Source organism: Aplidium turbinatum, chromosome 17, assembly GCF_918807975.1.
Source record: "Aplidium turbinatum chromosome 17, kaAplTurb1.1, whole genome shotgun sequence".
Lineage (NCBI taxonomy): Eukaryota > Metazoa > Chordata > Ascidiacea > Aplousobranchia > Polyclinidae > Aplidium > Aplidium turbinatum.
Window position 1 is genome coordinate 5794562 of NC_137488.1, and position 72089 is coordinate 5866650.

A 72089-nucleotide genomic window follows, 5' to 3' on the forward strand; every position below is an offset into this window, starting at 1 on the left:
CATTTTGCAAGAAAAATAAATCCAACATAGGGTGTGAGAAGATTTTTTTCTTCAACTGTTCGTGTTTTGAGCAATTAAGAAGTTAAATTTAATAATACAATAATTGGAGGAAAGAGCAGATATTCGTTACAATTATTATTCAGACGCTATACTATCCCTTGCTGGTAGAGTCAGCCATTTGCATTGATTCAACGTTGGCAGATGTTGAATCGTTGTTGAGTGACTGATTTTGATAGCCGAGGTGACTAACTACTGTATCGCATTTTTCGCTCGATTTTGCCATTGTAAAAACATAGCTTCATTCTTACTTTTGACTGACAATGAAAACAGCAGTTTTCGAAACGTTTGAATAATATGTTCGCTAATGTGTTAGCTTTGATATTCATAGTCCGAATTTCCTCTAAATCCTACGGTTATGCTCCGAAGTTTAGTACTTTACTTCTGGCCTTTTCAATATCAAATTAATTGGGCCATAAAACATATTTTTTTCATATAGCCTAATGATGTAACCTGACTTGTAATATCGCCATGGTGTTATGTGCATTTCTACATTACTCCTGTACGCAACGTTGGTCTTTAGCATACTAACATATCGTAGATGTCGTTTTATTTGGACAGTTGCTCATAGTACTCCCAGAGCTAAATATACTGCAAACGTGTTGCAGATAATCTATATCGCACCTTTAGAGGAATTCATCAGTACGATTTTACATAATTCAAGAGTTTGCCTCAATAATCAGGAATGCTTTGTGTATATTATTCAAAGTATTCTTCATCTCATAAATAACAAAGTGCCATGAGACATCAAAATGACGTAGAATAGCTGTAAAGTTTATACGTTTTGCGCAAAGAAATTGAAATGAGCCAGGATACTTTGTTTTCTGTCCGATATAAACTCATCTATATTTGTCTAAATAGGTTGAATGACAGTAAATTGGCATAATGTGACTGTTACAACCGATTACACAAATATGTGAAACGTATAATGATTTTTACAATGATGGGACCGCTTGAAGTACCTCTCATTCTTCATTGCAGGGACGCTGTGAACTCATAACGAAAATCAATGACCTAGAATTCATTACACCGTGGTGCTGACAAAACACGTTATGTACGTAGCATGACAAGTGTTATATTATATTGTATCGACGCTCTACGAGATAAATACAAGTGAATATACTTGCAAGAATCTAGGGTACGATAAGGCGTTGTGAAATCAATAATCGAGCAATTTTGTTATGATTATGGGAATACAACATGCATCAAAAAGAATCAAATCAAAAATAAATCTATTGCTGTCAAACGTTGTCGTAATCACCGAATTGACATAATTTGTTTGTTGGCCGGCAAGCCAAGCGTAACTAATCAGGCGACAATAAGTCTTCACAGTTCAGTTGAGTTTTGTTTTTATTTCTGACCATCACAGCGAAAAAGAGGTCTAGAAAAAGGCAAATGACGCGAGAGTGGGAAAAACGAAAGATTTGTTTCTTTATTATAAAATCAGGCAGCTTTCAAATTTGACCCGCGTTCGTAAACACGTTTATTAACAAACTTTAATAATATGTATTACAAACATGTTAATATCATTCAACGCTCAAAGGCCTTGCGATTGTTTTTCCAGCGGTAAAAGCTTCTAGTTCATAACTGAAAGAAGTTATAAGCGGTTAAACTTTAAGGCACTTTGTGCCCCTGCCCAGAAAAACATCGTCTCAAAAAGCCCAGATATGAAAGAGTTAATGTACACCAGTGACGTAGATGGAAAGAAGATTTTAGAGGAGGAAAGTCATTCAACTTGAATTACAATGGTATTAAAGCGTTGTAATCAGGGAGTCGAACCGTTTGATTTTTCCGGTTCGGGTCCGGTTCTGGTTCAAAGATTGTTTCAAAATTTGGTTCAGTTCCGGTTCAGGTTCGAAGAAACTTAAAACCGGTTTTATAAGTTCCGGTTCGGGTCCGATAAAATTAGGCCTAGGCCTACTATTGCCCAACTACTAACTAGCCCAATTGGGCGTGAAAACCGCAAGGTTGGCAACACTGATCTCAACACTGCTTTGCTCAATTAACTTGCCTTTGTTGTTTGTTGCACAAGTTACAATCAAACTATATTGTCTATGATGTCACAGAACAGAAGTTGTTTACTTCAAAAATTCCTCTCCAAAGCATCAATGATAGTGGATCGTGTGTTACGGAATAGGCTATAATTCATCCGTACAATGTGGCCTCCAAGATAACAACATGCTACGTACAACTTCACTTACCACAATGCGAACAATGACGTAATGCTGGAGTGAACCGCTTTTTTCAACCGGTTCGGGTTCGGTTAGGGTTTAAAAGGTAAAGGTGAGTCCCATACTTGATTCAAGCCTCGGGGAACGAGAAGATAAGGTTTTCATTAGACTAAGCCTTCGGCACTAAGGGTTTAAGGTTACTTTAAGGTTTAAGGTTTAAGGTTTAAGCCTTCGGCACTAAGGTTAGGGTTTAAGCTAACTCAAATTTTCGGTTCAGTTCCGGTTAAGGTTCAGACAAAATCGCCCCAAAACCGGTTTACAAAAATCCGGTTCGGGTTCGGTTCGACTCCCTGGTTGTAATATTATTAAAAGATTTTTTGGTGGGAATAACTAAACATTTAGAAGGGGCGATGGAAAGTTTCCCTGCCCCTTCGTGTCTACGTCTCTGGAGTACACTCTTGTGAAGAGTTAGCACGAGCAAGTACGCACTTTCGCAGAGTTGTGTTCTGTATAAATAGCTTAATTGCTAAACGACAATCTACGCTTACAGTGCAGGTGGATTTAATTGAACGTTTTGTCAGTCATTTTATTGCATTGTGGTATTGGTATGTACTTGTTCACTTTCAAGTCAAAATGTTTTAGTTATTCACGTAGAACTTCATCCAAAAGTTTGTAAAGCTGTTTGGTGTAGTTGATATCCAGGGCCGAGCGAAACTTATTTCTACAGTAGGCTACAATGAATCACTTTTTATGTAGATTTGCTTATAGGCCTAATCAATTGTTCAGTTATTATTGATCAATTCACTTTCTCATTTATTTTACTTCTACGTATATATACGATCAGAGTTGTAGCCCAAGTTGCCTGCCAGGCAGCCAGCAAACTCTTTTTCCAAGAAGTGAGGACGCAAAGCGATATTGTAAGTGTAATGACGTAACAAAACGATACGGCTTCTGATTGGTCAATTTTCGAGACAAGACACAAAATAGGGAGACTTTCGTAAATGTACGTACGGCTGCACTTACTCTGTTAGTGAGGTAGATAACCCTGAAAATACTTCATTTGGTGACACAATCATGAAAATTGGCACACATGTACTTTGGAACATGTAGATTTCAAAAGTTTAATTAACCAAACAAAAATTCAAAATAGCGGCCCGTGAGGTCAAAATTCAAAATGGCTGCCATGCAGGTCCTGGACTGGCGTAGGAAAGTTGCTTTATGAAAGGAATGTAGATGTGTCTCATTTCTTACTACCTTGAAAATGTTATTTTTAAGACAGTATGAATGATTTAAGATGGTATTCAACAAAAACAAGTGTGTAACGTACTATGGACAGAGAAAGGGTTTCACAAATTTGACAGTCAGGTGTGCAGAATAGTCTAAACTTTGATACTTCGACCCAAATTACTACTGAGTACGTAAATCATGTTCATGACAATGATTCACATGTAAATAATATCTATTCATGGTCACAAGGACAGGAACATAGTGAAGTGCATGGTAAATTTGTATTTTTACATTTACAGCTTTTGCATTCTTTTTTACAATTGCATCGTCTTAGTTCTTTACATGCTTCGGCTACGGGGTCTTTTCTTGTCCACATAATGTCCCATGTTCCGCCATCTCCAGATTTCCATCCCCAGTTACTTGGAGATGACAAATCTGGACTCCTTTCAAGAGCTCGTCCCCAAATGTGTCCGGCCTGATATGCTGACCGAAGTGCATGCAATTTCAGCGCATCTTCTTTTGGTAGAATAATATTATATTGTTTATTTTTAAGTGTAAACAAAGTCATTCTTGCAGTGTCTACCTTATCATCAGTGCTACTTTTATCATAAAGATATACCGTGAATTTTTGAAGAATCGCAAAATCTTCTGTATTTATTTCTTCTGGACACTGACTGAGCTTCTGAAATGTTGGCGTCACATCTGGATACACTAACCACGTTGCAAAGAACGACTTCTTCCCCTTTCCTTTCATGCCTGAACAAGAGTCACAGCCACTAAAGGCATGAAAGAACAACAGCTGTTTGCATTTCTGTGGACCCAGGACAGAAAATATGTGATGAATAGGAATCCATCTTCTTTTGCTTCCTCTCCCGAAAGATATCCAGAGTTCGTGAAGTTCATCCTTGCTCAAGTTTTCAAACAAGCCAATTCTCATAACGACCACATCAATGCCATTAGCCAGAATGGCTGCTTTTTGTATAGTTTCATACTTGAGACCATGATGAAGATGAACAAACATTTTGGTATCGGCTTCTTCTTGGTTTGAGCTCAAATTGACTAAAGCGGGATTGTCATTATTAGTAACAGCTTTTTCATTCTTGAAAGCGTAAACGATATCATGCGGTGGCATGAATTCTTGAATGGAATTAGCTACGAGCTAAGAATGGATAAAGTTCTTTTTTATTGTCTGTATTTTGCAAAAAGTTTGGCCAGTTCTTTGGGACCCTCGCATCTCGAGTAACTCTCCGCCTGCTACCATTACCCCTCTTTATACGAGCATGACTTCCGTCCTTGTAAGTGTCAAACACAACATTCGTTCGTTTGTGCTTTATGGCATATGGCTTTTCTCCACGAAGTCCTTCTGAGCATATTCACCAAACGTATGATGTTTTGGTGTAGTAGAGTGTACTAAACATGCTCCATCTATCACCATCATGTGTACATCGTCCAGTAAAGCAGGTTGTGCAGGTACTACATTCTCTAGGCAACCCATTAAATCTGCTTTCTGTGTTTAGTAAAGTTCATCTCCTGAACTTAAGCTGTTGGGAATCGTTGGTTTTCATGGCTAAAAAATTCAGGCAAATCAACTTGTCGGATCTGGCATGAAATAAAGAGCTTTGAAAAAAGACTGCAGTCACCCTTCAATGTGCTGTGATTCCCTTTTCGTGTTGTCTTTTTTGAGTTAAACAGTGTGAATTTGTTCCGAGCAATTGGTGAGTACAATTTGTCTAATTCTGATGTGAAGTTTTCCAACTGATTTTTACCTTTTGTATCATAGTCTTTTAGCATATCTGTTACCTTTTGCTCCATAACATTTTTCGTATTAAGAGTAAGCAGATCTGAAGTTGACTCCTCGAGCTAGGGGTTGCCCATCTTTTCAATGGTTCGGGTGAGAGAAATGACGTCTTTGAGAAATGCTTTCTGTGCTGATGGTGTTGCTTCATGATGATTTAGGGATACTTTCTCTCGACTTTTAGAAACACATTCATATTCCTGTATAATTCTACAGACTTCAGGGCCTGCTACCGTCCATCGTAGCAAGGCTGATTCGTGTTCTGTGATTCCAATTATCCCTCCATCTCCTTTCATAATAGCGTTATTCTGTTCATGGGCTTGGTCAATAGCAATCGCAGAATATTCTCTGTTGGTCTTCTGAATCACAAACTTGCTCTGTGCGCAGTCGAAGTGTTGGCTTCTGGCTTGATTCGTGAAGCTCTTGTTCACGTTTCTCAATGTCTACTTTTTAGTTCAGCTGTGTTGTGAGGGTTGTGAAGAGTTTAAGTGCTTAACTTATGTTTATGTTTAGCTATGATTTATAAAGCCTTTGTTATGATAATCTTATTAAGTAAATAAAATATGTCAATTGTGCGTTGCTATTGGTCAAGGTTAACATTGTCGTTCCGGCAGCGTCAGAAAGGAAATTTTGTGCGTTACTCTTGGCAGCTAACCAATAGTTACGCACAAAACTTCATTCCTGACCATGGGCGCCGATCGCTCTTAAAAATTGGTGGGGACATTTACAAGGAAAGGTAGGAAGGCGCGACGAGCGAAAGCGAGCTGGAAAGATCGGGGGTCTGTTCTGACAAACAAATGCAGTAGGTACAAGTCTAATGCGATGTACAAATATTTTAATTGTCAGTGTCAGCATTGAACAGTAGACGTCCAAACACTGCAACTTGGCAACGAGTCTCCGGCGAATTAAAAACGAAGTCCTTGGAGAGGTTGATTGAATTCAAAACTGTGTTGTGCACATAGCACACCATTGCATGATTTAGCCGTTTCTGTGTCATGATAGATCGCAATCAAGTTTTGACACATCGAAAAGTGGAAAATGACCGTTCAGCTGAACAAGAGCTGGCTGGTTAAAAAAGTTCCACTTGCGGAAACAATTGCCGAACAGCGGATGGCATCTTCTTGAATATCATTCAAAAATCTTCCACCGACTTATTCCATTGTACTGCTTTCGAGAGAAGCATAATTCTTGTGCAAGGGACTCTGTGTCAGAGAACTCAGGATAATCGTCTCGTCTACCACATGTGATTGTAGCTTTCCACTAAAGAGTGATTTTTGTAGTAGAATTTTGTAGTGCTCAAGATCGGTCGACTTGAAATAGTCAGTAAAATTTTGCTGCGCGCTGTCAATGACTGCAAAATACTCTGACCGATATTTCGTCTCTGGTGTTTGAAGTTGAAGAGGTTGACCATGGCCATGCTGAAGACGGTTTGGGATCTTTCTGGGACGTGACAGTTTCTATGACTCAAGGTTGCAATCTTTTATTAGCCTCTCAGCATTTACAAAGACACGATGAAATTCTGCTTCACTGCGTAGATGGCGGAGTTCAGCACTACAAAATTCAGCACCTTCAAGCATGCCAGACACAGTCACCGTGCAACCTTGCAAGGCTTTGTTAAAACGTTCCAGACACTGAATGACAGACAATGCCGCTAATAGCCCAAGCACACTCGACCCACGAGAAAAAGATTTCAAAAGCCAACGAACAGTTGTTGCTACATATGAATCAAATTGACCCACGGCTGCTTCCAATACTGCCTTATAATTATCAAGCACTGCTGTTACAGCAGCTGCCCGTGTGAGCCATCTTGTTGCACAAATTGGTTTCAGTTTTGATGCAGCCTGAGCCAAAGACTATTGTTTGTCATGAGTTGTAGACATTCGTTTTGAATTTCCCAGCCCGTGTAGGCCTACTTTGTTTTTCTTGTTTCCATCCACTGCTTTAAGTCTTTGTTGTCTTCTGTGCGCAACAGCAGTAGATTTATAAATCGCATAAAACAAAAATGTTGTCCCCTCCTTTCAATAGATTTTAAACGTCTGACCAATAAAATTGTGACATTCGGTTAATATTTTCTATAGCCTACGTTATAAAAATAATGTAAAAAGATGGTGGGGACATGTCCCCGCTGTCCTATAGGGATCGGCGCCCATGTTCCTGACGCCCGCGAAACATAATTATTTGTAATAATTGACAAACCAACAATCAGATTTTACTGCAAATACCACCGCTGTTTGCTCGAAAAATTTACTGTGGTGACTTTCGAGTTGGACCACTCCTACTTCTGTTTCTTTTTAAATACACTGAATTTGAGTGTGAACAGTAACGAGGGATTTTGCTGAGGCTATCATTTTTTAAGTAACATATGACCACCCTTTTTTCGCTAAAAACACTAAAAAACGTTTTTTCCCCAGTTTTTGTGAAGATTTTTAATGAGAGGTACAATCTGAAATCATAAACACTGGCTAAAAATGTCACAAAAAACATTGTAAAGATAGTAAGAAATGAAAAACACCTAAATTGCTCTCATAAAACAACTTTCCTACGTCAGTCCAGGACCGGAATGGCGGCCATTTTGAATTTTGACGTCACGGGCCGCCGCTTTGAATTTTCGTTTGGTTAATTAAACTTTTAAAATCTACATGGTCTAAGGTACATATGTGCCAATTTTCATGCTTGTGTCACCAAATGAAGTATTTTACGAGAAATCTAAAGTTATCTGTTTAACTATGTCTGCTTTGTGAAGCGTTAAGAGAAACACTCCAACGCATGTCTGTTATGGATTGGACACAGCGCTATTTAAAAATACTTCATTACTTTATCATTTATGATTGTCCACTACTTATTATGGCTCAATCTACATCCGCTCAACTGAGAGCAGCTAATTCATCAAGCACTCATTAAAAATTCCTTTTATTACAATAGTTTTTGTTTTTGGTCACTAATTTTTAGCTTGTCTTTTACTAGACCAAGTATAATGTATAAATTTTGTGTAAAGCAAATTTTATCTTGTGCAGTAAATATGCTGTAATGCTCACTTGTTCGAAACACTTGTTGTGTTTTAGGTTTTTCTAAAGTAAGTTAGCAAAAGGATGAGCTCCATCCTCTTTTGTTGCTTGTCTTAATTTATTTTATTAGTTTGTTTATTTATTTCTTCTTTCATTCCTGTAATTTCTTTCATTGCGATACACTGCTGTCCTGGCGAATGCAATCGATACGAAGAGTCATCGCTTTTACAATTTGAATACAAAACTTGCAAAGTTGCAGATTTCTTGCGTTAATGCGCTTGACGTCAATCTACACAAAATATTACATAAATTTTGAGCAGGCCTATGTTTCAACGCAGTTTTTAAATAAAACTATTCAATAGGCAAAGATTGTTCAACGTTTCCTTTTCTGCCTTGCAATGTCGATGCTTTCTTGATGAAAACTTGTGTGCAAAGTCCAAAAAGTCACAAAAGACGATAGTTTTGAAAAACATTCGCTGTTTCAATGCTTTTAGTTAGAGAACTCATCCGCTTCAAATCACACTTTTGAGTAAAACGACTTGGCAGTTAGAGTAGGCTACGTAGGTCTCAGCATTCTGTTCTAGAAAGTGCAAATATTCCGTGTTTCTCTCGGTGCTTTGTGGTGAAAAATACCAAGAATTGACTACAAATTACATTTGTGAGGAAAAGACTCATTTTTGCAGTTAGATAGCTAAGTTGGTTAGAGCATGACTTCGTGAACGAAGAAGCTTCAAGATCAAGCGGTGCTAGTTCGACTTTGGGGTGTGCGCTTGAGCAACGCATTCTAAGGACTGCTCTTCATTCAGTGGCACCTAATGGATGGAATAATTTCTCGACAATTACACTTCAACAATCGGAAACTTCACTCTGTCAATCTTGATAACTGGCCGTGCGTCAAAAGCCTTTACAACTATGCGAAAACTACTAAGAATAACCTATCAAGGCTTTGTCAGTCCGAGGATAAAGATTCAAAACCGATCAACCAGCCATGCAATGGTCTAAAAATACTAAAACTTTGTGTCATTTTTATTTCCACGCAGAGACAAATAAGCATTAAAATCTTACAATCTATCTTTTACGTGCAACAAATAAAAAATTAGTCGGCTAATCATCAATTGCAGCCTGAGTGGTATCTCACAGCAGAGCGAAAGCATTTTCATTTTCCCACCAATCCAGGCGAACGTGTGTTTTTTTATATCAGTTGGTTATTCCGCATTCCTTTTTAATCTTCACTTTCCATCTCATTTTTGGCTTTCCTTGTTTTGACAGAGTAGTTGATTACTGACCGGGAAAAGTCGATCGGCAGCGTTGTATGAAGCTACTTCAAAAATATAAAAAGCTGCATAAATTTCACTTCGAAAGTTTCAAATTATCAACATAATTTTTCCATATATCCATGTTTCTCATTAAATATGACAGTTCCTGTTTCTACACCCGAGTGTCCCGCTCTAATTGGTGAAGAAAGGTTTTTGCTTGCCGACCCCTTCCTCTGATGCCATAATTTGGTTTCAATAGAAGAACTTTTCTAATTTCTCGTTGATTTTTAAGGCAGTGAACTGCCAGCTGTAATTTTCTTTTTCTGATTGTATCAGTAAGAAAGATATTAGAGGCATACTACAGTTGTGTAAGTAAACCAAATTAAATATTTTATTAATTTTGGGGCAACTGCGTCATGTTGATTTGGAAATTTTCATAAAAAAATTAGGCTACTCAGATGCAAAATAATTTCATGTTTTGTGACTGCGCAAATCAACGTAATACAGTTGTAAACACACAAAACTGATAAATTTTGCTATTTCGTCACTATACACACCAATGATACATGCGTCTGCGTATGAGCATCTTTAAAAAATAGGCCTTACATATTTTGTTCAAGTTGTAATTTTTAACTGGTGTTACTTTAAGAATTTTTGGTTACTAACATTTACCCAAATAATTGTAAATTTTTGCTCAAATTTGCAAGCTTTTTATAACAAGGAGCAGCTGCCCCTTCTCGTACATCCATAGTTTTGACGATTTATCGTTACATGTAGTAGCCTACTGTAGATGTGTAGATGTGTAATCACTAATCAATCAATAATCAGTAGATATGCGAACAACAAAGAAACGATACTGAATAAGCAGAAGTCAACGAGTAAATGAACATTCACATTCACAACACAACAACAATAACTTGGGGGTACTGGTTTCAATCAATTCACAAACAAAACATGTTAAAAATGTTTGAAATATTGCGCCAGTCAATGTCATTAGATATAATCATTATCATTATAATATGGTCATATCATGCAAAATAAACAATGTTTTTATTGATTTGAGCAGTCAACTTCAAAAACGAAATAAACATATCCAAAATTACATGGTTAAACTCTAATGGTTAAAGTAGCATGTACCATGGTAGCCACTTTAACAAGTCGAAATTCTGCCACTGAAATTGACTACAATGCAACCGCCAACCAATCAGAACGTGTTATAAGAGGCTACCGTCCAATTGTGATCCTTCTAGCACTCATCCAGAGAGTTAATGCTTGTTTTGAACTTTATTTGGTAATTACAGAAGAAAAAGAGCAATAGCAGTGGTGAGAATCGAACACGCGTCAATGAAATGACTACTTTCTAGCCCTAACCCTAACCCCTAAGCCAACCAGCTGACAAAAATCCATCACCTAATTTGCTTTCTATGATCTTCTTTTCGCCATTTTTACGTCACTTAAACCGTAGCTTATGATTGGTTGGCGGTTGCATTCTAGTCAATTTCAGTGGCAGAATTTCGACTTGTTAAAGTGGCTACCATGTACCATACACCTCTTTCTGCACACTTTCTTTAAGGTGAGTTGATTATGCAATAAAGCCTGTGAAACGTAGATTGCGAAGATGGTGATGAAAATATAATGAGATTGTTCGCCAACATCTAGTTATACAAATCCTTGCGTTTTATCTTACTTGTGATTAAAAGCTAAACTACCACAAGATGTTGGAAATGATAGCCACATTTATTATCGATTTTTCGTCAACCAGCGGCAATTAATTTTTTTTAAGGGAATGACTGACTTTACCTCAGACTTTATCTGATGGAGTTTATTCGATGAACTAGATTGACTGCGTCAAAATACTTTTGCTGTACACCATTTTTTTGTTAAACAGGAGATTTTCACCTGATTATGCTCTTTACAAAATTTAGTTGTTGCTGACTGACAAAACGTAGGAACTAACGTATCTATCATTTTCAACATTTTGTGGTAGCTTGGCCTTTAATCACTAGAAGAACGGAATAATTTGATTATGACAATAAAACACTTCAATTACAGTAGAGATGGAACTGCACTAACATTTTGTTTTGTAGTTAAAAGGCATGGCTAAGTTGTTGTTGCCCTAAACAGTCACACAAAAACGGCTTATTCTTCAGATACTTTTAAGATACCGATATTATCAACAACAAAAAGAAGAAAGCACTTGATCGGGGACAAACTTTAACTTTAAACTGTATCAGCATAACATCTAACAATTTTAAAGGCCACGTAGCCAATGACAAACTTCAAATTTACTCTGTTACACTTTAAGAAGCTCTCGCAGGAAATTCCAAAATATCGGAAGATCATCTGCACATTCGGGAACTTGCAACATCAAAGTTTCCTTTCGTCTTTACTTTCTTTGAATCAGTCCTCCAGCTTGAATGTCATTTTCAAACGTTATCCAGACGCTGCGATTCAAGCCACTCTCATATTCAAGATGCTCTGTAACTGAAATAAGATACTTTCCTTCGTGGCTGTTTGAGTAGTTTCCACTGAGCACCATGATCACTTTTCTGCTCGCTTCAATTCGACGAAGAATTTGCTTTAAAGAAGAAGACCCGCATTCAACATCTCTCTGAACTACACCAAGATTGTAATATGGCGGCTTGTCACAAAGATTTGGGATCAAAACCTTCTCTACCCAATCACCCACTTTCGTGTTATGTTGATCATAAATTACAAATCCATGATGAACAAACATTGTTGGGTTTGGTCTAATTGAATGTTTGTTGATGTTTGAACGCACAGACTTTGTAGCATATTTAGCTAATCACATTTTCCATTTCTTGGATGAAAACAGTAGAGATACAAACATTAAAAAAGTTTGTAAATGTTGTAAATCCGATGCACAAAGCAATGCATAAAACATTACTACAGGCTACAGTAGATGAATAACACTGGTTTACAGCAAATTTGCTCCAGCCAAGGAAGCAACCTTTTTTGACTAATTTAAAGGTGCTGAGTTCAAATCTGGCATTCATTTTTGTCCATCACGTCAGGATTTTGAGTTATGAATTTTTTCAATTATTGGCAAAAAACTAATGTTTTGATGAATATGTAAAAAAGGGATTCAAATCATAATTTATAAAAATGTGAATACAGTGTTATTAGAGATTGAACTTTTGTAGTAAGATGAACTTTCCAGTGTAATTCCGCCAAATCATGCACACTGTGCCTTTTTTTTTTATAAAAAGAAGGATACAGTAAGGGAGACCAGGGACAGTTCATCTTTGTGACTTGTTTAACGTTGAATGAATTCAAGGCATTTAAAAGATGCATTGGTAATAATTTCTGTAGGATTTCAAATTAACTACGTTAGTTTTTTAAAGCTATTCAGAATTAAAAATTGATACTTGAGCGTTATAATTGCTCCATAGTAAGGAGCAATTGTAACATTGGCAAGGTACACATGTGACACACAAATTTATACACAAAAACATAACCTTCAATCACAGTCAAGGTGGGATTCACAATTTTAACAGCATGCGCTGTCTGCATACCATCATGGTTATCTATTCTCAATAGCGATAAGCTCATTTGTTGCATTTGCCCCAAATTACAATTGTCCTCGGTTTCCCCCTATACATAAAATCAATACAGAGCACCAACAATAAAAGTCTTGAATATTAATGTTTATTATGGCTTGAATTTCCTTTTTAGTGACTTTCGTTTCTGCTTCACATCAGGATTGTCTCTAACAAGGCCCCAACAATAATCTGCCATCGTGTGCTCATCCCAACGACCTTGATAACGAGCTTCCATAACTTTAATGTCTTGATGAAAACGCTCCCCTTGCTCGTCACTGACTGCTCCAAGATTTGAAGGAAACAAATCAAGATGGTTTTTCAAATAATGAACTTTGATGCTCATATTGCATCCTAACTCTTGGTAGCTAACAAGCAACTCAGTCACAAGTTCTTTGTAGTTTCTAGCTTTCACATTGCCAAGGAAGTTCTTAACAACATCTGCAAAAGCCTTCCAAGCCCTAGCTTCAATGACATTCATAGATGAAAGAAGGTTGGGGTCCCGTAAAAGCTGTCGTATTTGTGGACCATCAAACACCCCAGCTTTTTTCTTCTCAATACTAAGACCAGGCAGAGCCTCACATATGTGATCAAAACAATTACCAGACTTATCGAGAGCCTTGACAAATTGTTTCATGAGTCCAAGTTTGATGTGCAGTGGGGGAAATATGATTCTATCACGATCAATCAATGGCTGATTAATGACATTCTTGTGACCTACGTTCAATTCTTCCCTTGTTGGCCATTCATCAGTTGTCCAGTGATTAGCTCTATCTCTACTATCCCAATAGCAGAGAAAGCAAGGGTACTTAGTATAACCAGATTGCTGGCCAAGTAAGAAGTTAACCATCTTGATATCAACACACACAATCCATTGATGCTCATCATACTTAATCATTTTCAGAACTGCCTTGATACTTCCATATTCTTCTTTGAGCTTAGTTGAATGACCAATAGGCACGGCACCATATGTATTGCCAGCTTCATTATGCAGTATCACACATTTCAGGCTTCTCTTTGAGCTATCTATAAATAATTTCCAGTCGGCTGGTTGGTAATCTGGTAGACCCATAGCCATCAAAAGACCTTTAATATCATGGCAGTAGACTAAGTCGTTTTCAGAAGTGAAATATGGCAGCAAATCCTTTTCTCTATTTCTATAAAATGAAACTTTGGTTCCAGGTTGCAGAAGAGCCCTTTGTTGAAGTCTAGATGCCAGTACTTCGGATTGTTGCTTAGACAGGTTTAAATCTCTCACAAGATCATTTAAATCACCTTGACCAAACAAAGATGGCTCATTTGATAGATCAGGTGTACAATTGTCGTCTGCTAGGAAATCACCAGCTTCATCTTGGGATGTACATGAACTCTCACTTTCTATTTCAGGAAGTGAAGAAAAAGTAGGAATAGGCACCTCTTCACAATGTGGAACTGGTATTCGAGCAGATTCGAGATTAGGGTAGACTAAAGTGTACTTGTTTTTCCCATTGTATCCTGTTGTCCTGACCATGCAGAAATAGCAATCATCATGGTGATTTTTTGGCTCACGCCAAACCATAGGGACACCAAATTTTAAATGAACCTTCTTCCCATTTGACCACTTCCTCAATGTTGCAATGCAAACAGTGCACACGTTGTGAGGTGCCCAACCCTTGTCTTGGTCACCTAACTTGACTTTGAAGTAAGCAAGATGAAGTCTCTTGACAAACTCGTTGATTGGGCGGCCTTGATTAGCCAACATGATTGAACCACATATATGGCAAAATGAATTAGGGTCATTTTTACATTTTCTGCGGGAGGTACATGGTGCATTCATCACTAAACTATTGCTAACACAACAACACTTACAATACTAACTAAAATCCTGCAACCAAAATAAACTAGTCAGATCTACTCTTTCATAAATTTTTGAAATCGAAGTGAATGTAAAATGCTACCAGAAGCTTTGACAACTCTTTCAGATCTCTAAGAAAAAAACTTCTCTTCAAATGATTAATTATGACAGGCTGATGCTGTTACAATAACTATATACATTGCCATGCCATAACAAGCCTATATATACTTCCAACAATTCTGGAAGACAGGCTGTATTAACCCATTGCATGCATAAATACACTGATTCTAAACAAGCCATTTTTTTAGAATTTCCTTAATTCTTTTTCAGGCTACATAATAGTGTCGTAACATGTTAAAAGATGATGTCACAAACAGTGTTATGGTCTTATTTAAGCAGACGTGCATACAAAAAAAAACGTAAATTGTTGCTTTTTCACAAAATTTCAAAATTCTGTATAGAAAAAACCTGACGTGATAGAGCAAAACTACTGCCGTTTTCCGAATCAGTGACCTCGAAATAGGGGGAAACGCTTAATAGGGTGGCTGGAGCTTTCAATGAACTGAAATTTGTAAACCAGTGTAATCAATTAAGGAACGACCATATAGAGAATGAGGTGAAAAACACTGGACGCATCCTCCATAATATTTATCAATGATCTTTGTACATTTTGAAAACAAACCAGGAAATTGAAACAAACTGACATTTCTATTCTTAAAGTAAAATCCAAAGTTTTCATTTAGGTGACAATTACAGTCCAAAGCATTGAAGCGCAAGTCTAAAAATGTTAGTTGTTGCAAAACTGAAAGAGGAATAACATCAGGCCCAATATTTGTGATGTAATTGTTGGACAAACTGAAACGTTTCAATTGCAACTGGACACTAAAGTTGCTTTCAAAGATCCCTGGAATTATGTGAGTGATTTTATTGAATGAAAGGTCTAACATTTCCAGTTTGGGGAAGAATTCGAGAACATTACTATCAAAACACTGCATCTTATTTTTTGAAAACAGAAGAGTTTTCAAAGCAGTGAAGTTTCTTAAAGTTTGGATTGAAAGAGAAGTGAGTAAGTTATCGGTTACAATTCAGTGGTTCCCAAAGTGGGCGCCAGCGCCCCCCTGGGAGCGTTTGCGACCATAAAGGGGGCGCTGGCTATAAAGTGGGCGATTGGGGGGCGCTGAGAGTAAATCGGGGCAGTTACAAGAAGAGGATTGCAAAGCATTTTTTGTCATGCAATTATGTTGGCATCGTCGCGTCGCAGTGCCTTACAAGTTTGTTGAGGTCGTAACGCATGACTTAATTCCTTTGAAGCACTGCGAATACGCAAAATCCGATCTTTTGAGCGCTTAGGCTACTACTCCACACCGAAGTACGATGGCTTTCCAAGGGAAATTGCCTCGCACAATTTTATTTGCTGTTTGAAACTGTGGTGGAATTTCTACAGAGCTGTGACCCTAGCCTTGCGAATGACCTCATGGTTGTGTGAAATGATATCGCCTACTTGTCTATATTTTCCAAATTTAATGAATTGAATTTATCCCTTCAGTGTAACGAATTAAATCTAATCAAGGTGAAATCGGCAAATCTGGAAGTAATAAGCTCGTGTTGTATCAGCAAAATTTAGCTAGACGAGAATTTCTCCAAGTCTCAAGCTTGCATCAACTTGATACCAGTAACAGAGGCATAGCCTAGCCTATCTGATGTTGATATAGAGACATACAGAAACCATTTTCAAGAAGTAGCCTACACAAAGACATAGGAGTTCGATTTCAGGATGTAGGCTACAGTATTCCAGTTAGAACTCCCTGATTGGATAATCGACCCATTCTGTGATATTTCCGAACATGGAATTTTTGAGAAGGAGAAGATAACATTGCAAAGCGATTTTGCACTCAAACCAAAGTTCAATATCTCGCATCAATCGTTCTGGCTACAGAACCAAATCAAAGAGAAATACCCTCACGTGTGGAATCGGGTCAAATTTTTTAATATAGCATTTCTCAGCTCATACTTGGTGGAGCGTGCTTTCAGTGCCGTGGCAACGCTTCTGGATAACAAAAGAAACCGTCTTGACATAGTTAGACGGAGACAATTAAGATTGTTCCTATCCAAACTGGAACACGATATCAAAGAGGCTGATGACATTGCATCAACCTCATCTGTCTCATTAGAGTTGGACTTTAAGTTGGAATGAATGGAGAATAACTTTGGTTTTAATTTTTTTGTCGAGGGGGCGTTTGATACTCTGTTCGTTGTCCAGGGGGGCGCTATTAAAAAAAAGTTTGGGAAACACTGGGTTACATCAAGATACGTCACCTGGTAATTGTTCAAGTGAAACAATTTATCTTCAAGTTGACAAGATTGTAATACAATTTTATATACAAAAGGAAATGCTCTGAGTATAGGTATGTGAGGTAGAGAAGGGTATAAAAACTGCCTGAAAAGTCTATTACTTTTGTTTTTACGATGGGTAAGTTGGCAAACAACATTAACATGCCGAATAAATACATTCCCGAGTCGGTGTATTCAAAATTGATCAATTGATTTAAACTTTGCAAAAATGTCAAAGCATCTATAGTTGGATCAAGCTGTGTGCTGTTAATAAACATGAATTGCAGGTTGCTTAACCTGAGAAAAGCCTGGTTTCCTACACTAATAATAGGATTAGAACAAAGGTCAATGTGGCAAAGGAAGGGCATTGAATCAAAATCGTGATTCGATACAACTTGGATGAGGTTTGATGATAAATCCAACCAATGAGCAAAGAAAGCAAAATCAAACAAGGATTTGTATAGTCTGCTTATTTTATTTACAGAATAGTCAAGTATTGTTTTGGAATTACACTGATTTTGCTTCAGGTTTTCATCAGCAGCTTTTTTATGTTTAATTGGTTTCTTCAACAACTTGTCATAATGACTTCTAACATAACCAAGAAGCGTGTTTCTGTTGTATTGTTTGACAACATAGTTCCGAGAAATGTTGCTTCCAGAAAAAGAATTCTTTTCATCATCCAAGTTGTCATGAGAAAGAGTCACTGATGTAATATTTGAAAAACCCAAAAGAGCTCCTTTATCCAAACGATGAACATGACAAAAGTATAAGTTTAAAGTAGAAAAACATGGTAACTTTTTTAGCGCATCTAAACTACTAACAGTTACGTGATGAAGATATAATCCATAAGCAACAAAATAACGTTGAAAAGTGTTGACTGGTGAATTGTCTGGTGCACTGAAAGACAAGCGTTTTAGATATTTCATAGTGCTAAAAGTGTTACCAAGAATAAACGAAGTATTAAATGTAATATTTTGGTTGCAAGCACAAACTAGATTAAAACCAAGATATAAAGATTCTATTCTGGTGTATGATACAAACTTTGGATCAGCAACGTACTTCCACAAACAATTGAAGGATAAGTCCAAAGTTTTAAGGTTAATATAGTTTCGGGAGAGAGTTTGCTTTTTTATACCAAAGACAGGCAAGACACAACAATAACACAGGGTTGAGCATTACAACAGTATATTACATATTTACAAATAGTTCAACATTCAAACGTTTTCGACTAACTTAAGTCCTCATCAGGAATCTGTAAATAATTATAAACTACAATAAATTTCACTTCTTGGCAGTGACTACCGTAACTAACTAACTAACTAAAAGCATCGAGAAACACGCACGATTAAAAGCACTGGAGTGGAAAACATACAGACAGACGAAAAATTACATTAAGAAAAGGCAACTGCATGACTAAGTTACAAACGAATTTACACCACGGAGTACGTGATACAACTAGGCTAATAAATATTGAGGAGAATGGAGGCGCTACCGGCAAATAATTGTTTGTTTAGATTTGGATTGTAGCGTTTGATTAACAACGCTTCCTGAATTTTTGTGTCAAATTGGGATTTGCCTTTGCGTAAAATTTTAAATGAGTCAGCAGAGAATTTTTGATCTGTGCAAAAAGAACAATCCATGATATGGTCCTTGATGGCACTTTTCTTTAAGTCTCTAAAGTTCAGATGCTCCCGTACTCTCGTGGTCAAATGTCTGGTGGACATACCGATGTACGTCAATGCCGAATCACACGGACATGTAAAACAATATACGACATTTGAGCAGAGAGACGAAGGCGTCTGGGACTTTAGTTGAAAATACGAACTAATTTTAAATGTTTTATAAACAGGAAAAACGTCCACATCAAATTTATTTTTCATAAGCTGTCCGATTTTACGAGCAAACGTTTTGGATTCTTTTCCCACAAACGGAATGGACAAGCAATGCTTCACATTTAACTCATTTTCAGCCTTTTCTTTTTGGTTGGAATTCTCAGAGATAAAACGATTCAATATTTTCTCAAAGTACAATTTTGGATAACCATTATTATAAAACATTTGTTTCAATTTCTCTATTTGTTTCAATTAAGGTTAATGTTTTTGATAAAGATCGTGTCAGGTAAGAAGTTTATACCATTTATAGATAAGTCTAAAAAGGTTAAATTAACTAATTTATCAAACGCTCCTTCTTCTATTACCAAAGAAGTGTCACCTCCTGGTGTCGAATCTTGCAGTGTTAAAAGCTGTAGTTGAGAAGCTCTGACGAAGGCCTTGGCTCTTATCACAGATAGGTTGTTCAGGGAGAAATCCAAAGCTATTAAGTTTGGAGTGAAAATATTGGAAGGTACTTGAGAAAACAAGTTTCCATTTAAATTTAAAACATTTAGAGAATATCTTGCTGGGAAGAAGACATCGTTATTCAACCAGAAGTGTGGTTCCCATCTAGGTGGTTCAATAAACATTTGAGCAAAATACATTTTTAGTTTTGACATGTGGGCAACATCTTTCTTTCTTATTGCAGAAATTGAATTTTGGGATATGTCTAATATTTCCAAAGTAAATGGGAGATTTTGTGGAAACGGTTTCAAAGCGTTACCTGCCAACGATAGAACTTTTAAAAATATTAGGTTTTTAAATGCGTTGGGTTCAATTGAGAGATGTTGTGGACAAAAGGGAAGAATCTCACGGTTATCATTATTACAGTTATACGCTAAAGCAAGAGATATTAGATTTAAATACCTTTCGAAGTGATGTTTTGTCAGATTCCTAATAACGTTTCTCTGCATGTTCAGAGCTTGCATTTCCTTTGGTATGTTTGTCAGAATAGACGTTAAACCTTTAAAACAGCAGTCAACATAAGCTAAAGGAACTTGCATCCAGGGTGAAGTCTCAACGACGTGGTACATACCAAAGATGCCATTGTTAATCAAGGATTCCTCAATTGTGGTGAAACGTGGTTGCTCACAAGGGCATCTTTCAGCGGAAAGCTTGACAAATAACAAACGAACAGCTAGTAAATACAAAAGTGATTTCAACATTTTCCTTAAAAATAATGAAGATTCATCATAGTTCTGCTGGTGTAGATCAACCATGAACCATGGAAGGCCCCATCTTGATTATATGCAGCGTTGCCTGTTATTGAAATACTTAAACAAATAGTGAAGAAAACCTCCTATCAATTTTCCTCAGATAAATTGCACAACAAATTTTGTTTCGGTATGAAAGTCGACAACATGGAAAGACAAGCTCCTATAACTGCAGTTATCCTACTACATTATAAAAGACTCGGTTTGATTCTTAATTGTTTATTCCTTCACAGTATTATCCAATTAGTACATTCAGGGTCACTAATTTGACCGTTTTCTTGTCAATGTGAGTAATCTTACAGTTCTTAATTATTTAGCAAAAAAAAATGATTTGGTTTTTAAAATCAACCCATGCACCTGAAAACGAACTGATGTGTTTGGATCTGCGAGTCAATGTTGAGTATGCCAAATTAGCATTTTAGGACAGAGCAAACACTTCTGCCAGTTTGAACTGCATTTATAGTAAATGTGCTTTTAGCGTCGTTAAACCAAAAAACAGACACAACTAACACCAACATACAACTAATACACAAAGCAAACAACAGAGAATCTTGGAAACTTTTCATACAAGAGGCAGTCAATGCTTGGAATCAAGTGCGACAATAAAAGAAAAAGAAGAAATAACATTTTGACAAAAAACAAGAACCAAAAACGGAACACTCCGAGTTTGGAAGGGTAAAGGTAATCGAATAAAACTTATAGGGTTGCTCACAGTTCTCGCAAATGGTGAACAACAATTTACTTATAAAGTTATTTGGTAATATTGTTTTCAATTGTGCTTTGCCATGTTTTAATTTTATCTCTATCCTTCAAAACACATCTGGAACCTACCTTGATGGTGTGAGATTTGATAAAACGCTTCTTTCTACTGTAAGCTAATCGTGAAAATGCTCTTGTTTTCTATGTAATCTATGATTGGTAATTTGACTTAATAATGCATCTTAATTTTTTTTAAATTTGAGATAGCGTATTAACATGCTATAGGCTACAAACTTCGAGTTATGCTTTCTACTGTTAATCCATTTTATCGGACAAAAACCATAGGCTACTGCATCGACAATTACAAAATTAAAATGCATTACACTTATAGCCTAGATACTTTCGTCTTATCTTTGGTAAGCTTTGGATAAAAGAATAGATTAAAAATATATCTAACTTAATGCAAAGTGCAAAGAGTCTGAGAAATTAAATATGAAGAGTCCAGGTGCATAGCGATCAAACTCCATTATTTGTGATTTTTAAATTTTATCATCTTCGATCGTGTTAGCATCAAAAGGTTTATGTAGCAGCCTTTTTTTGCTGCAAAACGATCAATAAGTTATCTCTCAAAAGAAGACTTCATACTAACAGGGTTCAGCCATAAAACGATCAATCTCAAACTTACTTTTCAGTTTACTCGAAAAGTTGGTTTTGCTAGTTTGATCGTTTGCACCTGGACTCGTCATATGTTTTTATAGTTTTATTCTGGACAGTTAAACTAGAACAACTGGCAAACTTTAAGACTACCACGGTTAAGCCCTAATGAATAAGTGAATATCTGTCGAGCACCTTCTGATGAACCCGCAAATGGTGAAAGAGGCTGTAGCCTAATAGTTATTTTGATAATAGTGATGCATTATACTTGAATTAGCTCTGCTTAGCATTGCGCTCGGCATTGAGTTTACTTTGTGGTATCAGTACTATTCATCGTAAGAGTTTTCATAAATATATATATACTGTAAACTGTAGACCTACGCAGGTTAAGCAACGACGCGATCGCTGTATTTTCAATAAAACTGCAGCATCTCTATCAATGCAGAGGAAGCACAATGGAGAAAATTCTCATAAAATCCTTTTCAATGCCCGTGGGTTTTTTTAAGGAAGTAGAGTGTGGTTGGAAACACAAGGTAGGCTATCTATCAATCGATGCATTATGGAATATATTGACTTTCTTCTGAAAGGCTACTTTTTTTGCAAGCACTTTCCTGTCAATTGTTTGTAACTTTCATACAACCGGCACGTTACTGGGGAACAATTGGATAAATCTTGAATTTCACAAAAGGAGAATTTGGACAAAGCAGTCAATTTTGCAATTACCGTAGCTGCTATCTGGGACCGTTTTCATGCGCAATGTTGTCAGACAGGCGTGGGTGCGCCTCAACCGTCTCTGTATGGCGTAGGCCTACGGGCGTCGGGCTTTTCTGCTCAACTATGCACCAATAAAGAATGGCCTCTTCCTTTTATTGTAAATGTGGTTCTGAGCAGGGCTTTGGAGCAAGGAGCCGGAGCCCCGGAACAGTGCATTTTCAACGGAGCTGGAGCCGGAGCTCTACGTGAAATTCAAATGGAGTAGGAGCTGAAGCCAGTTCTTTGAAAAAAAGCTCCGGCTCCGTGAGTATGGAGAGAACTTTCTCAGCAATTCTCCATGATTCCCTTTGATTTAAGAGGCTCGATGAAAGAAGACTTGATAGAGGCAATATTTTTCCTTTGTACGAATGGTTTTTGAACACTTCTTTGTGCAGGAAATTAATCTTTTGTGTTCATTGATTGTGTTGTTTTGTTTGTGATTATTTTGAAACGCTAGATATTCTAAATTGAGCAGTCCTACTTAAAGCTCAGTTTTTGACTTAATGGAGCCGGAGCTGATGCCGCAAGAATATCAATGAGCTCCGGAGCTGGAACTGGAGCTAATTTATGATAAAAGAGAGCTCCGGAGCTGCAGCAATTAAACATTTACGCCTGCTCCAAAGCCCTGGTGCTGAGCCACCAAACCGAAGACTGGCTGCTCTCTAGTAGCCTTCCAGCGTAGTTCGGGAGCATCGTGAATGCGGGGTGGTATAAGGGTAGACCCTCGTCTCCAGATACTCACGCGACGAAGGAGAATAGTTACAAGCTTCTGTTTAAATCACCTCAAGTTAGCTCACATGATCGAAAGTGTAGAAGGCTGACGTTGATACTTCGGCAAAGTGCAAATTTTCCTAAATTTTCGGAGCACGTCTATTAGGAGCAGACAATTAGGTGCCTGCCAGATAGGTGCGCACACTGTGGGTCGGGACATTTAGGTTTGGCATGCGGTCATTTGGTGCTATTCGGAGTAAAGTATATTTTGTTGGGCTCTTGATGGTTGCACGGTGCGTTTTATTAATGTATTAGCCAAGTGGGCGTAGCCTCGTCTGTATCACACTCACAGAAACCAACGCTCCAGCAACGTTTTTTGTTTGTTTTCTGAAACTTGATTAAATATCATGCGAAATCGCTGTGGTAATCAATTCATCTTCGAGTCATATATAGGCTATTAAAATTAGCCTAAACTAAAACGTTCTTTTCCCAAGTTAAAAATTAAACATTATTCAGCTAGTTGATGTGTGCAAAACGTAATTTTTGTGTAAACTTTTGTTTTTTAGATCTGTTTGGTATAAACTTGGGGAGCTGGTATACAAGCCATCTCCCCCCCCCCTCCTTGGTAACTCATGACAAAGACAGGAATCAACCAAACATATAGGGTGAAACTACTTTACCTTTGCTTAACTGTTCACACACTTCAATCCACATGTTTTGGTGAATTTCTCTTTGTCATGAGTTGCCAAGGGGGGGAGACTTGCATACCAGCGCCAAACTTGGTATATTTTTTTTAAGTTTGGTATATATTTTTTTACTATTTGGTATATATTGTTTTGCAGAATCTGGCAACCTTGCTAGTTACCAGAGTTGCCAGTTCTGCTGTTTTCCCCGTGGAATTGAGCTAGGACAAACTGAAGACGATGTTTTTTCTTGCCGTGATTGTTTCTAAAAACTTACTGAAAAGTAATGAATAAAACAATAGAACTATGAGCATAATGGTTAAGTTTTTTTACGAAGTGAAATATTAAGGGTAATATGCAATAATCGCTACGTTTATTTGGGTAACGACTCGAAAAAGGTTGGGAAACACTGCTGAAGAATATAGTGAAGAGTCCAGCATTCATTCATTTTCTTGCTAGCAATTTCAACAACCGCTTTCGAGACTTTGCCGCAGGTGTGAAGGGCTTATGGCCAGTAGCGGCTCGTCCATAGAAACTGTAGCACCCCCTGCACATTTCAGCATTTTATTTTTTTTATTGATTCATCTTTTTTCTCATTTTCTCTATAGATGCTACCGACTAGAAGTTTAATAATTTCTAGATTTTAAAAAGTATCATGATTTTTTAAGTTTTACATTTGGAAGTCTTGAACTGTAAGCTCTGCAGTTGCGATCGTAAAAAAGAAGAACAAAGAGAAATTATGACGTCATATTTTGGCTGAGGTTGCTTTAAATTCTCACAATTCCGAACTGCAAATTCTGCAATTCTGGTCAGGCTAGCTACTAACTGTTGCAAGTATACTTCATCGTTTTCAAGGACGATATTAGGTGGCTGCGACTGATGCTGTTACATGGTTAGACCAATGTGTTTTGCTTTCTGCACAAAAAGATAAAGCTTATATTAGGTTATCATTATTGTTGTTACTTAATTAAATTTAACCTTGGTTCATTGTTAACTTACGATAATAATAAGTTAAGGCCAAAAGTCTAGGGGTGTAACTAAATAAAAAAAATGCCACTAAAAGAAGGTAAAACTTTATGGGGGGCATTCCCCAGAACCCCCCTAGCGCTCTCTTTCACGTATATCTCCGGTTGCAGCACCCCCTGTTACAAATACCACGATCCGCCACTGCTTATGGCTATTCACTTTTTTCCGCTTGAACCCTGATGAGGCTCCAGCTCACCTGCAGCTAATTAATCTTCTCCGCGACGCCGACAGTAACATCTTTCTCTCGTGCCTTTTTACTAGCAGCTACATAAAACTAAATTTCCATAAAATGCAAAAAAACTTGGAAAGAAAATGTTGAGCTTGTTCGGTTCGACATATTTGTGTGATCAGACGTTCTCGGTTATGAACGTGAACAAAAACTGCTTGAGATCAAAGCTGAGCGACTATTTGGTACCCCTTTTTTATCTTGTCTATCAGCTCTACCACTTAACCCCGAACTAGACTTGACCTAGGTATAGAAATCAAGACGTCAGTTTCATCGTTCACATTAACACAGCTGTGCTTTACAAAGTTTCTAGACGTGATAATTTCTGGTGGAAAAGTAGATAACTTATACAGTCTAACTTATTACATTCATTGACATGTAGCCTATATGACAAAATATTTAAACCTGCGTAGTACTTCATTGTATGAAAAGGACATTAAATAACACCATGTCACTACTAATTTAGGTAAAAAAAAATTATCAGAGTCTGTTTGCCCGCGGGCATTTCCGCATTATCAAATCTGGCCAGTCTGTGGAAAACTTTGGATACTCTTGGGTTAAAGCATTAAAGGAACGGTTTTCAAATAATTCTTGAAATGACCTACAAATAAGCTTTGAATAATATTATACTGGTAATCAACCATAGACTACAAACATTATAACGAACAATTCTATTGGCGACTAGGACCAATTTAAACAAAAGCAAACCAGACAGCCACTTTATCTGGTCCAGATCTTTACCAGATCGGGTACGGATCTCACCAGGTTTGGGCCAGATAAAGTGGCTGTCTGGGAAGTTTTGTCAAGGAAAAATCTATGACTGGATTAACAACACAACACGATGATGATTATATAATGTAATAACTTTGTAGATGGTGCGATATTCTAATATTTGACTCATTTGCGATCCAATTAATAAAGTAAGTCATTAAAACAAATACAATGTTACATAGCATCTTTTCACATATAAACTAGGTGGACAACTGCCACCTAGTCCCTTTGTTTGCCCCCTAGCCCTTTCTTTGCCCCCCCTAGTTTGAAACTAGGTGTTCAATTTTTAAGACTTAATTTTGTTTAAGTTAGATCCAAGTTAAAGAATGAACAGCTAAATGGAAAGCTTCAGCATACATTTAGAGCTTATGAACCCACCTTTGACTTTACGGTACTTTAGTGTTGGGCGCGATAACTCATTTTTCAGTTAAGCGATAACGATAATCGATAAACGAAAAATGCCTAAAGCGATAACGTTAAACGATAAATCAAAAAAAAGTTAAGCGATAACGATAAACGATAAAATTATCGTCGATAATGTCCGATAACAATAATAATTTATTTTTTTCTTGATTAGCGCTGCCCCATCCCATGCAGCACGAACTGTTTTCATCAACATGACGAAAAAAAATTTGTCTCTGTGGCCTCTCCTTATAAACCGATTTTTTATTATATTAATTAGTTATTTGTTAAGTCTGATTTGCAAAATTACCATTCAGCATTCATAATATTGTTGCTCCACGAAAACTTATGGCGTTTATTATGTGACCGGCTTTTTTATGACTTGTTCATTAGGTTAACATTTTGGTGCTCTCTCACTTTGGGCAGGTATCCCCCTCTCTACTTTTTTCGCTCTGGGGAGAGCACTGAACTATAGGCCTACTGTATTGTTCTTGCATCTTTTCTCGATGATCATACATACTATAGCCTATCTACTTCATACTCACTGCATGGCTAATTTTCTTTAACTTTAAACAGGAACAACTTTTAACTTGCTACACCCCTAATCTAAGTCTATGCAATAAAATCCCACTCTCCAGAGTCTTGATCTTGAAAAGTGCGGTAAAATGCACAATGCTGCAATCAGAGTTCTCTTTCTGCTGCAATGCTTACTTGTACTTGCCAATTTCTTTCGCTTCGCTACAAAGGAAGCTTTTCCGCCTGTGCGCTTACATTTTAATTGTAAATTTCACTCGCGATTGCCGATTGCAGCAAAACAACAAGAGAATTGTTGCATGCATTTCATTCCATTGCAATTTGCAACTCTAAAAATTATTGTGTTGTCAGGGCCGTCGCTGCAGATGGGGCGTGCCCCTCCTCTGACAACGACCTGTGCACACACACTTCAGGTACTGAAGAAGAACTGTTTTCAATTTTAGTTTCATTAACTAGGTAGCTAGTAAAAATATTACTTTTCATGGTCTTTCCACTTGTGTGTTGATCTGAAATGAAATTTATCGGCGATAATCAAATATTGCCTTTGGCGATAACAATAAACGATAACTGAAAAAATAATTGAGCGATAACGATAGGCGATAAAAATTTATCGCCGATAATTATCGCCGATAATGCCCATCACTGCTTATAATATCCTCAATGTTCCATTCAAGCAGATTAATTAGCAATTTGTGTTGTGAGTACCTCAAATTTTGTGTGAGATTCTAAATGTCTGAATTAAGTTTGTTTCCTGATTTTCATCAAAATAAAATACCAGCTCTTTAGAATCATCTAATTCTGCAAAAATTCAACTCATTATAGGCTAATATCTTAGCAGTTGTGTTTCATAGATTATTATCGTAGTTGTTTGTTTTTACATAAGTACAAGAGACCTCTGCAACTAAATGTTGCTAGATTAAATTTCAATACATTATTATTTATAAAATATTGTGGGCGGGAATGAATATAGCAATCATTTATGGGTCTCAGAAGTTTAGTCTAGGTATATTATGCCTTTTTACCCACAATTTGCCTGAGAAATTTACAGTTTTAAACTTAACCTACATGTTTTACGCTTGGGAAAAAAATGCCCTTTTTCACATCTTTTACGCGCGATAAGTGCCCTTTTTAAAATAACTCTACCGCTAAAAGTCCCCTTTTTTGAAAATTTGCCCATCTAGTCCCAATTTGTGAAAAGATGCTACGCAATGTTAATTTCTTGGATAGTTAACTGTTACTTTATTATTTGGCTTTAGCTTTATCTTCAACAGTAAGCTAAAATTAGCCAAAAAAATAACGTGCAAGTCTAAAACAAAACCTTCCTCACAACTAACTCTACTGGGAGTTTTAAAAGTTTTAAAATCCAGCATGAAATGTTAACAAATAATTTTTTTGTCAATGTATTTTTGTAAGCAAGCATATATTATGTTACAGCGACATAAACGTTGTGCTTTAATAGGGTGAAGCAATCGTTTATGGAAATGAAATAGTCCTATCAACTGTGTCTTATGCATGATGCAAAGATTTCAAATAAGTTTATTTCACAAAAAGCTACGTAAAAATGAAAGCGACTAACAATTAAAAGGCCTACATTTTAGAGTGAAAAAGAGGGTGGCCTTATCATTCATATTACATCAACATAAAATACAAGAAATTCAAACTTCACAAATATTGAATTTTGAAGAAAGTTCTACACACTTTTAAGAAGCTCTCGAAGCAAATTCCAAAATATTGGAAAATCATCTGCAGATTCAGGAACTTGCAACATCGAAGTTTCGTTTCGTCTTTTCTTTCTTCGAATAAGTCCTCCAGCTTGAATGTCATTTTCAAACGTTATCCAGACGCTGCGATTCAAGCCACTCTCGTATTCAAGATGCTCTATAACTGAAATAAGATACTTTCCTTCGTGGCTGTTTAGGTACTCTCCACTGAGCACCATGATCACTTTTCTGCTCGCTTCAATTCGATGAAGAATTTGCTTCAAAGGAGAAGACCCGCATTCAACATCTCTCTGAACTACACCAAGATTGTAATATGGCGGCTTGTCACAAAGATTTGGGATCAAAACATTTTCCACCCAATCACCCACTTTCGCGTTATGTTGATCATAGACCACAAATCCATGATGAACAAACACTGTTGGGTTTAGTCTAAATGAATGTTGGTGATGTTTGAACGCACAGACTTTGTAGCATAGCTAGTAGGGCGGGTCACGAAATCACTTTTTTTTGATATCCATCTGCCTCATACGGATTTTGATAGATAGACACCTAAAATTGTTGTATACAAAATTTCAGCTCATTTGAACAATGGTTTGGGATGAGGAAATCGCGTTTAATTTTTGCCGAAAATCGCAAAATTGGGTAAAAATGCGAAATTTTAGATTTTGTTCAATCTATCTTTTTCAAGTGAAATTTATTTGCTGTGGCCTTATACTTATTTTTTAGACAGTTATGGACTTGCTGAAGTAAGTTAGAGCTGCAGAGATTGCATTTTATTGTTTATTGTAGTAGTATTAAACATTGAATTTTTTTCGAAAATTACAAAAAACGCAAAATTTTGAATTATGTTCAATCTATATTTTTCAAGCGAAATGCGTTTGCTGTGGTCTTATACTTATTTTATAAGACAGTTATAGAATTACTGAAGATAGTTGTAGCTGCAAAGATTACATTTTATTATTTATTGCAGTAGTATTAACATTGAATTTTTGTCGCACATCACTAATCTTAATTTTGTATTTTTCAGATTTATTAATATTTAATTATTAATTAAGTAATTGTACATGAAATAATACCTACAAAACTGTATAAACGGAAATGCCGAGAACTCTAAGAAGTACAAGATATAAAGTTTGTCATATTGTCGGACCATCTAAGCCACTTCCACTGGCTGAACTGCCTACACTAAGAGATGTTTTTAATTACTTAAATCTTTTGAAAGAGAGATGTGTCGGGAATTTTAATGAGATAAAAGAAATTGAAAATATCATTCAACCCATTAAGAATATGTTTATCAAGGCTGGTTCCAACATACCTCTCAAGGATGATAAATCCATTCGGAATAAATTGGTACGTCACAGTAAAGATTATAGCAGTTTGAAGAGAAAAAGTCTAACCGCAAAGAAGAAGAAATTGTTTATGGAACGATTAGATAGAATTGTAGATATCATCAAATGTAATTGTCCGATTTGGCTTTGTAGTGATTATGGTTGCGATGGTTGCAAATACAAGGCTCACACAAGATGCAAATGTGCAACAGATGCTAAACTCCCATTAGTAGACCTTCATTTTGTTATGGATCAAAGACTAAGAAATTCTGATAGACCTAGCAGCTATCAGATACAGAATATTCACCGTGCTGAAACATCACATCTACAAAAAAAAAATTATTCTAAAGCTGTGGAAGGATCACGTCAATCAACGCAGGCATATAATAACGAGCCTATTGATAGTTTTTCTGATTCATCAAGTTTGGCATCAATTGTGAATTCAGAATCAGAATATGAAGCAGATTTTCCAACAACATCACAGAGTGAAGAAAAAAAGAGATTTGTAACGGACTGGCATCAAAACATTTTAAGGACTACCGTGATCGAATCGGAGAGATTTGGCATTTCGAATCGCGCCACAGCAGCCATCTGTACTGCGCTCCTTGTTGATTTGGGCGTGGTCACGAAAGATGACACACAATTAATAATTGATCACAACAAAATTAGAAGAGATAAAGAAGCAATAAGAAACGAAAATGTTCAATCAGCTGTATGTCCATTGCAATATGTTTTACATCAGGGCTTATTTTTTGATGGGAGAAAAGATCTAACAATGGAGAAAAGGCATGAAACTGGTGGACACCATCTCGTAAGAAGAGAACATTATACAATCGTAAAACAGCCTGGTGGAGAGTTTCTAACACATGTGACTCCAGACAGTGGACGCAGTCAAGATGTAGCTAATTGCATATATGATGTGATCAAAAATAAGAATATGACACGATGTATGCATTTTATTGGTTGTGATTCAACTAATGTGAACACAGGAAGATTCGGTGGAGTAATTGCTCTTGTTGAAAAAGAATTAGGTCACAGATTAGTATGGTTGATTTGTGAGTTACACACAAACGAACTGCCATTTCGACACTTGTTTATTGAACTGGACGGGCCAACCACTGGAAATGAATCATTCAAAGGACCTATTGGTCGTCTTTGTAAAAATGTTGAAGATTTGTCTATCAATAATAACTTCACCCCAATAACTGATGATGCTGGGCTTCCACTTCCAGAATTACCTGGCGATGTTGTTAAAGATTTATCATGCGACCAAAAATATTTATACGAGATCACACACACCATTACAACGGGACAAATTTCACCACATATTAAATCAAAAATTGGGCCACTAAATCATGCTCGCTGGCTTACACTTGCATCCAGGGTTTGTCGTTTGTATATAAGTCAACACAATTTGAATGAAAAATCTAGTGAGAATCTTCTACACTTAGTTAACTTCATTGTAACAAATTATGCTCCATTGTGGTTTAGGATCAAATGTCAGCCACTCTACAAAGATGCTCCGTGCCATATATTTGAATCACTGCAAAGAGTTAAACTGCTTCCAGAAAAAATTCAAAACATTGTAAAACCTTATATGCAAAGAAATGCATACAGTGCCAATAGCGAGAACCTCCTTCTGGCAATGATCGCTGACAATGACCCAATAATACAAGGAAAAGCGGTCGATACTATAAGAAAGATACGTGGTCAAAATAGATTTGGAGATGACAGTGTGAGACAGTTCAACGTACCAACACTCAATTTTAAAGCGGAGGATTATACCAAAATGATAAACTGGGAAAATCCAACGGAACCAGTTTTAACAACGGAGCTTGGATCATTTCAGTTGGAAAAAATCAGAAAGGTTCCATTACTGTTTGGTAAAATTGCGAATCACACCCAGTCAATTGAAAGGGCTATTAAGATTGTTACAGAAGCAAGCAAAACCGTTTCTGGATTTAGAAGAGAGGGAATGATTCTTTCCCAATTGAACTCCCGAAAACTCCATGCATCATCTGAATCAAAGCAGGATTTTATGTCACTGACAATGACAGCCAACACTTGACACTCTAAAGTTTACTGTTTTTGATATTTTCGGCAAAAATTCAATTTTTAATACTGCCGCAATAAATAATAAAATGCAGTCTCCTGCAGCTATAACTATCTGCAGTGAGTCCATATCTTCCATAAATAATAATTTAAAGTCATGCTTTACTTTAAAAGTATAGATTGAAGGCAATCCAAAAGTTCGCATTTTTACCCAATTTTGCGATTTTCGGCAAAAATTTAATTTTTAATACTACTACAATAAATATTAGAATGCAATGTCTGCAGCTCTAACTTACTTCAGTAAGTCCATAACTGTCTAAAAAATAAGTATAAGGCCACAGCAAACGAATTTCACTAGAAAAATATAGATTGAACAAAATCTAAAATTTCGCATTTTTACCCAATTTTGCGATTTTCGGCAAAAATTAAACGCGATTTCCTCATCCCAAACCATTGTTCAAATGAGCTGAAATTTTGTATACAACAGTTTTAGGTGTCTATCTATCAAAATCCGTATGAGGCAGATGGATATCAAAAAAAAGTGATTTCGTGACCCGCCCTAATAGCTAGCTAACCAAATTTTCCATTTCTTGAATGAAAACAGTAGAGACACAAACATTGAAAATGTTGTAAATGTTGTAAATCCGATGCACAGAGCAATGCATAAAACATTATTACAGGCTACAGTTGATGAATAATCAATTAAGGAACGACCATATAGAGAATGAGGTGAGAGACATTGGACGCATCCTCCATAATATTTATCAATGATCCTTGTACATTTGGAAAAAAAACCAGGAAATTGATACAAACTGACATGTCTATTCTTAAAGTAAAATCCAATGTTTTCATTTAGATGACAATCACACTCCAATGCATTGAAGCGCAAGTCTAAAAATGTTAGTTGTTGCAGAACTGAAAGTGGAATAACATCAGGCCCAATATTTGTGATGTAATTGTTGTACAAACTGAATCGTTTCAATTGCAACTGGACACTAGAGTTGTTTTCAAAGATCCCTGGAATTATGTGAGTGATTTTATTGAATGAAAGATCTAATATTTCCAGCTTAGGGAAGAACTTAAGAACATTGCTGTCAAAAAACTGAATCTTATTGTTTGAAAACAGAAGAGTTTCCAAAGCAGTGAAGTTTCTTAAAGTTTGAATTGAAAGAGAAGTGAGTAAGTTGTCAGTTACATCAAGATGCATTACCTGGTAATTGTTCAAACGGAACAATTTATCTTGCAGTTGACAAGATTGTAATACAATTTTATTAACAAAAGGAAATGCTCTGAGGATAGGCACTTGAAGCAGTGAATAGTATACAAAATTACCCGAAAAATCTATTACTTTTGTTTTTGCAATGAGTAAGTTTGGAACCCACAATAATAACGTGAATAAATGCGTTCCCGAGTAGGTGTATTCAAAATTGATCAATTGATTTAAATTTTGCAAAAATGCCAAAGCATCAGAAGTTGGATTAAGCTGTGTGCTGTTGATAAACAGGAATTGCAGGTTGCTTAACCTGAGAAAAGCCTGGTTTCCTACATTGGTAATAGGATTAGAACGAAGATCAATGTGGCAAAGGAGAGGCATTGAATCAAAATCGTGATTCGATGTAACTTCGATGAGGTTTGATGATAAATCCAACCAATGAGCAAAAAAAGCAAAATCAAACAAGGATTCGTATAGTTTGCTTATTTTATTTTCAGAATAGTCAAGTATTGCTTTGGAATTGCACTGATTTTGCTTCAGGTTTTCATCAGCAACTTTTTCATGATTAATTGGTTGTTGCTTCCAGAATGTTAAAATGTTGCTTCCAGAAAAAGAATTTTTTTTCTCTTCCAAGTTGTTATGAGAAAGAGTCACTGATGTAATATTTTGAAAACCTGAAAGAGCTCCTATATTTATACGATGAACATGACAAAAGTCTAGATTTAAAGTAGATAAAAATGGTAACTCCCTTAGCACGTCTAAGCTTCTAACAGTTATGTGGAAAAGATATAATCCATTAGCAACAAAATCAGACTTAAAAGTCATGACCTGTGAATTGTTTGGTGCACTGAAAGACAAGTGTTTTAGATGTTTCATAGTTCTAAAACTGTCACCAAGAATAAATGAAGTATTATATGTAACATTTTGGGTGTAGGTACAAAGTAGATTAAAACCAAGGTATAAAGATTCTATTCTGGTGTATGATACAAACTTTGGATCAGCAACGTACTTCCACAAGCAATTAAATGATAAATCCAAAGTTTTAAGGTTAATGTTTTTGATAAAGATCTTGTCTGGTAATAAGTTTATAAAGTTTACAGATAAGTCTAAAAATATTAAATTAATTAAATTATCAAACGCTCCTTCTTCTATTACCAAAGAAGTGTGAACTGCTGCCACACCCTGCAATATTAAAAGCTGTAATTGAGAAGCTCTGACGAAGGCGTTGGATTTTATCACAGTTATCTCGCTCAGGGATAAATCTAAAGCTATTAAGTTTGGAGTGAAAACATTCGAAGGTACTTGAGGAAACGTAGTTGCTTTGAAGTTTAAAACATTTAGAGAATATTTTGCTGGGAAGAAGACATCGTTATCCAACCAGAAGTGTGGTTCCCAACTAGGCGAATCAACAAATAAAGCAAAAAGCGCTTTTAGTTTTGACAAGTGGGCAACATCTTTCTTTCTTATGGCAGGAATTGAACTTCCGGATATGTCCAAAATCTCCAAAGAAGATGGGAGATCTTGTGGAAATTCTGTCAAAAAATTATCTGCCAAGGATAGAAATTTTAAGAATATTAAGTTTTTGAATGCGCTGGGTTCGATTGAAAGATGCTGTGGACAACGAGGGAGCGGCTCATTGTTATTAGCATTGCAGTTATAAACTAAAGTAAGAAATATTAGATTTGAATAACTTTCAAAGTCATGTTTTGTCAAATTCCAAATAACGTTTTTCTCCATATTCAGAACTTGCACTTCCTTTGGTATGTTTTTTGGAATGGATGTTAATCCTCTAAAAGAGCAGTCAGCATAAACTAAAGGAACTTGCATCCAAGGTGAAGTCTCAACGACATGATACATACCTAAGATGCTATTGTCAATCAAAGTCTCCTCTATAATGATGGAACGAGGTTGCTCACAAGGGCATCTTCCAGCGGAAAGTTTGACAAGCAACAAATGAGCAGCCAGTAAATACAAAAGCAATTTTAACATTTTCCTTAAAGGCATACTAAATGAAAATTTCAAACCGGAATTAAGCATTAAAATGAGTAAACTGAACATTCAAGAATACATTTCAAAAACAATTACCGAAAATAAATTGTTTTCAATGGCGCTGGCAAGGCCCAAAGTCCACTGTTTCATTTATTTTCATTTTTTTCAAAATGACCAAAACGTTCAAACATTGCTCGAGAATACGTAATAAAAGACAGTAATAACAAAAGCCACGTTACCACATCTGATGTTTTGAGCAAACTGTCTGCTGTTTTGATGTTGAAATGTGCTGTTTTGATGTACATACATAAATAGCCTACAGTCAAATTGCCCGCAGTAACAATTATTGCGTGATCGGTTGATTGCTAGTCTTTTGTTACGTAGACTGTACAGTCGCACGCTTCGTTGCTCAGGCCCAATCTAGTTTTGAAAGCTCTGACAAAAGCACGCGCACAATGGTGGTCAGACCGCAATGGGGCAAAATTTTATTGAAAATCGTTTTATGGTAGCATGTTAAACACAAAGAACGTGGAAAATCGCCAAGTCAGGTTTTTCTTTTAGTACCTCTTTAAAAGTTGAAAAGAAAAAGATTCATCATAGTTCTCCTTGTGTAGACCAACCATGAACCATGGAAGGCCTCATCTTTATTATATGCAGCATTGCCTGTTATTGAAATACTTAACTCTTTCATATCTGGGCTTTTTGAGACGATGTTTTTCTGGGCAGGGGCACAAAGTGCCTTAAAGTTTAACCGCTTATAACTTCTTTCAGTTATGAACTAGAATCTTTTACCGCTGGAAAAACAATCGCAAGGCCTTTGAGCGTTGAATGATATTAACATGTTTGTAATACATATTATTAAAGTTTGTTAATAAACGTGTTTATGAACGCGGGTCAAATTTGAAAGCTGCCTGATTTTTATAATAAAGAAACAAATCTTTCGTTTTTCCCACTCTCGTGTCATTTGCCTTTTTCTAGACCTCTTTTTCGCTGTGATGGTCAAAAATAAAAACAAAACTCAACTGAACTGTGAAGACGTATTGTAGCCTGATTAGTTACGCTTGGCCGGCCAACAAACAAACTATGTCAATTCGGTGATTACGACGACGTTTGACAGCAATAGATTTATTTTTGATTTGATTCTTTTTGATGCATGTTGTATTCCCATAATCATAACAAAATTGCTCGATTATTGGTTTCACAACGCCTTATCGTACCCTAGATTCTTGCAAGTATATTCACTTGTATCTATCTCGTAGAGCGTCGATACAATATAATATAACACCTGTCATGCTGCATACATAACGTGTTTTGTCAGCACCACGGTGTAATGAATTCTAGGTCATTGATTTTCGTTATGAGTTCACAGCGTCCCTACAATGAAGAATGAGAGGTACTTCAAGCGGTCCCATCATTGTAAAAATCATTATACGTTTCACATATTTGTGTAATCGGTTGTAACAGTCAAATTATGCCAATTTACTGTCATTCAACCTATTTAGACAAATATGGATGAGTTTATATCGGACAGAAAACAAAGTATCCTGGCTCATTTCAATTTCTTTGCGCAAAACTTATAAACTTTACAGCTATTCTACGTCATTTTGATGTCTCATGGCACTTTATTATTTATGAGAAGAAGAATACTTTGAATAAGACACAAAACATTCCTGATTATTGCGGCAAACTCTTGAATTATGTAAAATCGTACTGATGAATTCCTCTAAAAGTGCGATATAGATTATCTGCAACACGTTTGCAGTATATTTCGCTCTGGGAGTACTATGAGCAATTGTCCAAATAAAACGACATGTACGATATGTTGGTATGCTAAAGACCAACGTTGCGTACAGGAGTAATGTATAAATGCACATAATACCATGGTGATATTACAAGTCAGGTTACATCATTAGGCTATATGAAAAAAATATGTTTTATGGCCCAATTAATTTGATATTGAAAAGGCCAGAAGTAAAGTAATAAACTTCGGAGCATAACCGTAGGATTTAGAGGAAATTCGGACTATGAATATCAAAGCTAACACATTAGCGAACATATTATTCAAACGTTTCGAAAACTGCTGTTTTCATCGTCAGTCAAAAGTAAGAATGAAGCTATGTTTTTACAATGGCAAAATCGAGCGAAAAATGCGATACAGTAGTTGCGTCACCTCGGCTATCAAAATCAGTCACTCAACAACGATTCAACATCTGCCAACGTTGAATCAATGCAAATGGCTGACTCTGCCAGCAAGGGATAGTATAGCGTCTGAATAATAATTGTAACGAATATCTGCTCTTTCCTCCAATTATTGTATTATTAAATTTAACTTCTTAATTGCTCAAAACACGAACAGTTGAAGAAAAAAATCTTCTCACACCCTATGTTGGATTTATTTTTCTTGCAAAATGAAGTCATTTTGTTTCAGCAAGTGGCCCGTGTGTACCTTATACCACAGTTCAAAATTATGGTTTCGAATGTGTATTATGATGCAAGGCAAACGGCAAATTTATTAGCAACCGAAGATGAAAGAGATGCAAATTTTTCGGATAGTGATGTTGATTTGCCTTTATCTGATGGTGAAGGTGGTCCGCTAACATCTGACAAGAGTAACGAAGATGAGGTCGTGACCGTCAGACATAGGCAGTCCCAACGTCGTAGGAGCCATGCCGTCAAACCATTAGATAGCACCTTGGATGAGGAAAATTACCATACATTGCCTGACCAGAAGAGGAGCGAATGTCGGTGGTTGTTGACCAAAGAAGTAGAGTGAAAGTTGTTTGCAGTACCAAGCAACCATCAATAAGAGAAAGACAAAACTCTGCTAATGTGGTGCACAGTTTACCAGGAGTAAATTGCGATTATCAATATGCAACGACGTCGTATGATGCATGGCGTTTCTTATTTAAAGCAGAGATGATCTACATCATTGTTTCAAGCACCAGCACATTAGGGTGCATCATCTGCCCCTCATTTTTTTCTTTGATTTTCTGCAGTGGATTAAAATGTTCCTTTTTATGATTGTTGAAGATGTGCAATTTTTCAGAAGAATTCATTAACATCTAGGGGTACCACAATTGGATTAAATTATGTCATTTTTTGTTATTTTGGGGTCATTTCGTGGCTACTGGTACAGTTGTGGAACCGTATGTGGTAGATTTTTATGAAATTTTATATGTAGAATTTCTATGCAATTCTGAGAAAAATGATACCAATTTTACCAAAATCGGCCCAGTACTTTTTGAGAAATCGGCAATTGAAAATTGGCCCTTTTCGTGATTGCTCATGCGTAAAAATTAACTGCAAATTTTGTTTGACCTATTAGGCTATTATGAAGGTGTTTCAAATGGTAACTTGAAAATTCCAATGCATATGAGTTATCCAAAGTAAGGAGGTTCTGAAAAGATATATTTTTTGTTTGTTGTTATATCACTACAGGCCACCAAGTGGCTAGTTTCACACATGACTATTTGTGATCATTCATGCATGACGAAACTTTGATCGCTTATAGCAAAAAACACTCTACTTCGATTTTTCTGCAACTTGGCTTAAATGAAAGATAATATCCTTGGCTTTCTAGCTTCCAAATATGAAGTGGGATAATTGAGTAGAAATGAGGTAGTTTGCTGTAGTAAATGTACCATGCATTTTTTAAAGTGAAGAAAGGATAGGTAGAACAGTTTAAACAACTGACTGAGGGGAGACGTTAAAACCAATTCCGTGGCCGGTTACAACGTCTTATACAACAGTTACAACGTTAAATTGGGATTCTCATGAATTAGACAAACACAAACTGAATGGGTTCCGGAAGCTCCTACCAAAACGCACCATTTTGGCCTTAATGTGCAAAATTTTGACAAACCAATCTTCATATCTGGTTGTCTCGTTTTAAACTCCTGATACAACTCATTTAGTGTCACCAAAACCAATCTTCCAAAACCTCAACCACGTCGACAAAGGGCTTTCCCTCAAGAGATTATTGATTCTGTGTTGAAGTTCTATGAAGATGATGAATTTAGTAGGTTACTTCCAAGTCAAAAGGATAAAGTGTCTGTGGGCAAAAAATGCTATCAACAAAACAGATTGGTTTTGGTGACACTAAATGAATTATTGTATCAGGAGTTTAAAAGAGACAATCAGATATGAAGTTTGGTTTGTCAAAATTTTGCACATTAAGGCCAAAGTGGTGCGTTTTGTCAGGAGCTTCCGGAACCCATTCAGTTTGTGTGTGTCTAATTCATGATAATTCCAAGTTACTGATAGAAGCGGGAAATTTGGCAGAATCTTACAGACTTGCTTTCTTGGTATGTGATATTACCTCAAGAGAATGCATGTTTTGCAAGTGCGACCAATGTCCATCTTCAGAAGTTTTGAAAAGCCACCTTAACTCGCTGTTTGAGGATCATGATGAAGACATCACTTTTAAACAGTGGACAACAGTTGATAGAGCAGAAATTGTTACGATGATCACGAGTGTTTCAGATTTCATAGAAACCTTGATTGAGAAGCTGGTCTAACTTCTTCCACATAGTTATGTGTCCAAAGCACAATCAAATTATTACAAGTCCAGAAAAAAAAATTTGCAAGAAGGTGATGTTTTGATTGCAATGGACTTTTCAGAGAATTATTCCTTTCAATTGCAAAATGAAATCCAGGGCTTTCACTGGACACATGCCCAAGCAACTGTGCATCCAGTATTTTGCTATCACAAAAACACCGACTCCGACATGGTTGAACACTTATCCCTTTGCATTCTATCAGACATACTGGTTCATGACGTGCAAAAGGTGTATTACATACAAATTGCAAAGTTTAAACGTCTTGTCAAATTTATCTTGTCGTGCTATGGCTGGTGCTGGTTTTTAGCACCGTGCCAAGTCAACGCACCAACAAACGACTTGCGCTTTATTGAAGTCTTACACCAATACAAAGAAGAAGACAAGCTGGTAGCAGAGGTAGCGCTCAAATATTTCATGCTACACACATGGTACTTGTCTGGAGAACTTTCTCCCTTAGCCCTTTTCAGCACCAAGACACTGCCAGCTAAGAAAGCAGCAATGGCAAGAGCAATACTGAAGAAAATGAAAAGTTTCAGACAGCCATTAAAAAGATTTGTAGAAGGTTTTGGAAAACTAAGGTTGATTCCAATGTTGTCAGCCACCAAGTTGGCTGATCTAATCAATGAAGATTCCTGGTTCCTTTTTGCAGCACTAAAGCTTGGCCATTGTACAAGTTTCATGGACGAAGATGTTCTTCAGTGAGACAGCTGTCCTTCATATGCAGCTTGCTGCACAGTTGTAAGGCAGCTGAGAGTAGTGAATGATGCAGCTGAACGGGGCGTCAAGCTTGGATGCGACCATGTTTTATCGGCAAAGTCTGGACAGAGATTCCCAACTGTTCTGCAGACTGTTGAAGGCAGCTATCGGCAGCGTCCGAATTTACGAAAGAAGGAAATGAACAACAATGTTCAATGGATACTGCATATTTTGTTGAGCAGGCAACTGTGCCTTTTCTAACTGAGTTATTTCAATTCGGAAAATACAGAATTTTGCAAATTCGGCAAAACAATGTGCATTTATTGGTGTTTTGTGACCAAAACAGTGAATGTTAAAGTTTAGATAAAGTTCAGCGAATATTTTTTTGCAATATAATGACGCTTTTGGACTAACGGTACATATGTATACCACAGACATGCCATCTGAAACAAGGCTTTTCACATTTTTCGCTCGACGTCTATATGTCAAAAATTCATTCGCGATGTGGTACCCCTAGATCCAAATCATTTCGCATAAAACTTCATAGGTGTGTTTACTTTGACAAAAGGAACACTTCTAACAACTGCAGAACAAAATTTAAACGAAAAAGGGCAGATGATGCACCCTACAGCACATGTATACGAGAGAGGCTATCGCGAATATCGGAGGCTCAACGAACATCTTGGCATGCTTCACATTTTCAGCAAACTGATGCCATGGAACTAGAAGCATTCATTGGATTGTGGTGTATTAGAGGACTACTCAAGCGAACATTTCACCGAATTAACATTGCTTTTCCTATTTATATGGACATCCTATATTTAGTGCGACAATGTCGTTGAACCGATTCAAATTTCTGTCTGCAAATATTCGTTTTGATGATAAAAGCACTAGGGCCAATTGCTGGCAAAGTGATCGATTTACAGCAATCAGAGAACTTTTCCAATATTTTACTGGAAATTGTGAAAAGATTTTAATACCAGAAGACTTCCTTTCACTGGATGAGACTTTGTTTCCATCCGCGTTGGTGTGTCCTTCAGGCAATAAGCTTCAGGCAAAAAATAAGCCTGCTAAATATGATTTGTTGCTAAGAAGCATAAATAGTGCGCGTATGTCATTCACCTATACCGCCATAGCTTATGCGGGTAAGCCAGTAGGTGTACCAGGACCACACTATCTGACTTCCACTATGGAATATGTGGAAACGTTGGTACACAATTTTGACAGAGTTTCTTCGCTTCAAGGACGAAACATATCCCTTGATCGCTTTTACACTTCACTTGATTAGGCAGAATGGCTTTGGAACAAAAACATAACTTTAGTTGGAAAATGGCAAAGCAATAGAAAAGGGGTTAGCGAGTTAAAATCTCTCACTGATTGGGAAGCCTTCAGTACTAAAATTTACTGGGAGGAGTCGAGAAACCACATTACCGTTACGTCGTACGCAGTCAAACCAAAATCTACCGATAAAACAATGTTCTGGTCTTATCAACTATGCAGCCAATCCTTGGAGTAACCAAAGATGACGGAAAGAAAAAACCTGCAATAATCAAGCTCTACGATTTTACCAAGGGTGGGACTGATGTCGTCGAACAGAAGATGGCATATTATAGCGTCAAGCCGAAATCAGCAAAATGGACTGTGTCTGCAAATTCTTACATTTTAGACGTTGCGCGGGTCAATGCGATGACCATTAGTTACTTGAACCGCAAGTTGTCCTTTTCACAAGCCAAGGGAGACGAAAGTTTTGTGGAGGGGTGGCAGCTAGCCATGTCATTAGTCAAACCACACATGTCTAGACGATTGGATGATGTACCTATTCTACGTGGGTCACTCCGCCATACAATGTCAACATTTTTGGGACGAAACCATAGATTAACAGCAAACTCAAATTTGCTATTACCAGTGGTTTTCATAATGAAATAGCAGGCTAGTTGATAAAACTACCATACAACGTTTTTATAGGTAGAGAAAACTTTTTCTCAAACTGTTCAAAAAAAATTTTATGATCAGATCCCCACTGCAATGCGTGATGGAAATTTACAGGAAAATCTGCATCAGGCATTGCAGAGTGCAAAAAACAGTGTTGCAGAACGCGTTTTCGAATATTGAAGTCTCATCAGTGCAACTACGTTTATGTATGCAATAACAACGGTTAAATTTAAACTCAATACAATACATTACAAAGATTATAAGGACATATTCTCAGTCTTCAATTGAATATTAATAAATCCAGAGACATCAGAAAATCACTTCCCACATGTAATTCCAGACCGACATTACTCGCTTAAGGTGTTTTTTATTAAAACAGACTTAATGTTCAAAGCAAAACAGCCATCACAATGAACATCTACCGAAGTATACTAATTTACAGTACTTATTAGTCAAGCAATGAAAATTAATAGACGGTATTGTTATTAATATCAATTCAATATGATTTCAGTGATTATAATACAATGTAGTATAGTAGCGTATCCAATTAATTAGCGACGATTTTCTGATGTCTCTGGATTTATTAATATTCAATTGAACACTGAGAATATGTCCTTATAATCTTTGTAATGTATTGTATTGAGTTTAAATTTAACCGTTGTTATTGCATATATAAACGTAGTTGCACTGATGAGAATTCAATATTCGAAAACGCGTTCTGCAACACTGTTTTTTGCACTCTGCAATGCCTGATGCAGATTTTCCTGTAAATTTCCATCACGTATTGCAGTGGGGATCTGATCATAAAATTTTTTGTGAAAACTTTGAGAAAAAGTTTTCTCTACCTATAAAAACGTTGTATGGTAGTTTTATCAACTATTCTGTAAACTCTTTGGTTTCATATTATCTGAAATAGCAGGCTATCATAAGGATTGTTCTTATCATGTTATCGTTGATTATGAGATTAGATATTTTAATCACAGTGTTTGGTCATTTCTGCTATATGGCTGTGAATCCTGGACTCAGTGGACTGTATGCCCGAAGATAGTGAAGAAAATCAACAGTGCTGAAATTTGGTTCATTCGTAGAATGATGGGAATTAACTGGATGGATAAAATCACTAACGAAGAAGTGTGGAGACGCTCTAGGTGCACCCCTGGCGTCCTCATCACAACTATCAAAAAAGGGCAAATGACATTTATCGGGCATGTCTACGGCAAACGCGGAATTGAACACTCGGCAATGATGGGGCGATTTCCTGGTCAGAGACACCAGGGGCGTCCACGTTTGGAAATCTTCAAAAATCTTTCAACGTGGACAAACCAAAATTTTGAAAATCTAATTAGAAGTATGGATAATCGATCGTTGTGGAGACTCACGGTAGCCGACGCCTTATTCAGGCATGGCCGATGATGATGATGATTTGGTCATCACCGTTTTATTCAAAAGCGGGGTATTTTTCTATCTATTAATTCAGGGGTCACCAACCTTTTTTGCATGCGGGCCACTTTGGCACTAAGGAGAGCTGTGGCGGGCCGCACTACTAAAATTTTAGGTAGGTTGACTCTTATGCTAGAAAAGAACCCATTTCGTACCCAGTATCCAGCGTTACATGTTGTTCATATTTATGTTAGAATACCGCAGCAACAAAATTAATCGAACAACGCTACTGCCAGGCCAAGCTCCTTTTTCAACACTTTTGACTTTTATTTAACAATACCTAATAAACGATCGAGGCGAGCGGTTTCATCAGAATATTCATCGCCAAGCAAGAGTGGTGCTGTCACTTCGCATCACAAAGGATATCTTGCAATTAACAATTTCAGTAAACAAGGAGATGTTTGACACATCGTAATACAGGCAACAATAGTGACCTGCAAACATATCAGCGAAAAATAGGCTCCAATAACAGGGCAAAAGAAACCAGGCACCATGAAACAAATGCTTGTGGAAATCACCCAAAAATCGTAATTCTATCGGAATTCACGAACAGTTTCATCCTTTTTGTGAGAGTCTATAAAACCGTCTTTCATTGTTATAGACAACTGTCACTTGCGGTGCTTATCAGCGTGGCAAGAATTTGTTGATTAACAACATTTAGCAGAACTTGCTTCGGCAGTAGATATACTAAAATTGGAACGATACAGAGAAGATTAGCATGGTCCCTTCGCAAGGATGACACGCAAAATCGTAAAGCGTTCCATATTTCATATAAAGAGAACACTGCTCGTGAATCACAATAACGGTGAAACACACACTAGTGTTTACATGACATTTGCAAACTTAAAATAAGCAACCCTATGCTCACAGACATTTTGGAAATTCGAAAACAGACGTTTTAATCAACCACTGGGACAGTGTGGCTAGACATCACATTGGAATAGCTTCAAGCAACCCCCACCTAGAACTATAATCTGAATGGTCGGTCGGTGGAATCGTATGAAAAGCGAAAATATGCTTCCCAGAAAGTATGTTTTGCCTTCGTGCTCTTTAACTCCTCAAGAAAAGTATTTTTGGTTATACTTGTACGCTGATACCTTCCGCGGGCCGCAGCGATACAGCGTGGCGGGCCGCATGCGGCCCGCGGGCCGCCAGTTGGTGACCCCTGTATTAATTGATCGAAATATTACTTATAAAGCTGTGCGCTTCAATTTCATTACCATTATACTTGACGATGCTAATTTACTACACTTGCAATACGGTCTGTTTTGTACAATATTTCGCACAAGTCATATTTTTTTGTGACTGGAATTTCTTGTCATCGAAAAATTCTGATAAGTCAGTTTTTCTCAATGCAATGACGAGCTGCATGTCTTCATTTTCAATAAACAGTGCCTGGATGACATTATGTGTTTCCATTTTCGCTGATAGGCATTACTTTCACAGATCAAATGTTTGTACTGTTTCAACGTCTGACGATGGTGAACCGCTGTAAAGCGGCCGATATTTCCTGCAAAAGTTTTGCGTAACAAAAAAATCATTCATTCAAGAGGAATGCAATTTGAAACAAACTCATGATTTTCTTAGGTTGTATCGCAACACCGCTGAACGTTGTATCGACATAAGCAAAGTATCTATAAGCTGTTAGCACTCGCAATGACACGATAGGACATATCAAGCTGTGCTTATTTCTCTACGATGAGAATTAGGTCAGGACAAGAGCGGCAAACCAGAGTTGACCTTTCCCTGCTTGATATTTGAGCAAACAAATTATATGGTAGATTAACCCGTTAAGTGCGTAATTAATTTTTCGAAACTCTCCTTACTGTGCGTATTTAATTTCATCACTCGCAGTATGTTTCGTCGCATTATTGCTTGCTAGGATATTGGCAAACCCCCATGATGCAGCACAATACGCTTTTGTTCAACTTCCTTTTGTGTCTATTGCTTTTAATTTTTCATCGACTATTGCGGAGAAGTCTCCGTCTGGACTATTGTTTTCTGGTGTAGTCGCATTACTCTCAAGTGATTATACCTTTCACCATTGTGAAATTATTCAACTAGTTGTTTATGATGAAGAAAAAAATACATCAGTTCACAGAACAGAATAATTTCTAAGCATTTATAGGACACTAAACAAAGTACACGTAGGCTAAGTTTAATTTGGAAATATTCGAACTGTATCATTTTCTGACGCTTGTCCTAACATTAGCAGCAACACAAAACCCTATTGCTTTGTTGACTATATGTTACAAAATATGTTTTCGAACACAACAAAATATTTCTGAAACTGCTTACAACATTAGGCTACATCAAAATGACTTCACACTGACTGAACGCGCAAGATGTGGTTCGAATTTTAAACACCGGAAGGAATCCATATCAGAACAAAAACATTTAGGATGAAATCTTTTTATTCTTGCAATTGTGGTTATATTGTAAGTGAGTGCAGAAGCTACGTAAGTAACAGAGTGATTTAGGGATTAATGATTTCCGTCAGGCTGCAATCACTATTGTAGTGTAAACAATGCATCTATGTTTCTTCACACGCCATAATTGCGCCTTCCAGACAAAGCGAATAGAGGAAAGCGAAATTAAAAGCGACATGAATAGCTGCGATCACGAAAACGACAATTGTCGTCTTACGCACAGCAAGAGCGACTGTCTCCGACGACAATTGTCGTTATACGCACTTAAGAGGTTATAAATATTAGTGCAATTTCTTTGTAATGTAAAAACGCCCAAAAATGCCTTATATTTATAAGGAAAAGTAAATTTTTGTTTAAAATAGCATTACTCCATGTTATAATTCAAAAATATGCGTTCGAACGGTCAATTTTGAAGCTGTTTTCGAGAAATTAGAATAAAAACCTACTTTCTATCGTTTTTTCATCTCAAACACTTTATTTCAATAACTTGGTGGGGTAAAATTTTAATTTCTACACGCACAATACACATGGCTATTATCTTGCAAAATATTTTGGTTCTGTGATATTCATAGCTCCGTTATTAGCGATTAATTAGCACGGGGCTAAAATAGCCCGTGTCGAATATCAAATATCGTGATGTCACACGCGTGCCAAAGGGGGGGGGGTTGTAACCCCCACCCCCCCCTGGGCTACGCCACTGAGATGCTGTGTGATGGGGTAAGACACATCAAAAGACGCATCGCTTGGCTGTAAATCTACACTGTCTTCGCCGTTCGCAATGAAGCGTCCACGTTATAAGTTGCAAACTCTTTCACAGTTCAGAAGAGCTTTGCCAGCGCAGAATTGCACCTTTTGTTGTTACCCAACCAGACATCTCTCACCAACCACAATTCACAAAGCTCACTCTAAACTATTACTTACATACGTTCGACGTCTGTTGATGTTGTTTATGTCTTGTAAAAGCGGCGCGATCATTTCGGTTACAGCTGCACAAGCTAACGCAAGGCGAGGCACGAAAGGAGATGCCCATAATAATTTGACGTCTACTGGCGTTGAATCAATGCAAATAGGCTGATGTTTCTATAAAAGATTCAATTCTGCAAGTTGGGCACGTGCTATGCGCCGGCGCGTAACACCAGTGAATAAAGAAACAACAGGAGAAAATTTCTGCTCCTAAAAAGAGCAAACTGCAAAAATGTTTCTGACAAGGTGTCATAAACCACGTTGTATTTCAAAAAGTATCTGAGATACAAATTTTTGAGTAGCATCTCCAATATGCGTATGAACTTTGTGACAAAGTCATGAAATTTCAGCTTTTTAGAATAGTTTTATCGTATGGTTTTCAGCGTTTAAAATTTCGTAAGGCATGAGATGCCCTAGCCCAGGCATGAAAGTGTTAAATAAATAGTGAAAAAATCTCATCAATTTTCTTCAGTAAAATTGCACAACAAAATTGGTTTGGGTAGGAATGTCAACAAACATGGAAAGACAAGCTCCTGTAATTGCAGTTAGCTTAACATTATAAAAGAATTGGTTTGACTCTTAACCCTTTGAAGGTTGGGGGGGAGCTGTCAATTCTGCTTTTTTGTATCAACAGTTGTATCTCTAAAACCACTGAGGCTGCGACGACGAGATTTCTTGACTTTTCCTAACTTTTATTCACATCTATTGAGCTGAAATTTTGAGCGAATAAAGGTTAAAAATTGAGAGATATAAGGCATTTCTCAGCACATCTTCTGAAATATTTCATATTCTATTGTTTAAAATTTTCCCACCAGCTGGATGAGCTTACGTGGAGCATCATCGACTTTATCGGGTAATCTTACTCCTAGTACTAGCCTTGTATTTAACCGAGTTCACATTGAACTTACTTTGAGAGACGCTGTTGCAACTACAAAACATTGCATTTAAACCGCGTTTTTTTGTCGCATGATCTTCCATTCGTTTCGTGGATTACATAATAGTATTTGATAAACGCCACCCTGCTTTTTCAGCTGGTCTACATTTGTTAATAAAGCGTAGGAGTTGCTGTTCTAGAAACCGAGGTCACAAGATCGTAATCCAAATTGGTGTGACGCGCGTTCAGAAATCTCATTACTGCATGTAATTGATGAAGTACAGTATTGTTCTTTTAGTCGAGTAGCGAGCTTATGTTTGAGCGTGGGAAAAGTTATTATTTTGCATGAAAAATATAGATTCAAATTGAGATTATGTAAAAAAAAATTAATCACAGCATTACAATGCATGTTCTCATTACTCTACCAAAAATAATATGTAAACTCACGCTACAATTGCTTTAATCGCAAAATAATCCAAAAGTCATAAGTCACCTCAACATTTCAATGTATTATCATATTATGAGCAGTTCTAAAATTCACATAATTTTATATTTCGGATATGCTCAGCGTGAATAATTTTACGAAGTGAATGCCAAATTTTGAAACCGTGCCTTAAAAAATAACAGAGATATCACTCCTAAAACATAAGAAGAATCGACAGCCTCTCCCCACCCCCAAACTGAGCAAGACTCCAGGAGCCCAACCTTCAAAGGGTTAATTGTTTGTTACTTCACAGTATTATCCAATTACTACACTCAGGGTCACAAATTTGGCAGTTTTCTTGTCAACATGAGTAATCTTACAATTATTTTTAATTGTTTAGCAAAAAAAACAATTAGGTTTTTGAAATCAATCCATGCACCTGAAAACGAACTGATGTGTTTGGATTTGCGAGTCAATGTTGAGTATGCCAAATTAGCATTAAGACAGAGCAAACACTTCTGCCATTTCGAACTGCAGAGTTAGTTAAATGTGCTTTTAGCCCATTACAGATAGTTTGACAAAAAAAAAAACAAGAACCAAAAACGCAACACTCCGAGTTTGCAAGGGTGAAGATACTCGAGTAAAACTTATAGGGTTGCTCACAGTTCTCGCAAATGATGAACACTAATTTACTTATAAAATTGTTTGGTAATATTGCTTTTGTTTGCAATGTTTTAATTTTATCTATATCCTTCAAAACACGCCCTGGAACCTACCTACAGTAGATGGTGTGAGATTTGATAAAACGTCTCTTTGTACTGAAAGCTAATCGTGGAAATGCTCTTGTTTCCAACGTAGTCTATGATTGGTATTTTGGCTTAATAATGCATCTTAATTTTGTTAAATTTAAGATAGCGTACTAACCTACTATTATAGGTTAAAAACTTTGAGTTTTTCTTTGTAATGTTAATCCATTTTATCGGACAAAAACCACAGGCTACTGCATCGACAATTACAAAATTAAAATGCATTACACATAGCCTAGCTACTCTCATCTTATCTTTGGTAAGCTTTGGCTAAAAGAATAGATTAAAAATATAGGCTATCTACTGCAAAGTGCAAACAGTGTAAGAAATTAAATATATAATTATTGTTTTATTTTGGACAATCAAACTAGAACAACTGGCGAACTTTTAGACTGCCACGGTTAAGCCCTAACGAATAAGCGAATATCTGTCGACCACCTTCTGATGATCCCTCAAAGGGTGAAACAGGCTGTAACCTAAAGGTTACTTTGATAATAGTGATTCGACCTAGACTACTTGAATTAGCTATGCTTAGCATTGCGCTTGGTATTAAGCTCTCTTTAGTGGTATCAGTACTATTCATCGTAGGGGTTTCGATAAATATATAGACCTACGCAGGTTAAGCAACGACGCGATCGCTGTATTTTCAATTGAACTGCAGCATCTCTATCAATGCAGAAGAAACACAATGGAGAAAATTCTCATAAAATCCTTTTCAATGCCTGTGTTTTTTTTTAAAGAAGTAGAGTATGGTTGAAAACACAAGGTAAGCTATCTATCAATCAATGCATTATGGAATGTATTGACTTTCTTCTGATAGGCTACTTTTTTTTGCAAGCACTTTCCTTTCAATTGTTTGTAACTGTCCTAAAACCGGCAAGCTAGGCTGCTAGGTGCAATTGGATAAATCTTGAATGTCACAAAAGGAGCATTTGCACAAAGCAATCAACTTTGCAATTACCTTAGCTGCTATCTGCGACCATTTACATGCGCAGTGTTGTAAGATTCCGAAAAGTGAATTTTTCCACAACCATTTTGAGTATTTCATAATCGCAGTATCACATCACCAACGTGCTTGTTTAGAAGAGCGTCTCGGAAAATAGGAAAAAATCTTTAACATGTTCATGCTTTTTACCTCGATTCTTAGGGCAGTCTTTTTCAACCTTTTTTAAATCAGGTATTCTTGCGAAACACCAAACGAATTTTTATAATGATGCAGTAAAACAAACAACACAACAACAATTCATATACTTTTAGTTTTTGTCAGTGCGATATCTGGGCCTGTTTGGATGTTCACAAATTTGATATTCGGCAGAATTGCAGAAGACAAACGCAAAGCTCTTGTAATTTTGGTTTTCCATCGGTGTTCCATAGAACACTAGTCAAACTAATAAATTTCTTGCGGAACACCTGATGATCGTTCACTGAACACCGGTTGAAAATCACTGCCTCGGGGAATTTTTAAGAAACAAACCTTTGATTCTCTCAAACTTCAAGTCTTCAAAAGTCTTGTACGGCATAACGTTAGACGTATACTGATAGATCTTTGTCAACAAGAATTGAAAAGGGTGCGAACGGCAAAAGGTGAAAATCGAAACATGCCGAACAAGCAGAAATGAATTTGACAATAATTTTATTGTAACATCTGTGTATCTACAATTTTTATTTGCAAGAAACCATCAGAACAACGTCTCATTCAATAGTTACATTTGTGATAGTCGCTCAATTTCTGTTCAACGAAGCTGACTGACAAAACATCTCTGTGGCTAGTTGGGCGGACCAGAAATGAAACTCTTAATGGAAGTCAAACACCACCAGACTCTTTTCATATATCCTCGACGCCGACACCCGTCCCATCGGCCTGGCATTACATAGGCAGGAGTGGCTGCGCCTCAATCGTCTCTGTACTGGCGTTGGGCTTTCCCGCTCAGCCATGCACCCATAAGGAATGGCCTCTTCCTCTTCTTGTGAATGTGGTGCTGAGGAACAGACCGCAGACCACATCATGAACGATTGCACCATCTTCAAGCCACATAATGGAGTAGAATGTCTTGGTGTATTGGATGATAAAACCAAAGACTGGTTGCTCTCTAATAGCCTTCCAGCGTAGTCCAAACCACGAAGAAGAATGGTTATAAGCTGCTGTTTACATGACGTCAAGTTAGCTCACATGATCGAAAGCGTGCAAGGCAACTTTAATAACGGAACAGTGTTGTTAAGCTACCTATAATAATAGTAAAGCTTTGCACTACTTTTGGGTTATTATGCTCCCAAGAGTCTTCCATCACAATATTGTTATCAAAGTTTGGATGGGATTATTCAGTATTTGCTGGTTTATTTATCAGCCAGACTTTGTTACGCTCTAATAAACACTAACATATCGTGTTGATAGTATTGTTTGGTTTTACATAGTTAATACTGTTGGGACAAATTGATCCCACCAGTAAACACTGTTGGGACAAAATCATCCTACTTCCGGTATACAAAAAAAAAGAAATATGTAATGTTACCACTTAACCAATCAATGTCTATTCCACCTCAAACAATGTTTCAAAAAAAGTTTCATAAAATCCGTATTAAAAGGGTTAGCAGGGGTGTCCAAAGTCCGGGCCGCAGGCCAAATCCGGCCGTGGTACGATTTTGTATGGCCGCGCCTGTTGTTGCACAATGTGTTATTTTTGGCCAACAGACACACAGAAATCATACCAATTCAACGAGCATTTTTAAAAAGATTAGTGAAGACAATATTTCTCACTGATACTGTCTGCTTTGTAAAGCGCTGAGGAGCAACGCATTCTGCGATGGATACAGCGCTATATAAAAACAAGCATTATAATTATTATTATAGACAAAAGCTACGTGTGAAAGGTTAGAATCATTGTTCCGTCATAATTGCAAAATCAACTATTATTGCCTGAAGAGTAAAGAGTGGCACAGTCGCGCATTCATTCATTTTCTTGCTAGCAATTTCAACAACCGCTTTCGAGATTTTGTTGCAGTTGTGAAGGGCTTATGGCTATTCACGTCTTTCCGCTTGAATCCTGATGAGTAAGGTCAAGTTTTTACAACTTTTTTTACAGCTTCCTAAATGCTCAGAATTTATATAGTCCCGCACAGCAAACAATGTCGGCTGATCGTTGGCCAACGGTCGCGAACGTCGCGGTCGGCTTTTCGCCGCAAAACAACCATTTGCCAACTAACATTATTTCTTTAACTGGACAAAGAATCAGTAAAAAAGGGTACAACATGTTATAATTTGGTGATATAAACCACATAAAACATTTTTTTTACCAAATATATATTGTGTAAAACTTGGTTGTGGACACAATGCTAAGACAATGGTGGGCCAACGTCGCATTTGTCGTCGTGGGCATTCAGTTGAAAACCAACCTCCAGCCACCGATTGTTTATTTTGATATTCCGGGTGAAATAATCTTACATAATGAAAAGTACACATTACAATTCTGTGAATTGAAGCTTTTATAAATTTTTATTTCAACAAACGTCAATATCATAAATAGGTTGTTAACACAACGTTGAACCAACGAAGAACCAACGTCACGTACGTCACCGTGGGCATTCGGTTGTCAGCCAACCTTTTAAGAATAAATCTCAATTTTGGTGTTTCTGGCAAACGAATTAAGAGATATGGCAAGTATGTATTATAATTCTGTGAAATGAAGAATTTTTAAAGTTCATTTCAACAAAAATTTAATATGACTAATATAGTTGTTGACGCAACGTTGTGCCAATGGTGGACCCCACAGCGCGTTCGTCGCCGTGGGCATTCGGTTGTGAACCAACCTTTCTACAACAAATATCATTTTTCGTATTCACAACAAATTAATTCGAAGAATTGGCCAGTATATGCTACAATTTGACGAAATTAAAGTGATCAAAGGTTTATTCTAACAAAAACGCTATATAAAAAATATTTTGTTGACGCGACGTTAAGCCAATGGTGGGCCCCACAGCGCGTTCGTCGCCGTGGGCATTCGGTTGTGAATCAACCTTTCTACAACAAATATCATTTTTCGTATTCACAACAAAATAATTCGAAGTATTGGCCAGTATATGCTACAATTTGACGAAATTAAAGTGAACAAAGGTTTATTCTAACAAAAACGCTATGTAAAAAATAGTTTGTTGACGCGACGTTGAGCCAATGGTGGGCCCCACAGCGCGTTCGTCGCCGTGGGCATTCGGTTGTGAATCAACCTTTCTACAACAAATATCATTTTTCGTATTCACAACAAAATAATTCGAAGTATTGGCCAGTATATGCTACAATTTGACGAAATTAAAGTGAACAAAGGTTTATTCTAACAAAAACGCTATGTAAAAAATAGTTTGTTGACGCGACGTTGAGCCAATGGTGGGCCCCACAGCGCGTTCGTCGCCGTGGGCATTCGGTTGTGAGCAAACCTTTTGCCAAAAAATCTTAATTTTATTTTATTTATTTATTTGCAATCAGACTCAAAGTCCATAGAATTCAAAATGCTTAGCCTACGCAATTGAATCAAATAGTTTTCAATTAGAGAAAACACAAGTCTCACGAAACAAAGTGTTACAATCACTCATACAAATAGCCTATATTAAAATGTTGCATGACCAAATGCTGCATAAATTTGATTAAAGAAATTCATCTTTTGATAAACGTTTTTACAGCTTTTCAATAATTTATAAGTCAGTAAATCGGTTGGATATCGGAAATTTTTGAAAATGAAATATAAGCCGTCGCCAAAAATTCATATAAAAATAATATTTTGTTGAAAATACAACCAAGAAAACTCAAAATGCAAAAATTTTGTCTTGTTTGAGGATAAGGATTTTCGTTAGCCTACATCTGCCGTATTTAACGTTTGACTAGAATTAACTACATCAAAATAAAATAATTTAATTTGGACTAAAAAAATGATTTCATCATGTTTTTACAGTAACCGCAAATATCCCCCATAAAGTAGCCTACAAATGATCATATGAATGTTTGTGGTGGGCAAAACTATTTCTCAATCATTCAGACTTTCGAGTGTTCAATACAAATTACTTCCTTTAGCCACAAAACTTGTTGTTCTCATCTCGTTTGCTTCGAATTTTCGAAGTATTTCGTTTCGACCTAAAAGTTTCTATTGAAAAGCAAAGTCCAATTTTTTCACATTCATCCAATATTTGAAGATGTTGAATCAATGTAAAATGCCTGATTTTGTTCGCCAGTGATTTAACCCAAATAGAATTGTGGTTTAATTAAATCCAAAGTTTGATTGAATTGAATTAAGTTTAACTACTAGATTCACCCGGGACAACAGAGCAGAAATTGATTTTCATTGATTCAACGTTCACAGATGTTGATAAAAAAGCATGCTTTGCTGGCTGGCAATAAACAGCTCTTTGTTAATTAGGTCATGCATTGGTGTTAATTAGGTCACCCTCTTCTTTTTTCATTTTTTTCCCATGCTGCCCTGCTTTCAAATTTATTCACAGTGAGTTGTGACGGCTTGAGGGCTTGTACGAATTACAAAGATAATATTGCGGTGCTTTGGTATGTCAGCAAGGTCCAACCAATGAAATTGCGAAAGATTTTAAGCCTACAAGCTCCAGCCTCGAATACTATCATTAGTCGCCTGGAAAAGCATTGGTGAGTGTATACTAGGTACTGCATATCGCTGTTTTTATTGTTGTTAGCATTTTTGATAAAGCATGAGATGGTTCAATTAGTTCAATGTAGTAGCCTACTATAATTAATTATAATGCAATACCGATACATAATTATTCATAAATTTAGATTTTAGGACACACCTGGGTGTGTACTGTGCAGTGCATTGATTTTTGTGTTAGTTTCGATAATACTAAATAGCTTATCTCCTGTTTTTTCGATGAAGTCAACTTTTTGTAACAAGCTTGCGCGGTGCGTTTTTTGTAAGGATTCTGAAAGTAACGAAAAGGTTCCAGATTAGGGTGGCTCGTTTTTGAACTTTTTTTTTAAATTCTTTCGGGGTAGTGGGGAAATGGTGCCAATGAGTGAGAAAACAATCATGACAAAATTTGAGATTCGTAAAAAATTGTCTTCAGCCTCCTCATGGGGCCCAAAAATCGAAAAATGGGGTTAAAAACGCAATTTTTTCAAAAATATTTTTAGTTTGGGTAGATACAATATTGTTTAGATATATCTAAATAACCTAAAAAAAAAATTGAAGTCACTTGAAATATTCCTTCAGCTTCCTCACAGCTTATGAAAATTTTCATTTTGCTGAAAATTTTGCATTTTTGTTTGTGGTTACATAACTACAAACTTCGTCAGTGACGTAAATTCAAACAGAAGACGTCATATTTTCCTACCAAATTAACCCAATTTCATTAAAAAATGACGCAACAGCTCAGGGCAGGTCTATAAAGAGAAATACAATGACGTTTTATAGCTGGCAAAATGTCTAACGCAATTATGTATCATGTAACCACCGACAAAAATGCGAAATTTTCAGCAAAATGGAAATTTTCAGAAGCTGTGAGGAAGCTGAAGGAATAGTTCAAATGACGCCAATTTTTTTTCTTAGGTTAATTAGATATATCTAAACAATATTGTATCTACCCAAACTAAAAATATTTAAAAAAAAATTGCCTTTTTGACCCCATTTTTCGATTTTTAGGCCCCATGAGGAGGCTGAAGACAATTTTTTACAAATCTCAAATTTTGTCATGAGCGTTTTCTCACTCATTGGCACCATTTCCCCACTACCCCGAAAGAATTTAAAAAAAAAGTTCAAAAACGAGCCACCCTATTCCAGATGCTTGTTTAATAGATCAATGAAAAGTCAATTCAATACCATTACTTATTTTAAGTCAGTTTGTTTTAAATGGACACTGGTAAGCAAAATGTTTCCTCCTACATTGATAAAAAAAGCTCACCCTCAATAATTTGTTTATTTTTATGTCGCCAGTTTTGTGGCTCAGACTACTGTCTTGTATCGCAATTTTGCAATTTTGGTACGATCTAATTGATTAAAAGCAATTAGTTTTAACATAAAATCTAAAAAAACACTAAATTATTGGGTCAAGTTTTTGTTAGGTCATTAGGGTCATTTTCACATTTTAAAGTAAATTGTTTTGAATATTCAGGTCGATAAAAACTTGCTCTATTTGTGAGGAATAGGCTGATGATGATGGATGATGGTGATGACGGATGATGATGAGGCTACATCAGATTTCGATAATCCTTTTTCACTACAAGCACAAGCATGGTCAGCTTAAGCATTTACCCCTTTACCTTATGTTTCTTTTTCAACAAACTCTCAGTTTTTAATGAATAATAACTACAGACAAAGCTTCTGTAGTTAATTTAATGCAAGGTTGCATGAAAAAGGTGTTTATTACAGTGACGAAAAATCATAATTTTGTATTTGTAATAGAAGTAATTCGCAAAATCTTTGAAGAAATGATTTCAAAGTTTATTTGTAGTAGGATAATTCTCATTTTCTTTTTCAGACTGTTGTAATCAATGTAATTCTGAGTTTATCCATGGGAGATACTTTCAGAACTTTTTCAGTGTGATTAGTTCATTGCTTTATGGGAAAAAGTTGCTTGTTAGAGTTAGTTACGTGGCTTCAGCAACCAACCTTTTCCACTAGACATATTGGTTTGGACCAGCTATTGGCAATTTATCCCAATGACATTATTATTTTTAGATGGAGTACGAAGAACCCATAACTTGTCCACAGCAACAAATTCAAATATCCATGCCGCTATTTCAGACTGGCTGAAATACGCAAGAGATGAGGACTGAGAAGTTTGAGAAGAGGAAGACAGGAAAATTGATTTAATTTGCCTCATGCCCTTTTCTAGACCGCTGTTATATTTAGCATGTTCTTTGTTTTTGCTGTGATGGTTAGAAATAAAAACAAACTTAACTGCCATCTGTCCTACTCTTTGCTTGTATGAGTGCCTTTTCTAGCAATGTTGTACCGAGTGGAATGCTAGTATGGTAAGTGATAAGGTTTACTGCGAATTGAGGCCTCGATCCCACGTCTTCGTGGTCATCATTTTCAGCACAGATTAACTCGAAAAAAGTAAGTTAACAACACGCCACCATGTGGTCAAAGTTAAGAAACGTTTTCGGTTTGGTGAGGTCGTAATGTCTAACCCTTGTCAGAGCAAAACGTGAGCGTTTAGTCGTAGATTAGCAAATGATGGCCAACGCTAGGCCCACGAGTAACCAAATCGTTTTCGCCAGATGGGATGATAGTAAATTGCGTCTTCCACGTCGACCCAACGAAAGCGTTTGGTCGTAGGTTGGCCAACAGTGCACTAACGTTGGTTCTACGATTAAACAACTCTTTTTTGCCACAGTGAGGATAGTTGTAGGCTAAATTGCGTCGTGGATCCCACGTCGAACCAACGAAAGCGTTTGGTCGTCAGGTTGGCCAACAGTGCACCAAAGTTGGGTCTACGATTAGCCAAGCATCTTTTTTGCCACAGTGAGGATAGTTGTAAATTGCGTCATGGATTCCACGTCGAACCGACGAAAGCGTTTGATCGTAGGTGGCAAATGGTCGGGAAAGGGTTGGCCAACAGTGCATCAACGTTGGGTCTACGATTAGCCAAGCCTTTTTTCGCCACAGTGAGGATAGTTGTAAATTGCGTCGTGGATTCCAAGTCGAACCGACGAAAGCGTTTGGTCGTCAGATTGGTCGCAGGTGGCAAATGGTCGGGAAAGGGTTGGCCAACAGTGCATCAACGTTGGGTCTACGATTAGCCAAGCCTTTTTTCGCCACAGTGAGGACAGTTGTAAATTGCGTCGTGGATCCCACGTCGAACCAACGAAAGCGTTTGGTCGCAGGTTGGTCGCAGGTGGCAAATGGTCGGGAAAGGGTTGGCCAACAGTGTGCCACCGGGGGATCGACGTTTAACCAACCGATTTTTGTGACTGACGATTCGCCCAAGGTGGCCCGCTGGCCAAATTTGTTACGCGCCAACGTCGGAAACCAACGGAGGGCCCACGGGACGTTTCCGATGGTCTAACGTTGGACCAACGACACGTTGTTGTGCGGGGTATGATGTTTTAAGCTGTTTGTAGGAATTTTATATTGCAACTTATTTATATTTACCAGATCTTTACCAGATCGGGTAAGGATCTCACCAAAGCCTTACCACATCTGTGCCAGATAAAGTGGCTGTCTGGGTAGTTGTGACAAGCAAGCAAAAATCTATGATTGGAGTAACAATCGCAAACACAACACGATGATGACTGGAAGTTTTAAAAGTTTTAAAATCCATCATAAAAATTTAACAATTAAATTTTTTGTCAATGTTTTTTGCAAACAAGCATATTGGCCCAGTATGTTACAAGGTCATAAACATTGCACTTTAAAGGATTGAAGTTTCTTAAAAGTTGAAATGTACTCGAAGTGAGTAAGTTATCAGTTACATCAAGATACGTCACCTTGTAATTATTCAAATGGAACCGTTCATCTTGAAGTTGACAAGATTGCAATACAATTTTATCTACAAAAGGAAATCCTGTGAATAAAATTCTGTGAAGCAAGAAATGAGACAAATCATTGCCCGAAAAATCAATCGCCCTCGCTTTTGCATTGTGTAAGTCGACAAATGGTTGAAATTCTTTGAAAAAGAACACACCAGTGTAGGTATACTTGAAATTAATCAATTGATTTAAATTTTGCAAAAACGCCAAACCATCAGACTTTGGAATAAGCTCTGTGCTATTTATGAAGAGGAAGCGGAGATCAGTCAGTCTAAGAAAAGCCTGGTTTCCTACACTAGTAATAGGATTAGAACGAAGATCAATGTGGCAAAGGTGAGACATTGAATCAAAATCGTGATTTGATATAAATTGGATGAGGTTTGATGATGAGCAAAGAATGCAAAATCAAACAAGGATTTGTATAGTTTGCTTGTTTTGTTTACAGAATAGTCTAGAATTGCTTTGGAGTCGCAAATGTTTTGTTTCAGATTTTTTAAATCAAATTTTTATCGCTTAATTAAATTTTTCATAACCTTGATAGACTGTTTTTTGAGATAACTAACAAGAATTTTATGACGAAATTGCTTGACGACAGTATTCCGAAATATGTTACCTTTAAAAAAAGGATTCTGATCCTGATCCTCTACTAAGTTGTTATGCGAAAAAGTCACTGATGTAATATTTGGAAAACCCGAAAGAGCTCTTTATCTAAACTATCAACATGACAAAAATCTAAATTTAAAATGGATAAAAATGGTAACTCCTTTAGCGCATCTAAACTACCAACAGTTATGTGAAAAAGATATAACACCCAAGCAGCCATTTGAGAGTCCATTAATCTGAATACTGTACTGTTCTTTGTACTGAAAGACAATCGCTTTAAAGATTTCATAGTCCTAAAGCTGTCACCAAGAATAAATGAAGTATTAAATGTAATATTTTGACGATGATTACAAACTCGATTAAAACCAAGATATAAAGATTCTATTCTGGTATATGCTACAAACTTTGGATCAGCAACGTACTTCCACAAGCAATTGAAAGATAAGTCCAAAGTTTTAAGGTTAATGTTTTTGATAAAGATCTTGTTACTGTAGGTAAGAAGTTTATTTTTAGAGATAAGTCTAAAAAAGTTAAATTAACTAAATTACACTGGTCAACAGCTAATTTGCTTCCGAAACGAATAGGGTCAATCTTGGCTAATTTGGGGTCGCTGATCACGAATATCAACTTGAAATTTGTTGATTAGCTCTAGTTTTTGAGACATGGCACTATGCCAAAATGTGCTTTACTTGCTGATGCGGAAAGCAGTGTGCGTTTTTCTGTTGTAGCTTGCATAGGTCAGATAGAGTTGGGAATTTAATATATTTGTTGGAAGGTAGATGACGTGTCTATTCATATTATTTTTATTTCAACATATGTTTGAGTTGGGTTGTTTGCTTGCTTCTTTTGTAAAAACTTCATGTGTTTAAACTGCTCTTTTTGCAGATGCCTTGTAAATGCATAAATAAAGCAGACATTTTCTGCTACATTTGTGGTGAAATAAGTTTTTCTTTACAAAAGCGAAGTATAACGGCTGTGGTCAGGAAAGCACACCTTTTGTATTGTGGATGCAAAGTTAGGTGATTAGGGCAAGAGTTGGGCCCCTCACATATGCTATAACTCCTATGGTGCAAATCTTCGGCAATGGCTAAACGAAAACTGACAACATAAAACAACTTCCAAGATGCATAAAGTATGACCAACATCTATGGCAATTTTTGTGACTTAAAAGTAGTAGCTCTTGTTATGGGTCTGCAGCTAGGTTATACTAAGTACTGCTTTTTCTTTGTGAATTGGATACTGATGGGATAGTCGAGGAAAGCTTCCCACTACATCAAGAAAGACTGGCCTTTTGTCAATCATTGATTCCAGGGAAGAAAAACGTTCTACATCTACCACTTGTTGAATTAAATAAGATTTTGTTTCCACCGTTGCACATAAAACTGGGTTTAGTGAAGAACTATGTGAAAAACTATTCTAACACCGCCGCCACCAGACTACTTGAGCGGCTGGACACAAAGAAGCTTGAGCGATGGAACGAAGCTTTCCAAACCATCGACTTCTCACACTCAAGCCGCAAAGCTTGGAGCATCATCAACAACCTCACTGGGCGCTCAGCAAACTCCCCTCGTCAGTGCCCCGTTTCTGCTAATGCCATCGCTTCCCAGCTAGTGCAGAACGGGGTCTACAAGACAAAGGACCGCAAGGCATCCCGCCTTGTTGCCAAGGAAGTATTTGCCCTTTGGCGAATAGAAACACCACAAGAGGAAGCAATCTCTGGAGACTTCACCCCAGAGGAATTCGCCACCGCCCTCCGCCTAGTGAAACCACACAAGTCTCCAGGGCCGGATAAGATTTGCCCTGAGCTTGTGCTCCATGCTGGCCATGCCCTAAAGTCCTGGTTATGTAGATTCCTCTTTTCCTGCCTGCACCACCTCACAATCCCAAAAATCTGGAGAAGAGCTTTAGTAGTTGCGATCCCTAAGCCTCACAAGCCACCAGAGGACCTAAGGAGTTATCGTCCGATATCCCTATTCTGTGTTCCATTCAAGATCCTCGAAAGACTGATCTACGCACGTGTCAACCCAATCATCGACCCGCTCCTTCCAAAAGAGCAAGCTGGGTTTCGGCGCGGAAAATCCACCGTAGATCAGGTCACACTCTTAACCCAGGACATCGAGGATTGCTTTGAGGCAAAAAAGAAGGCCGGCGCTGTCTTTCTAGATCTTACAGCTGCCTATGACACCGTATGGCATCGCGGCCTTACTTGCAAGCTGCTTCGCATGCTTCCTGACCGACATATGGTTTATATGATATGGAACTTGTCAGGAATCGAAGCTTCACCCTCACCACCGGCAACTTCCGGCTAAGCAGACTGTGATGTCTGAAAAACGGCGTCTCACAAGGATAGGTCCTGGCTCCACTTCTTTTCAACATCTACACCCACGACCTGCCAACTACGGTCTCCGCAAAATATGCTTATGTGGACGACCTGGCAATTCTCTACTCCATAAAGTCGTGGGAAAATCTAGAAGACACCTTGAGTCAGGACATGAAAACTCTCTCAGCCTATCTCCAGAACTGGCGACTGAAACTCAGCGAAACCAAAACTGTGGCAGCAGCTTTCCACCTCCATAATCGGGAAGCTGATCGTGAGCTACACGTCCAGAACAGCGGAAAATCTCTGTCCTTCTGCCCCGAACCAAGGTATCTTGGAATGACACTGGACAGATCTCTCACATACCGCCACCATTTGGTGTCACTGCGCAAGAAACTCACATCCCGCGCTGCGCTACTCAAGTGCCTGGCAGGCTCCAGCTGGGGGGCACTGGCTGACGTTTTGCGTATAGCAGCCTTAGCCCTTGTCTACTCTTCAGCAGAGTACTGTGCACCTGTTTGGTTCCGCAGTGCTCACTGCCATAACATCGAACTGACATAAACAGCGCCCTGCGCACAGTGACCGGATGCCTGCGTCCCACACCATTGGACAATCTCCCCATTCTCGCTGGCATCCAACCTGCTGAGCTTCGTCGTGAGGAAGCCACTCTGTCTCTCGGTCGACGGGCACTGGAGCCTAACCACCTCTCCACCACAAGATCTCTGCTCTCCCAAACGAGCCCCCCCATCGACTGAAATCAACACTCATTCGTGCCAGCCGCTCAACTTCTGATCAATGAAGCTGATGTACAAGACATCTCTGCGACTGCTTGGGAGGACCATAAATGGAGTTCTGAATGGAAGTCAACCGCCACCAGACTCTATTCGCTCATCCCCGACGCTGACACACGCCCCATCGGTCTAACACTACCAAGACAGGCATGGGTGCGCCTCAACCGTCTCCTTACGGACGTCGGGCTTTTCCGCTCAACCATGCACCAATGAGGAATGGCCTCTTCCTCCTCCTGTGAATGTGGTGCCGAGGAACAGACCGCAGACCACATCATCAATGACTGCTCCATCTTCAAGCTACCTAACGGAGTAGAAGGTCTGCGTGTCATGGATGATGAAACCAAAGACTGGCTGCTTTCTAGTAGCCTTCTAGTGTAGTCCGGAAACATCGTGAATCTGGGGTGGTAAAAGGATAGACCCTCGGCCCCAGACAATCACACGACGACGACAAAATATATACCAACATCTTCTCCAGAAATTTTATATAAGTAATTATTATGGTCTTTCAATGGATTAGGTCTCTGGTGATGGGTTCGTCAAGCCTCATCTTTAAGTGGAGGCTTGAGGAATTTATTGTCATAAAAAGCAATCACTTTATTTGTGGAGACATCATAAACTAAAAATCTTTTTCGATTTTTCTTAATGTACCGTACACCAGTGACGTAGATGGAAAGAAAATTTTGAGGAGGAAAGTCATTCAACTTGAATTACAATGGTATTAAGGCGTTGTAATATTATTAAAATATTTTTGGTGGGAATATGTAAACATTTAGAGGGGCGATGGAAAGTCTCCCTGCCCCTTCGCGGTTACGTCTCTGGAGTACACTCTTGTGAAGATTTAACAAGAGCAAGTACGCACTTTCGCAGAGTTGTGTTATGTATGAATAGCTTAACTGCTAAACGACAATCTGCGCTTACAGTGCAGGTGGATTTAATTGAACATTTTGTCAGTCATTTTATTGCATTGTGGTATTGATATGTACTTGTCCACTTCCAAGTCAAAATGTTTTAGTTATTCACGTAGAACTTCATCTAAAAGTTTGTAAAGCTGTTTGGTGGAGTTGATATCCAGGGCGGAGCGAAATTATTTCTACAGTATGCTACAATGAATCACTTTTTATTTAGATTTACTTATAGGCCTAATCAATTGTTCAGTTATTATTGATCAATTCACTTTTTCATTTATTTTACTTCTACGTATATATACGATCAGAGTTGTAGCCCAAGTTGCCTGCCAGGCAGCCAGCAAACCTGCAAACTCTTTTTCCAAAAAGTGAGGACGCAAAGCGATATTGCAAGTGAAATGACGTAACAAAACGATACGGCTTCTGATTGGTCAATTTTCGAGACAAGACACAAAATAGGAGACTTTCGTAAATGTACGTACGGCTGCACTCACTTTGTCTGCTTTGTGAAGCACTAAGAGAAACACTCCAACGCATGTCTGTTATGGGTTGGACACAGCGCTATTTAAAAATATTTCATTATTTTATCATTTATGATTGTCCACTACTTATTATGGCTCAATCTACATCCGATCAATTGAGAGCAGCTAACTCATCAAGCATTCATTAAAAATTCCTTTCATTACAATAGTTTTTGTTTTTGGCCACTACTAAATTTTAGCTTGTCTTTCACTAGACCAAGTCTAAGGTATAAATTTTGTGTAAAGCAAATTTTATCTTGTGCAGTAAATATGCTGTAATGCTCACATGTTCGAAACACTTGTTGTGTTTTAGGTTTTTATAAAGTAAGTTGGCAAAAGGATGAGCTGCATCCTGTTTTGTTGCTTGTCTTAATTTATTTTATTAGTTTGTTTATTTCTTTCTTCTTTCATTCCTGTAATTTCTTTCATTGCGATACACTGCTGTCCTGGTGAATGCAATCGATACGAAGAGTCATCGCTTTTACAATTTGAATACAAAACTTGCAAAGTTGCAGATTTCTTTTGAAAATTGAGAAATAGCCAGAGTCAGCACTTGCGTTAATGCGCTTGATGTCAATCTAAACAAAATATTACATAAATTTTGAGCATATTTATGCTTCATTGAAGTTTTTAAATAAAACTATTCAATAGGCAAAGATTGTTCTTTAAATGTTTCCTTTTCTGCCTTGCAATGTCGATGCTTTGTTCATGAAAACTTGTGCACAAACTCCAAAAGTCACGAGACGATAGGTTTGAAAAACCATTAACTTTTTCAATGCTTTTCAAACTTTTCAAACTCATCCGGTTCAAATCACACTTTTTAGTAAAAACGATTTGGCAGTTAAAGTAGGCTACGTAGGTCTCAGCATTTTGTTCTGGAAAGTGCAAACATTACTTGTTTCTCTCGGTGCTTTGTGGTGAAAAACCCCAAGAACTGACTACAACTTACATTTCTGAGGAAAAGACATATTTGCAGTAAGATAGCTAAGTTGGTTAGAGCGTGATTTCGTGAACGAAGAAGCTTCAAGATCAAGCGGAGCTGGTTCGAGTCTCGGGGTGTGCACTTGTGCAACGCATTCTACGGATTGCTCTCCATTCAGTGGCACCTAATGGATGGAATAATGTCTGTAACCAACCTTTACAAGTATGCGAAACTACCAGGAATGACCTATCAAGGCTTTGTCAGTCCGAGGATAAAGATTCAAAACCAATCAACCAAACCATCCAATGGTCTAAAAATACTAAAATTTTGTGTCAATTTTATTTACACGCAGCGACAAATCAAAGTCAAAATCTTACAAACTATCTTTTATGTGCAACAAATAAAAACTTAGTCGGCTAATCATCACTTGCAGTCTGAGTGGTATCTCACTGCAGAGCGAAAGCAATTCCCTTTTCATGCCAATCCAGACGAACGTGTGTTTTTTTTACATCAGTTGGTTGTATCGCATTCCTTTTTAATTTTCATTTTCTATCCCATTTTGGCTGTCCTTGTTTTGACATAGAAGTTGATTACCACCCGGGAAAAGTGGATGGGCAGTGTTGTATAAGGCGACTTCAAAAATATAAAAGTTGTATAAATGTCACTTCGAAAGTTTCAAATCATCAACATAACTTTTCCAATCACCTTTGTCCCTCATTAAATACGACAGTTCCTGTTTCTACATTCCAGTGGCCTGTTCTAATTGGTGAAAAAAATGTTTTTGCTTGCCGACCGCTTCCTCTGACGCCACAATTTGGTTTTAAAAAAGAAACTTTATTAATTCCTCGTTGATTTTTAAGACATTGACTTGCCAGCTGTAATTTTCGTTTTCTGATCGTATCAGTAAGAAAGATATGAAAGGGATAATACAGTTGTATAAGTAAACCAAACTAAAGATTTTATTGATTTTAGGGCAACTGCATCATGTTGATGAGGTGAGTTTTGTAAAACAATTAAGCTATTCAGATGCACGATAATTTCATATTTTGTGACTGCCCAAATAAACGTAATACAGTTGTAAATACACAAAATTGATAAAATTTTGTTATTTCGCCACTATACAAACAAGGATACATGCGTCTGCGTATGAGTATCTTAAAAAAATTACGTCTTCCATATTTTGTGCAAGTTGTAACTTATTTACCTTATGTTATTTTACAAATAATTGGTTACTAACATTTACTCAAATAATTATAGATTTTTTCCCAATTTTGCAAGCTTTTTACAATAAGAGGCAGCTGCTTTCCTGGCTCGTACATCTATGGTGTTAACGATTGATTTTTACCTGCAATAATCAACAGATGTGCGAACGACAAAAACAATACTGAACAAGCAGAAGTCAACGAGTAAATGAACATTCACATTCACAACACAACAACTATAACTTGGTGGTACTGGTTTCAATCAATTTACTAACAAAACATGCTAAAAATATTTGAAATGTTGCGTCAGTCAATGTCATTAGATATAATGAGTATCATTATAATATGGTCATATTGTACAAAATAAACAATGTATTTATTGATTTGAGTAGTCAACTTCAAAAATGGAATAAGCATATCCAAAACTATATGGTTAAACTCGAATAATTAAACTAGCATGTACCATACGCCTATTTCAGCACACTTTGTTTAAGATGAGTTGATGATACAATAAAGCGTATGGAGTGTAGATTGCGAATATGGCAATAAAAATAGAATGAGATTGTTCGCCAACATCTAGTTATATACAAATCCTTGCGTTAAAACTTACCTGTGACTGCAAGCTAAACTACCACAAGATGTTGAAAATGATAGCCAGATTTATTATCGATTTTTTTTAAAGGAAATAACTGACGTTACCTCAGGCTTCATCTAAAGGACTTTATTTGATGAACTAGATTGACTGCGTCAAAATACTTTTGTTGTACACCTTTTTTTTGCTAAACAGGTAGTTTTCACTTGCGTTTGCTCTTTACAAAATTTATTTGTTGCTGACTGCCAAAACGTAGGAATTAACTTATCTATGATTTGCATCGCCTTGTGGTAGCTTGGCTTCTTATCACCAGAAAAACGGAATAATTTCATTTTCATAATAAAACATTTCAATTACAGTAGAGATGGAAGAGCACTAAAAGTTTGTCTTGTAGTTAAAAGACATGCTTAAGTTGTTGTTGCTCTAATAGGTCACACAAAAACGGCTTAATCTCCAGATACTTTTACGATGCCGGTATTATTAAAAAGAAAAAAGAAGAAAGCACTTGATCGGAGACAAACTTTAACCTTAAACTGCATCAGCATAAAATCTAACAATTTTAAAAGCCACGAAGCCAATGTTAAACTTTACATATGCGCTGTCATGCTTTAAGAAGCTCTCGAAGCAAATTCCAAAATATTGGAAGATCATCTGCAGATTCAGGAACTTGCAACGTCGAAGTTTCGTTTCGTCTTTTCTGTCTTCGAACAAGTCCTCCAGCTTGAATGTCATTTTCAAATGTTATCCAAACACTGCGATTCAAGCCACTCTCATATTCAAGGTGCTCTATAACTGAAATAAGATACTTTCCTTCGTGGCTGTTTGAGTAGTCTCCACTGAGCACCATGATCACTTTTCTGCTCGCTTCAATTCGATGAAGAATTTGCTTTAAAGGAGAAGACCCGCATTCAACATCTCTCTGAACTACACCAATACTGTAATATGGCGACTTGTCACAAAGGTTTGGGATCAAAACATTCTCCACCCAATCACCCACTTTTGTGTTGTGTTGATCATAAACCACAAATCCATGATGAACAAACATCGTTGGGTTTGGTCGAAACTTTTGATTGGTGATGTTTGCACGCACAGACTTTGTAGCATAGCTAGCCATATTTTCCATTTCTCGGATGAAACCAGTAGAGACACAAACATTGAAAAAGTTGTACATGTTTTGAATCCGATGCACAGAGCAATGCATAAAACATTGCTACAAGCTACAGTTGATGAATAATCAATTAAGGAACGACCATATAAAGAATGAGGTGAAAGACATTGGACGCATCCTCCATAATATTCATCAATAATCGTTGTACATTTTGAAAAGAAACCAGGAAATTGATACAAACTGACATTTCTATTCTTAAAATGAAATCCAAAGTTTTCATTTAGGTGACAATCACACTCCAATGCATTGAAGCGCAAGTCTAAAAATGTAAGTTGTTTCAGAACCGAAAGTGGAATAACATCAGGTCCAATATTGTGATGTAATTGTTGGACAAACTGAAATGTTTCAATTGCAACTGCTGGACACTAAAGTTGCTTTCAAGGATCCCTTGAATTATGTGAGTGATTTTATTGATGAAATTATGAAAGATCTAATATTTCCAGTTTAGGGAAGAATTCGAGAACATTACTATCAAAAAACTGCATCTTATTTTTTGAAAACGAAAGAGTTTTCAAAGAAGTATAGTTTCTTAAAGTTTGGATTGAAAGAGAAGTGAGTAAGTTATCGGTTACATCAAGATACGTCACCTGGTAATTGTCCAAATGAAACAATTTATCTTGCAGTTGACAAGATTGCAATACAATTTTATATATAAAAAAGGAAATGCTTTGAGTATAGGCGCTTGAGTTGCAGCTGTATTGTATAGAAAATTGCCTGAAAAATTAATTGTTTCTGTTTTCGCAATTGGTAATTTGGGAAACGACAATAACATCGTGAATAAATATATTCCCGAGTACGTGTATTCAAAATCGATCAATTGATTTAAATTTTGCAAAAATGCCAAAGCATCTGGAGTTGAAGCAAGCTGTGTGCTATTGATAAGCAGAAATTGCAGGTTGCTTAACCTGAGAAAAGCCTTGTTTCCTACACTAGTAATAGGATTAGAACGAAGATCAATGTGGCAAAGGAGAGGCATTGAATCAAAATCGTGATTCGATATAACTTCGATAACATTTGATGATAAATCCAACCAATGAGTAAAGGGAGCAAAATCAAACAAAGATTCGTATAGTTTAGTTATTTTATTTACAGAATAGTCAAGTATTGCTTTGGAATTACACTGATTTTGCTTAAAGTATTCATCAGCAACTTTTTCATGTTTATTTGGTTCCTTCAACAACTTGTCATAGTGACCTCTAACATAACCAAAAAGCGTGTTACTGTTGCATTGTTTGACAACATAGTTGGGAGAAATGTTGCTTCCAGAAAAAGAATTCTTTTCATCTTCTAAGTTGTTATGAGAAAGAGTCACTGATGTAATATTCAGAAATCCTAAAATAGCTCCTTTATCCAAACGATGAACATGACAAAAGTCTAAGTTTAAAGTAGATAGAAATGGTAACTTTTTAGCACATCTAAACTACTAACAGTTACGTGGGAAAGATATAATCCAGAAGTAACAAAATAACCTTGAAAAGGTTTTATTTTTGAATTGTTCGGTGTAGTGAAACACAACCGCTTTAAAGATTTCATAGTTCTAAAACTGTTACCAAGAATAAATGAAGTATTATATTATGTAATATTTTGGTTGTGAGAACATACTCGATTGAAACCAAGATACAAAGATTCTATTCTGGTGTGTGATACAAACTTTGGATCAGCAACGTACTTCCACAAGCAATTGAAGGATAAGTCCAAAGTTTTAAGGTTAATATTTTTGATAAAGATCTTGTCAGGTAAAAAGTTTATGTAATTTATAGACAAGTCTAAAGAAGTTAAATTAACTAAATTATCAAACGCTCCTTCTATCACCACAGAAGTGCCATCTGTTGACGCATCTGGCAATATTAAAATCTGTAGTTGAGGAACTCTGAGGAAGACCTTGGATTTTATCACAGTTATCTTGTTCATAGATAAATCCAAAGCTATTATGTTTAAAGTGAAAACATTTGAAGGCACTTGAGAAAACATATTTCTATTTAAATTTAAAACATTTAAAGAATGTCTTGCAGAGAAAAAGACATCGTTATCAAACCTGAAGCGTGGTTCCCAACTATAGGTGGTTCAACAAAGGAAGCAAAAAACAATTTTAGTTTTGACAAGTGGGCAACATCTTTCCTTCTTATTGCAGGAATCGAGTTTTTAGATATGTCCAATATTTCCAAAAAAGATGGGAGATTTGTGGAAACACTTTCAACGCATTAATTGATAACTCATACGATAACTCATAAGATCACTCATACGCCATCAATCAATTGATAACGATAGAACTTTTAAAAATATTAAATTTGTAAATGCGTTTGGTTCAATTGAGAGATGCTGTGGACAAAAGGGAAGAGCCTCACGGTTATCATCATTACAGTTATATGCTAAAGAAAGACATTTTAGATTTGAATACCTTTCAAAGTCATGTTTTGTCAAATTCCTAATAACGTTTCTCTCCATGTTCAGAGATTGCACAATGCACATCCTTTGGTATGTTTGTCGGAATGGATGTTAAACCTCTAAAATAGCAGTCAACATAAACTAAAGGAACTTGCATCCAGGGTGAAGTCTCAACGATATTATGCATACCTAAGATGCCATTTTCAATCAAGGATTCCTGTACAGTGGTGAAACGAGGTTGCTCACAAGGGCATCTTTCAGCGGAAAGCTTGGTAAGCAACAAACGAACAGCTAATAAATACAAAACTAATTTCAACATTTTCATTAAAAATTAAAAAGAAAAAAGATTCACCATAGTTCTCTTGGTGTCAACCAACCATGAACCATGGAAGGCCTCATCTTTATTATATGCAGCGTTGCTTGGTATTGAAATACTAGAATGAATAGTAAAAAAACCTCCTATTAATTTTCCTCAGAAAAATTTCACAAGAAAGTTGGTTTGGGTAGGAATGTCGACAACATGGAAAGACAAACTCCTGTAGCTGCAGTTAGCCTACTACATTATAAAAGATTTGGTTTGATTCTTAATTGTTTGTTCTTTCTCAGTATTATCCAATTACTACACTCAGGGTCACTAATTTGACAGTTCTCTTGTCAACGTTAGTATTCTTACAATTCTTAATTATTTAGCAAAAATAAAAATAAAAAGACGATTAGGTGTTTTAAATCAATCCAATCCGTGCACCTGAAAACGAACTGATGTGTTTGAATCTGAGAGTCAATGTTAAGCATGTCAAATTAGCATCATGACAGAGCAAACATTTCTGCCATTTCGAATTGCATATTTAGTTATGATGTGCTTTTAGCGCCATTAAAGACATTTTGACAAAATACAAGAACAAAAAACGGAACACTCCGAGTTTGCAAGGGTGAAGATATTCGAGTAAAACTTACAGGGTTGCTCACAGTCCTCGCGAATGATGAACAACAATTTCTTTATAAAGTTGTTTGGTAATGTTGCTTTTCAATTGTGCTTTGCAATGTTTTAATTTTATCTTTATTCTTAAAAAAAACACCCTTGAAGCTTATCTAGATGTTGTGAGATTTGATTAAACGCTTCTTTTAGTGTAGTCATATTAGGGTTTGACCCGGAAAAAATTTGTAACTTAACAAATTTGGTATCAAAAGAAGCGAAATTTTATGTAGATCATCATATCCAAAATCCTCTTCAATCGGCTTTGAGCAAATGGAATGGGGGGCATTTGAAATTTGCGTCTAGCGCCCCCTAACGGAAATGAACTATAATCATCTTTTCTAATACTTCCATACTGATTTCTGATTTGTTTTTTCAAATATCGCAATCTGTAGCTTTGTGAGAACATTTTGGTAAAAAATTCTGGATGTGACGTCATGATGACGTCACAAGAATAATTGGAATATCGTAATTACTCTTCAATGCTAGGGGATGAATGGAATGCAAGAATACTCCCAGTAAAGCTAGGGAGTACTAGTTTTTCCTGTTTTTACTAGTTTTTTTCATGGTCCCTACGTAAAAGATCATGAACACAAACGAAGAACAAGGAAAATGAGTGCCTTTGTAAGTTTGGATAACTTAGAAATGATCCCAACATTCAACCAAGAAGTATTTTTGAAGAACGAGCAGAATAAATCACAGTTCATATCTTTCCTATCAGACGAGCTGGGAAAGAGAAGGTCATGATGTTCGAAACAGTTTGGGAGATGCGGACACTCAAATCGTTTCAGCAGCATTGGAGTATGCAGAAGATAACAACAAAGATGTGGTTGTAGTAGCGGCTGACATTGATATTCTAGTGTTGTTGATGTTTCACTGGAAAAATGGTATGCATCTCTACATGCTTTCTGATGCTAGCAACAAAGGTGACAAAGAAATCTGGAAAATTGAAGATTTGGTCAAATCTACTAGAGATGTCATTACAACTCATATTTTGTTCATCCATGCTTGATCGGGTTGCGAAATATT

The 72089-nt window shown here is 37.0% G+C and overlaps 4 protein-coding genes and 1 non-coding gene across 5 annotated transcripts; 1 reads left to right on the plus strand and 4 right to left on the minus strand.

Annotated features, from left to right (window-relative positions):
• Window positions 1-13183: 13183 nt before the first annotated feature.
• Window positions 13184-13921, minus strand: LOC145786901 (uncharacterized). Its single transcript, XM_082598641.1, has one exon. It carries the CDS (start codon window positions 13919-13921, stop codon window positions 13184-13186), a length of 738 nt encoding a protein of 245 aa, XP_082454767.1.
• A 14549-nt stretch (window positions 13922-28470) lies between these two features.
• Window positions 28471-29028, minus strand: LOC145786902 (toll-like receptor 7). Its single transcript, XM_082598642.1, has 2 exons — window positions 29003-29028; window positions 28471-28930 (listed from the first exon to the last, which is right to left on the minus strand). Exons 1-2 carry the CDS (start codon window positions 29026-29028, stop codon window positions 28471-28473), a joined length of 486 nt encoding a protein of 161 aa, XP_082454768.1.
• A 3555-nt stretch (window positions 29029-32583) lies between these two features.
• On the minus strand, window positions 32584-35098 carry LOC145786903 (toll-like receptor 7). Its single transcript, XM_082598643.1, has 2 exons — window positions 33405-35098; window positions 32584-32707 (listed from the first exon to the last, which is right to left on the minus strand). Exons 1-2 carry the CDS (start codon window positions 35096-35098, stop codon window positions 32584-32586), a joined length of 1818 nt encoding a protein of 605 aa, XP_082454769.1.
• Window positions 35099-44377: 9279 nt separating this feature from the next.
• Window positions 44378-44480, plus strand: LOC145787022 (U6 spliceosomal RNA). The gene has a single exon (XR_014291347.1). It is a non-coding gene; the product is annotated as a U6 spliceosomal RNA (small nuclear RNA).
• A 22655-nt stretch (window positions 44481-67135) lies between these two features.
• On the minus strand, window positions 67136-67648 carry LOC145786904 (toll-like receptor 7). Its single transcript, XM_082598644.1, has one exon. The coding sequence runs from the start codon at window positions 67646-67648 to the stop codon at window positions 67136-67138; it is 513 nt and encodes a 170-aa protein (XP_082454770.1).
• Between the last annotated feature and the right edge of the window lie 4441 nt (window positions 67649-72089).

What these genes read in the sequence shown, in the direction of transcription:
- LOC145786904 (XM_082598644.1), bottom strand. Translation starts at nt 67,648, where the DNA reads ATGGCTAGCTATGCTACAAAGTCTGTGCGTGCAAACATCACCAATCAA.
- LOC145786901 (XM_082598641.1), bottom strand. Translation starts at nt 13,921, where the DNA reads ATGGTTAACTTCTTACTTGGCCAGCAATCTGGTTATACTAAGTACCCT.
- LOC145786902 (XM_082598642.1), bottom strand. Translation starts at nt 29,028, where the DNA reads ATGAGGCAGATGGATATCAAAAAAAA. An exon ending in CAGATGGATATCAAAAAAAA is followed by an intron (nt 28,931 to 29,002) that starts GTGATTTCGTGA and finishes ACATTCATTTAG; the next exon opens with ACTAAACCCAACAGTGTTTG.
- LOC145786903 (XM_082598643.1), bottom strand. Translation starts at nt 35,098, where the DNA reads ATGCCTTTAAGGAAAATGTTAAAATTGCTTTTGTATTTACTGGCTGCT. An exon ending in GGAAACCAGGCTTTTCTCAG is followed by an intron (nt 32,708 to 33,404) that starts GTTAAGCAACCT and finishes TTTTACTTTAAG; the next exon opens with AATAGACATGTCAGTTTGTA.